The following is a 68,812-nucleotide window of genomic DNA, read 5'->3' on the forward strand; positions in this document are numbered from 1 at the left end:
ATCGCCACACAGAGCCCCTGAGGAGGAGGAGGAAGGGAGATGGGAGGAAGGCGAGGTCGATGCTGGGCACACCCTGGATTTGGGACAGGCAAGCAAGGACTGGCGTGGCTCCATGTGCTGAGGGACAGCTGGGACTCTTCCAGTGTTTTGGGTTTCCTTTTTAATTGGAGGGTGGGCTGCTATATCTTCACATCCCCCCAACACCGGGGGTGCGGGGCACCCAAGGACCATTAATTGGGCACCTTGTCCTGCAAGTGTCAAGGGGGACCAAGTCGTACCAGGGGGTGCCAGGCAGATAAAGGCCCCAAGAAGGGCCCCACACCCTTATCCCTGCTACCCCCCCCCCTCGCCAAGGGCACAGGGACACCAGTGGCGTCACGCGGGGCGATAAGGCCCCGACCCTGCTATGCCCCACCATGGCCTCTCAGCACTGGGTGCGAGGCGCTTGGCAGGGGGAGGTGGCAGAGGTGTGTGGGGGTGTATGTGTTTGGGGGCGTCTGCCCACTGGCCAGCACCCCTTGCCCAGGGCCAGCTGCCTGAGCCGGGCTCCTGGTTGCCTTTAAGGGCGTTTTGGGGGGAGGCGAGGGGAGCGGAGCGGGGCTGGACTTGGAGCACGACGTGCAGCTGGGGAGAGAGGGAAGAGAAGAAAGAGGGAGAAGGAGCGAGAGGAGGGAGGGGAGTGGTGGAAAAAGCTGCCCGGGACCCCCTTCCTCCCTAGGGCCGGGGCCGGCGCTCCCGGGCTCCCAAGCCCCCGGACGCCCCGGGGGTGTGGAGGGGAGCGGGGGGGGCAGCGGGACCCCTCTGCGCCCCTCCATCGCCGGGGTCCCGCTTGCGGGGAGCGAAACCCTTCGGCTCTCCCCCTCCTTCCCTCCCCTCCCACCTCCCTCCCTCCCTCCCTCCTTCCTTCCTTCCTTCTCTAGGCTTGGCCCGGGGAGGGAGGGGGGCTCTGCCTGCAGTCTGTCTTCACGCCTGCCCGCCCGGGCGACGCCGGGCTCCCGCCTGCCCCCCCCGGCCCCTCTGGCCGCCCCCGGCCGCCCCCCGCGCCCCCGGGGCCAGGTGAGGCTGCGCTGCCGTCCCTTTCGGATGTAGGCAGCCGAGACCCCGGATGGATTTCGGGAGCGTCATGAACCAGGTACGGGCAGGCTGCGAGGGCACGGGGGTTCGCAGCCCCCCCGCGCAGGGGGGTGCTGCGAGGGGTGGCATCTCATCGGGGGGCGGGGGCCACGCGTGACATCCGAGCGGTGATGGGGTGCTGCGTGGCTGGGGGAGTGCTGCCCGCCCCGTATTGGGGGGTCCCCAGTTGTCGGTCCCCAGAGGGGGTCTGGCGGTGCGGGGGGGGCTTGGGGGGGACAATGCGGTGCTCGCAGGGAGGAGGATTTGGGGAGGGGGTGAGGGCCGGCTTGCTGCCGGCTGGGAGCGGCGCCGGGGGGCCGTGACCCCCGTGCCCACCTCCCCGCCTCGCCGGGGCGGTGACCCGCGGGGTGCCCCGGGAAGGGGGGGGCAGAACACAGGCGCTGGGGTTTGCGTCCCCTCCGAAGTGCGTAGGGACCTGTCCCTGGGGAGCGGGGGCTGCGCGGGAAAGCGGGGTCCTGCCCCGGCACCCCGCTCCCGCCCCGCGGTCGGGTGGGCGATGCCGGGCGGGTGCCTGTCACCCCGGGGCGGGGGACACGGGAGGGGCAGTCCCTTGGCTGGGAGCTGTGGCAGCACATGGGTTAACCCCCCTCCCCTGTCCCGCCGCGGGACCGGCAATGGTTAAACCCCGGGTTAATGAGTGGCGAGGAGTCCGGCAGCCCCGGCGGGTGCCACCCCCCCCGGCAGGGACCCACGGCCCCTCCGCGCCGCCGGGCCCGCAGAGGGTTAAATCCGGCAGGGCAGGTCCCGGCGCAGATGTTTTTGGGCTGTGCTCCTGGGAGAGGAAACGGCCAAGCGAGGCATCAGCCCTCTTGGTTTTAAGGGGAAAACAAGAAAAAAAAGGGAACTGCTCCGTTCCCGGGGCGCCTGATCCCGCTCGGCGTCGGGGTCAGCCACCGGTGCGGGACCGGTGACCGCGGTGTGGGTGCTGGCGGGCAGCGGGCAGGGACAAGGGGGTGACAGTGGCAGCACCGCCCCGGGTCCTCGGACAGTGCTGGGGGTGGCATCTGCTGCGTGAGGAGTTCGGTGGTGCTTGGGGGGCCCCCAAGCAGGCACCCCTGTCCCTACAGCATGGTGGCACTGGGAGGGCTGCGTGCATCCTGCCTGCAGTCCGTAGCCATCCCTGGGGGTGACACCCCCGAGGAAAGCGGGTCAGGAGAAAATGAGCCCCCAGCCCATGCCTTCTCTAATGAAGCTTCTCTGTTAGCAGTGCCGCTGGCCGCTGTTTCAGGAAGGGCAGGGCTCCTGCTGCCCCGCGGGGCTGCTGCTTCCCCCCAGGCTGGGCACTGCGCCTTGGGGCTGTGCCACTCCCTGTCCCCGCTTTTGGGGTCCCAAGCCAAGAGGTCTGTTTGCACCCTGACCTGTTTTGGGGGGCCTGTGGAGCAGAGCTGTGCCCTGCCCTGGGCCACCCTCCTGCTTGCTTTGCCACTGTCCCGTGCCCAGCCTCGTGCAGCCCATCTCCAGTGCATCCCATCACAGTGCCGGCAGCCCTGGGTCAGCGCGGGAGCCGCCCCGCTGGGTGTTGGGGGGCAGGGAGAGCAGCCCCACAGCTCTATCTCTGCTTCCCCCTTCTGTTCTGTGCTGTTCCCCCTGACAGATGGGGGACACTGGTTTTGGGGTGCTGCTCAGCAGTTCACTTTCACTGCAGCAGATCCAGCTCCGTCCCATGGGGTGGGGACACAGCACTGACCTCAGTCTCCATCTGTTCAGGGCTTTCCCCCATGAGGGGAGCCCCCAGTTTCAGTGCTGGGGGGCACACACCCCCTGGGGCAGCCAGGGCTTGTTCTGGTGCCTTGACCACACAGGAGATGAGTCACAGCCCCATGGGCACTGTGAGTGACCCGATGCCCTGGGGCAGCCCAGAGCCTGCGGCAGAGCCTCTGCTCTCAGGGATGGGGCTCGCCTGGCGCCCCCCAGCATGGCCAAGGGCAGAGGGGGCCTGTGGGGCAGGGTCCCGCACAGGGCTCCCGCAGGGTGCAGCCAGCCTGCCCGCTCGCCGGCCCTGTGCCAGCCAGCCCAGGTCGGAATCCATTTACTGACCAGTCTCCCATAGGAGAATCTGTGCCCTGGCCAATCCTGTGCTGGGATCGCTGCTCTGACCAATCCTGCGTGAGAATCAGTGCTCTGACCAATCCCATGTCAGAATCCATGTATTGACCATGGGAGAATCTATGCACTGATTAATCACATTTAAGAACCCATGTGCTGGCCAGTCCTGTGTGAGAATCCATGCGCTGACCAATCTCAGGTGAGAATCCAGTTGCTGCCCAATCCCATGTAAGAATCCATGCACTGACCAATCACATGTAAGAACCTGGGCATGGACCAATCCCGGTGAAGCCCCCTGCAGCAGACCCTGTCCCAGCCAATCCCAGTGTCACTCTGCTCCCAGCCAATCCCTGAGGCAGAAGATGCTCCCTGGCCAATGGCCTATTTGGGGCAGGGGGACCTCCGTGCCCTCCCTGGGGCAGGCAGGGTACCGTGACCCCGTGTGCTCCCTGGGGGCAGGGTGGTTGTGGGGTCCCTGTGGGACCAGGGTGAGGGTTGTCCCCACTGTGGGGTCGCAGCAGCCATGGGTGGGTGCCGGTGGCAGGGCATGGCCAGGGCTGTGGGGCTAGCGCCAGGCAGGCGCTGACCCGTGGGGCTGGATCCAGACCCGCTGCCTGCAGATGTTGCCTTTTTTAGGCACTGGAGCACAGCACATCCCTGCCTGTGGCCGGCCCCGTGCCGAGCCAGTGCTCACTGGCAGAGCGGGCCAGCCCCTGTACTGGGTGTGTGGTGGCACCTCTGTCCCCTTCCTGAGCCCCGAAACTCCTTTTCCCCCTAAACAGGCCCAGGGATGCTGTCTTCTCCCCCTTCCCCTAGTAGGCACTTGGCAATCTTGGGGCTGATTGCTCAAACTCCCCTGGAGCTGGGACCTGCCCTTATTTGGGTTGAAACCAAGGTTATTTTGGTGCTGCTGCCTCCATTGCAACCCCTTGGAACTTCCCTGCGCATTGCCTTTGCTGTCCTGTGCTGTGTCCCAGTGCCGGGGCTGCTGGCCTGGCCAGCTGTGGGCTGCTGGGGGCCCTCACCCTCCTGGCTATGCCGTGGGTCCTGGGATGCATCAAGGTGCCAGTGGTGGCCCCCAGGGCAGGGTGGGGTGGCTGGTGTCCCCCATGGTATCTCAGCCCTGATCTGCAGGGCTGGGTGCACCAGGTAACCTCTATTCTGTCTCTGCTGCCGCCTTCCTGGCGGGGACGGGCCATGAGGCGGCTCCCTGGGGACATACCAGGGACGGGACACACACACACACGGGGAGACAGAGGGGATGGGGTCTGTCACAGCTTGGGGGACATCCCTGCCGTGGTGGTGGCTCTTTGCTGTGCAGTACCCTCCCCAGGTACCATCAGCATCTCTTGGGCAATGCAGGGATGTGGCAGCCTGGTGGCCTCTGCCTTGGCTTGGGTGCTTCCCAGCATCCTGGCACAGAGGGGATGGCACGGTGACAGTCCCTGGCCCAGCTGCGAGGCGGTCCGGGGATGCTCAGAGGGAAGCCTGGGAGTGGCAAGACCTCTGTGCCCCAGCATCAGCCTAGCCTGACTCACCCTGAGCTGCTGGCCGAGCTGCTGGCCAAGCCGCTCCCCTGCCCTTCGGCACAGCCGCCAGTTACCGCCGCCTGAGAGGAGAACCCCCAAAAGCAGCAGAACCCCTGTGCACTGGTGGGGGCAGAGAGGGGCTGCATGGTGCAGGGGTGCTGCCTGCTCCCCAGGACCCCCGTGCCAGGGGGCTGGGGCTCTATGTGGCTGCCCCGTGCTTTGCATGCTCGGGCTGTGCTGGGCAGGGTGGAGCTGGGGCAAGGGGGGAGAGGGTGTGGATGGAAACATGCTGTCCTCCTGCCGGGGACTTGTTGCATAAACAGATTTACTAGAGCTGTGTGAAATCTGAGGGCAGGAGCAGGCAGCACGTGGTGTTGGTCAGGGGGGACGTGCCCCCTGTGCTGGGCGGGGGGGTGGCTGGAGGGGCCCTCTCTGAGCCTGAACCCTGTAGTCCCTTATAGTTAGCTGTGGGGAAGGATGCTGCAGCTGGTCCCGCCAGGGAGGGGCAAACAGGGGTGCTGGAGAGGGGAAAACCTTCCCTGGTGTCCCCAACTTGCTGGCCCAAACAAGTCCCTTTAAAGTGCTTTCTACTGTGGGGTGCCAGAGCAGGGCTCCTGCTCTGCCCCACATCATGGCTAAGAAGGGGTTTGGCAGGACTTGGTGGCTGCAGCAGGGCTGGAGGGGCTGGCAGGCAGGGGAAGGGCTCTGGGGCCAGCTGGGAGGTTGCTGTGGCCCATGGCTGTCCTTGAGACCCCCTCCCTGCCTGGGGCAGGGTCTCAGGGTGAGCAGAGCCATGGGGTGCGTGGGGAGGTGATGACGCAGCCTTGGCTGGGATGTGGATGACACAAAGTTCAGGTGACCTTGCTAGGGAGGAAGAGGTCCTCCATGGGGTGATGTGGGACCCCATGAGGTTCCCCGTGGGGTGACGTGGGCTGGGCTGGTATCAATGCCACCCCAGAGTCATCCTGCAGGATGCCAATCTGGCCACTGAGTCACCATCCTCTTTCACAGCCACGTTTCCATCCTGCAGGGTGGTTTGGGTAGGGGACCCCCTCCCTGGGGGCTGGAGAGAGGAGGGTGCCTTCCTCCCCTCTTTTGGGGTCCAAATCCCTTCTGGGTAGGGAGGCCAGGAGGGCTGTGCCTGCCTGATGTGGGCTTGCTGCCAGGGGTCCAGGATGCTGGGGGTGTCCCTTTTGGCAGCAAGTCTCTGACTCTGACCACGCCAGCTGGGCTGGCTTGCTGGCCTTTCAGTGCCTGGCTATGGGAAGCAGGCGTGCCTGGGGTCCGTGGGAGCGCCAGGGTGGCTAATGCTGCGTCTGTTCCCGGCATCGTAAGGGTCAGCACTGGCCCGGATATTGGCCGGCTCGGGAATGTTTATCGGAGCTCCTGGGGAAGGGAAAAACAAAAACCACCGCTGAAAGGAAGGGATATGCGTCAGAGATGGGCCCGTGTCGTCCACCGGCAGCCGGGCAGGCCATGCTGTGGGCTGTGGGCCAGCACTCGCCCGGCTCTGGCAGCCTGGCTGGGGGGACCCCTGCGTTCCCCCAGCCCACCCTGTGCCCAGCTCTGTGCCGACCTAGCCCGCTGCTGAACTGAAGGGCCCCTCCATGGAGGTTTGTCTCCCCCCAGCCCTGCTGGCATCCCATGGGCTGGGGCTACAACCCGCGGGGAAGCTCTGCCTGGAGCAGGACCTGATGATGCCCTTGAGCACCTCCGTAGCTGCAGGGTTTGTTTTGCTGAGGGAGGAGGAGGGAGAGGAAGGCTTTAGGAGGAGGGGAGATGCAAGAGAAGAAGGCTCTGGGGTGTCTCATTCCCAGTATGTGGTGGATGTTTGCATTCTTCTGGCCTTGCTCAGTGCTTGTGAACTGGTGCTGAAGTCCCGGAGGGGACCTGGGCTGCAGAGGCTGGTCCCTGAGCTGCAGCTGGTAGGCTTTAGCGGAGGAGGGCTCCCATGCGCTACTCTGCCCTGGGGCAGTGTGGTCAGGGGCTGTCAGGAGTTTGCCAGCCAGCAAGGGTTTGCCAGCCAGGTGTTTACTTCTGGGCTTGGACATCTCGAGGGTATCGAGTTTCTCTAGGTATGGTGACAGCTCGCTATAAGAGAGCAAGCCCATCACTGCTTTCCAGGGGAAGACTGCTGGGAGTGCCCAACCCTTTAGGAGACATCAGAGAGTCCCCACCACTTGTGGCCATGGAACCTTGTTTCCTGGGAAACTGATGTTGCTGCTTGGCAAAACCCGGGTCTCAAGGCAGCGGTTTGCAGGATGTGGCTGCTGGGAAGGATGGGGCTGCAACCTGGGGGGCCGGGTGGGCGGGCAGGGGGCCGTGGGGGGCTGGTAGGGTGGGCGGCAGCCCTGCTGCGCCTCGTTCCTCACATTCCTGGGCAGGGCTGCCGGGCAGCAGGGTCGTGGCAGTGGGAGCTTGGCGGCAGGAATGCAAACACCGGTGTGGGGGGGAGAAGAAAGGCTGCTGTGTCTGCCGTGGTGAAGCAAAGCCTGGACCAGGGGTGTGCAGGTCCCGCTTACTTTCCCACCCCTCCCTGCACTGGGGAACGTGGGGGTCCCTGAGGGCAGAAGTGGCGGCAGCCCTGGGGGTTGCCACAGTCCTGTGTGGGGTGAAGCTCTCACCAGTCCCATGGGGCAGAAGGGATGTTCCTGCACCCATGAGTCAGGGGCTCAGCTTCCCTAGGAAGGAGTCTGTTGCCTGAGACAGGGTTCTTCCCTCTTCTTCTTGAACCCAGTGTGTGTGTGAGCCAAAGTTTAGAGAGGGATGGAAGCTGAAAACAGTGTTATGTGCCTTCAGTCCTTGTAAAACTGCTTTTCTGGGATGAGAGAGTGCCATACAGCCTGGGATGGTGTCTCCTGTGGATGGGAGGAGCAGTACTGGGTGAGCACAAGCCCACGTTAGACATCAGAATCTGCTAGGACAGGGAGATGCAACCACAGGCACCCCGGTTTTCTCCTTTCTCCAGCTGAAGGAGCTTTCATAGCCTGCAAACCTCCAGGTGCTGACTGCAGAGGAGGGCTGGGTATGGACCCTACCTGTCTGTGGGACTGGTGTGTCCCATGGTGGGGGAGCTGCACATCTCCCTCTGTCACTGGCGTCGGGAGTGGGGGTTGAGTGGGGGCTGGGGACCCTCAGTTGAGCATCCCATGGGGAGGAGCGTGGTGGTGTGCAGGGCACGGTGCAGCATAGTACTGCACGGCCCTTGCTGGCCCCGTCCGTAGCGGCTCACTGCCGGAGAACATTCCAGGGAGGCTGGCGCAGGGCCAGCGCCGCGGGGCAGGGAAAGGGGCCTTTTATGGAAGCATTTCTGCATTAGAATAAAATCATAATAATAATGTGCAGGGGAAGGGAGCGGGAGGAGGAACAACAACAATCCCTGAAGAAAACAGGGAGGCAGGATGGGAACTGGCCGGTGGCTCGGGAGGGGGCAGGCACTGGGCATCACCCTGTGAGGACCAGGATGGGGTGGGACCCAGGTGCTCCGAGTGGGGTGCTTGGGACAAATCCTGCTTTTTATAGCCCAGGGCAGGGGAGTCTTGAGCAGCATGGGGAGGTGTCCCTGTGCTGCCATGGTGGAGGACCGAGCCTTGAGTTGTTTTTGGTATGTTGGCTCAATCCTGGGACCAGGCAGGAGATGGCTGGCTGGGGATCACTGCTCCTGGGGACACGGGGGGCATTTGGAGGGGACAGAGTGCCCTGAATCACACCCTCCTGCTACTGCCGGCATCTCTGGGCCAGTGTGGGGTTGGGGTGGCTGTTCCTGCTGCCCCCGGCACCAGCAAACAGGGCGCTGCCTCTCCCACCCTGGCGTGCTGCTGCTTCCTGGGCGGACTGGGGTGCACACAAAACCCAAGGTTAATTGTCAGTAATTGCCGCTGGTAATTAAGGTAACAATAGCTGGGCTGTTCAGCTGGCGGCTGCAGGAGCGCTCACGAGGCCGTGCTGGGGTTTGTTCCAGGAGCTGCTCTTGGCACCAGGCAGCTGCCCCGTGCCGTGCCCGCTGTGCCCACCCAGGGCTGGGGCTGCCCGGGATCCCTGGCTGAGTCTGAATGACACGGCCGCCATGGCCCTGAGCCCGCTCCTGTTACCAGGGAGCCCAGCCTTGACCTTGGGATGCTGCCTGTGTTCCTGCCCAGAGTGGCAGGGCCACGGGTCACGAGTGCCCCTGTCACTCCCTTGGGTGGGCACTGGGTTTGCTCGTGGTAGGGGTGTGGATGCGGCAACCCAGCCCCTTCCCATGCCCCTTGCTGGCCTGGGGGCTGCAGAGACTAAACCTGGCCCTCTTCTGCTTTCTTGCAGGCTGTGACCCCCTGCTCCCCTGCTGTCAACTATGAGCTGGTAAGTGAGCCCTCGCCGTGAGCCATGGGTGTCAGGCAGGGCTCTGAGTGCACTAGGTGGGACCAGACACCCTGTTCTCTACTGGATGTGGGGCTTTCTCTGCCTGGGGGCTTCAGGGTTTTAGTCCTCTTCCCCCAAAACCACAGGGGTCCTGTGCTGGGGACAATGGCACTCTCCATTTTGGTGCTGTGCCCCCCAGAGTGGCTGGCTGCAGGGCATCCCATGTCTGAGCAGCATGAGTTGGGGAAGCTCAGCCATCACAGGATTTCTGGAGCTGGAGCTTTCAAGAAAGAGGGGCTTGCAGGGCTGCTGGGAGGGACAGGCAGGTGGGACGTGACCAGCCTGGGTGCTGGGGTCCCCCGGCGCCAAGGGCTTCCCCTCCCTGGCCAAAGCTGGGGCGGTTTCTTGCACGCCCGGAGATGACTCTACCAGATGTGCCTTTGGCTCAAGGCTGTGCATTTGCAGCCCTTGTTGTTGTCACCCTCTTCTTTTGTCCCACCTGGGGACCTTTAATGAGCAGCTGGGGCCAGGGCGATGCACAGCCCTGCCCACCCTGTCCTCTCTGGATACCGGGAAAACAGCTGGGTGCCCCATCTCTGTTCACGCCATCCTGGGGAGGCTGGGCACAGGGGTGCTGGGTGGGCAGCCCTGCTCTCTTGCTGTGCTGCTCCAGCTGGGCCACAGCAGGGCTCTGGGCATGGCAGGGCACTGGGATGGCACTGGGAAGCAGGACCATGCCTGGGGCAGAGGTTTGGGAACCGTGGCACAGCGGTGGCCACCAGACAGCATCTTGCCAGCAGAGCAGCCCTGCTGCGCCATCCCCAGCCTGGCTGTGCCCATGGCAGTGGGCAGAGTGGGCACGTGGTGGCAGGGAGGCTGGCATTGCCCGGGGCCAGCGCAGCTGCCTTTCCTTCTTGCTCCAGACGTGTGCCAAGGCTTGCTGGGGCAGGCGCTGGGGAGAGGAGGCCCTGGCAGGTTTTCAGCTCTGGGTTTGGCAGCGTGGCAGTGCTGGGGTGGCTGTGCCCTATACAGGAGCCCTGGGCTGGGCACCCCATAGCCGGGCAGGGGGCTCACCTATAAAGTGGGTTTAGGGGATGGCCCCCTGCTAGCTCATGGGGTCAGTGCATGAGCCTGAGCGAGCGAGGGGATGGGGTGAGAGCAGCGTGTGCTGCCCGCCCCAGGGCCCCGCAGTGGTTATCTGACCCAAGTTTAATCTCTGCCTGCACCCCCCACCCCTGCCAGCCTCCTCGGGCACTTATCACCAGCAAAAACGTGTTGATTTAGAGCTGGGACCGTTACTGCGGCTTTAGGAGGAAATTGAAAGGGGTTTGCCCTGTCCTATGGCTGGAAATGGCAGGCCTGGCCTTGCTGCCAGGACCGGAGCAGCCCAGTCTCGGGGGTCCCATCAGTCCCCCTGGTCTCAAGACCCCCAAAGGCCACCCAACTGGGTCCCTTTGCCATGCCACCCCCAGGGATCCCAACCAGCTGTCCCTTGGCAGAGACATCAGTACCCTGCTCCGTATATTTGGGGTCCGGACACTCTTCCTACTCCAGGAAGTTAATTCCTGTCCCCAACCCCATTTCAAAGCTCTCCGTGGACTCCAGTGGCATGTCACCAAATTCGCCCCTTTTTGGAGCATCTTGAATCCCCACTCCGCTCCCACTGGGGTCCTTCACTGGCCCTGTGGCGTCAGGTTTTTCTCTGGGAGCTGGGCTTGCTGGTGGCTGGCGGCCAGGCTGGGTGTGGGGCTGTGCTGGGCTCGCCCTGTTGTTTACCTCCTGGCTGTGAGGTCTGACCATGGAGGATCCATATGGGATCCCAGAGGTGTTGGGGGCACCAGGTGCCTGTCATAGGGTGGGTGCAAGGTTTGGCCAAGCACTCCCCATCTATGGCAGCAGTCCAGTTTGGGGGTTGACTGCTGGGAGGCAGGACTGCAGCATCCTTGGTACCCAAGCATTGCCCCGCCTCTGTGCTTGGGTTTCGAGGGATTCCCGACCTTTAGGAAGAGTGGACATGTTGGCAGGCAGGGAAGGAAACGGGACTGTGGCGCATTTCCTAGGAAGGGCCAGAAATAGTCAGGGGGGAACTTTTGACCCCGGTCCCTGCTATGTGTGTGTGTTTCTCTCTCACTATTTTTCTCCTTCTGTCTCGCTTGCCTTTTTCTCACCTTCCCCTTCCTTCTGATTGCCTGTCTGCAGCCATCACCGGGGGAGAGCATCACGAAGCAGGTAGATGCCTTGGTAAGTGCTACCAGTTGAGGCTGATCTCTGCTTAGAGACTGCGGGGGGGTCACTTGTGCCTGTCCCATTGCTGCAAGCACCGCCCCCCCAGCCAAAATCCCTCAGCCTGGGATGCCCTTGTGGTCCCCCAACATCCCTGGGATCCGCCAGCCCTCCCTCCCTGCCAGTCAAGGTGATGGTGGCCATGTCACAGGCCAGGTGAGGTGCCCAGGATCAGTGGCAGAGGCAGTGGCACAGCCCAGCGGGGAGGGGGCTGGGGCTTTTGCTGCAAAGCCGTCTTTCCTGTCTCAAAGCTGGGGATATGTTATTTAATCTGTGGACATGAAATTGCTAAGACAGTGTAGACAAACGCATTGCCAAAGTCAACGTGGATGGCTTCCCCCTGCCCGCAGCTAGTTTGCTGGCCTCCCTGCGTGCTGGGGCTAGGACCCAAGGGATGGAGGCAGAGTGGTTCCCACAAGGAAGAGGGTGAAAACCTTCCTCACCTGGGAGCTGGCTTTGCCCCATCCTTTTGGTTGTCCAGGCCATGTTTCCAGCCTCTCTTCAAACTGCAGGAAGAGCATACACAGCTAGAAAAATCCAGTGAGACAGTCAGGAGCCCCTTTTGCCAGCTTTGCTCTCTTTTGTGGAAGTTTCCTGGTATTTCTGCAGGCTCTCTTGTGCCTCGCATCACCGTTTCCAAGCAGAAGGGAATTGCAGGTTTTGGATGCTGCCCAGAGCCTGGGGACACTCTTGAGCCAGCCTGGGGCTGGGAGGCAGATGTTCAATGGGGCTGGCAGGGGCGTCTTCAACCCAGCGTGGTGGGGACCACATGCTGGCTGGACTGGGACATACTGGTTTGGCTGAGATCTCTGCTCCAGAGGGGACCTTTGCAGGGTTGCCCAGACTGGTAGCGGGCAGAAGTGTTTAATAATGTGAGCGCTTGCTCCTATCAGCTGATCGTGGGCTGACTCTTCCTTGTGCAGGGGTTGGCAGCAGAGACAGCAGCGTGGCTGCGGTTAGATCGGTGGCGGGCAGCAGGGCAGAGCCGAAGGGCTCCTGTGGGGGCGGGGGACACTGAAGGGCCCTGGCTGCAGGCACCCGCTCCCCGGGGCTGGGAGGCTGCCAGGAATGGAGACACCATGCCGTGGAAATGGATTAACAAGGGTCTTGCTGCCATCAAGGTATGGAGAAGAGGGAGGGAGAGGAGCTGTGGTGTCCCTGCCTTGCTCACCTTCTGTGCCTCAGTTTCTCCGTGTGGGAGAGGGGGGTGAGTCCTGGTTGCCCCGTGTCAGCTCCTCTGTTGGGCAAGGCTGCAGTGGAGGCTGCTGCGACTGGGTGAGGTGACAGGGGCTAATGGGGCTCCCCTGGCAGGCAGGTGTGGGTGGGGGACCCCAGACCTCTTCTGCTACAAAAGTTTGGGGCCGAGCAGAGCCTGCGGTGGGGATCCCATCTCAGTCACTGGTCGGTAAGGCAGGGACAAGCCCATAGTCAGGGTCAAGCTTGCTCCATGCACCCTGGCTTTGCCCAGGAAAGGTCGTACCTCTCTTTTTGCTGTGTTTTAACTCCTTTCCCGCAGCGATGCTGGGGGGTTTCTGGGGTGAGCGAGCAATTTGGGGCCCTGGGAGGGGATTGTTACTGCTGCCTGAGCACCCCTGGGCACTCGGGCAGGGCTGCCACCTCCCAGAGTGGCTTCAGCTGGGAGGGGAGACCGTTGTCCCCCGGCCTCGCAGGCTGCCGAGCCTGGCTCCGCTCTGCCGGGCAGCCTGACCTTGAAAAGGGGACGTGAGGCTGATGGAGGGTGACGCCAGCTGCCTGCGGGAGCAGCCCTGGGACCATGCAGAGTAGGAGATGGCAGGCGAAGGGTGCCGGGGAAGGCTCTACCACCTCATCTTGTCACCTCCAGTGTGTGGGTTGTTTGCTGGATGCTGCAGCCCTGAGAAGGGTGGCAGCAGGTCTCACAGCTCCGGGGACAAAAGGGGCATCCTGGGAGCCAGCTGTGGGCACATCTCTTGTTGCTGGATCCTTCCAGGGGCTTGGGACATGCTGCCTGTGCGAGATGAGTTTTTAAATGACTCCTGCTTATTAGCTGGAGATACTAAAACTAATGAGGTGTGAGTGTGTTTTTCCTTAGCGGTTTTTTTTGGAAACCCTGCTTTGTTTTTCGGCTGAGGTCATGAAGTCACTGAGCAAACCGGCTGCAGATGAAATTCTCGAGGCCGGAGAACATGCATAAATAGAAGTTTCCTGCTCCGAGAGCTCAAACATTTCCTCCTGGCGTTCGGCTCTGCAGAGCTGGGGCCAAAGCAAACCGTCGTGCCTGGCTGGCTCCTCACCGCTGCTCAGGCAGCAAACCTGCCCCTGCTTTGGGCAGGGCCAAAGCCGCTCTGTCCTTCTAGGTGTGTGCCCACAGCCTGGCTGAAACCAAGGGACTTGTGACATGCCTGAGACTGTCCCCCAACCCATGACATCCTCCTCAAAGCTCCTCTGGGACCCTGTGCCGAGGCACTGGCCCTGCAGTTCCCAAGGTGGCAGATCCCAGCTGTGCTGGAGTTATGAGAGCTGGGTTTTACTTGTGGCCATGGTGGGAGGACGATGGCATCATCGAGGTGTTTGGTGCCACCGGAATGCTTAGTGGGTAGGATTTGGAGACAGTGATATTTTGGAGGTGTTACAGTGTGTGGTGCAGTGTGGTGGGAGTGGGATGCTCTAGCAGCACCATCGCACCTGGCTTTAGCAGGACCTCTGTGTTGGCTGTGGGCTGGGTCAGAGCAGTAACTTGCTTTCCCTCTTTGGTTCCCTAGGATGCCACAAAATCCCCGAGGAGTGGGCAGTCACGCCGCAAAACATCCAGGTAAATGCCTCAGTTTCCCCTTCTGGTGACCATAGCTGCCCTCCCTGAAACTCACTCACCCTGCCAATGTAGATGTGCTACATCTGGGAGACATTCCCAGTGGAGAAGACACAGGGGTTATGACCCACTACCCCCGGCTTGGGGTCCCCAATACACCCAAATGGGGCTGGGAACGGGGGAAAGTCTGCAGGCAGCCTTGCCGCTGCATCCCCATGTGTCCCAGCCTGCCTTGCTTAACCTCAGGGGCTGTGCAAGGTGGGGAAGGGTCACAGCATCCCCTCCCCATGCTGTGTCCTGACAGCAGTCTCTTCCTTAACCCAGGAGCATGAGCCTTGCCACAGCCATGGAGAGCAGCTGTGAGCTGGACCTGGTGTACATCACGGAGCGGATCATTGCCGTCTCCTACCCCAGCACGGCCGAGGAGCAGAGCTTCTGCAGCAACCTTCGTGAAGTGGCCCACATGCTGAAGTCCAAGCATGGGGACAATTATGTGGTGAGGGATGTGGCCCAGTACCCACCAGGCTGGGGAAGGGGCTGGGGTGCTCAGGCCCTGGGGCTGGTGCCCTGCAGGGGAGGGGTGCTGCATCCTTGCCTCTGGCTGGGCTTGACTGTGGTGATGGGCGTCTTTGCATCAAAATTGATGGATTTTTTTCCTTCCTTGAAGCTTTCCAGTCCGTTTTGGACCTCCTGGGAGTTTTTGACCATTGCATTGCCCTGTGGCAAGACATTACTTAGGTTAATGTGTCCAGGGAAGCCTGTCATGGGGTGATTTGTGGGGGCTTTATGCTAAGGAAGAGGTGAGAGGTGGCAGCGAGGGAGGAAAATGACCCATTACCCTGTCTTTTCTCTTCCCTGAAGCTTTTCAACCTCTCTGAGCGGAGAAATGATATCAGCAAACTTCACCCAAAGGTGGGCCACAGTTGTGGGTTGCAGAGGGGCTCAGGGCTGTCTGCGGGACCAGCTCCTTGCTGCAAGCTGTTTTGGGGAGGAACAGCCACCCTTTCTATCCCACCCAGATGGTGGAGGAGCAGAGGGGGGAAAGCCCAGAGGAAAGCACCGGGACTTCCCAGTGAATTGTGGGGTCTCAGCTTAAAACACTCCCCCAGTCCCCAGCCCAAACCTAGCTGTTGGGGCCTCTTGGAGACCTCCCTAAGGTGTCATCCCCATCCCTGTGACTGTGGGGGAGCCCTGGGCAGCTGAGCCAAGTGACCTGGAGTGGGCTGAGATCTGGGACCCCAATGCCCTTTCCAGGGCAGGGGTCTGGGCAGTGGGATGCAGGGTTGGGGAGAGGCTGGGAGAGGTATGTCTGGGCAAAATGGTGGTGCCCACACTGGGTATGTGCCCTAGGCTTTGCACACTGGCAGGCTGGGGACTACAGAGGGGGCAGAGCCCAGCATGATGTGACCCCTGGCTGTTCCCCCTGCCCAGGTGCTGGATTTTGGGTGGCCTGACCTGCACACTCCAGCACTGGAGAAGATCTGCAGCATTTGCAAAGCCATGGACACGTGGCTGAACGCGGCAGCACACAACGTGGTGGTGCTGCACAACAAGGTGGGCTGCACCCTGGGGCACACAGTGATGGGGGGCTGGGCAGGGCTGTGGGGCTGCAGGGACAGGGCTTAGAGATGTAGGGAATGTGGTGGTTTGTGGCCTGGGGTGTGGGTAAGTGTCAGCATGTGTGTGCCTGTAAGAACCGGTGTATATGTGTGTGGGGGTTAGGGACTGGCTGTGCCCGGGTGCCTGCAGACACTGCTACCCCTGTGACACCCCTTCTGCTGTGTACCCACAGGGGAACCGTGGCCGGCTGGGGGTGGTGGTGGCTGCCTACATGCACTACAGCAACATCTCAGCCAGGTGAGAGGGACATGTGGTCCTGGGTTGGCCCTGGAGCACACTGCCGACCTCCATCGTGGCAGTGCTGGGGTGCTGGTGCTAATGCTTTCCTTCAATCTCACCTGCCCTTTTGTCCCCACAGTGCTGACCAGGCTCTGGACAGATTTGCCATGAAGCGCTTCTACGAGGACAAGGTGGTGCCGGTGGGACAGCCATCCCAGAAGAGGTGGGTCCTGGCATGTGTTTACAGGTTGGGTTTTGACCCTGTGGCCCCAGTGGTTGGATGCAGGGGGCCAAGGTGGGTGCTTTGCTGTGGGTCCTGCCCCTGAGCTGCCTGTCTGCCCTCCAGGTACATCCATTACTTCAGTGGGCTCCTCTCTGGCAGCATCAAGATGAACAACAAGCCTCTCTTCCTCCATCATGTCATCATGCACGGCATCCCCAACTTTGAGTCGAAAGGCGGTAGGTGCCCCCACACCTCCCCCAGCCTGGTCCCACACTCACACCCCTGCTCCGTGCTGCCTGGCCAGGCTTGCTCTCCGTGGGGGATATTTTCCGCAGTTACCTCAGCAATCTGAATTTCTCTTTCCTTCTCAGGGACTGTGCACTCTTATTAGCAGGGTGCTACTCTTTCCCACAGTGATGCCCTCGGGGAGCTGCCCCCCCACCTCTGGGCCCTAACCTGAGCTGCAGAGTGGCAAGGCTTTTTCCGATGGCTTTTGGGAGGATGGCACCAGATTGGGGTTGGGGTTTGGGATGCGGTACCACACCTGGTGCCGGAACCCAGAAGTGGTTCCTTGCTCAGGGACCATCATCTCACCTCTGTTCCCAGCCTAGCAATTACCCCAGGTCTTACAGGAGCCAAGCTGCACTACAGGGTCTTTCCCTCTTTCCCACCCCATCTAGAGCATCCCTTTTTGCCCATCCCAGATGTTGCCCGTGGCCGGTGTGGGGAGTGGCTGTTTGCCTTGGCTCCTTCCCTGTTTGGATTTCTCCCCCGTGACTAATCCCTGCCCTGGCCCCTCCGCCCTGCCGGCTAACAGCAGTGCGCCTTCTCTCCCTGCCTTGATGTCTTCCAGGTTGTCGGCCCTTCCTGAAAATCTACCAGGCCATGCAGCCCGTCTACACCTCGGGGATCTAGTAACTATCTCCTCACCATGGGGCTTTTGTCTTCCCCAGCACGGGGGGCTTGGCAAGTGGAGAGAGATGGAGAGGGTCAAGGCCAAGACCCCAGCGGTCCCCTGCCCTGTGCTTAGTCTGTTTGGGGTCCAGGGAACTGAAAAAAAAGGGGTTTCCTTTTCCTTGGAGGTGGTAACTGGCTATACTGGGCCGTACTGGGCCCTTCTGCTGGGAGGGCTGTAGTGACTCTGTGTATCAGCAGAGGGAGCCTGGGGCTGCGCAGAGCCTGGGGCTGGGTGTCCCTGGAGGGAGCGAGAACTGGGGTGGGGACACCTCCCTGGGAGATGGAGGCGTTTCTCCTCTCCCTGCCCAAAGAGCTGCTCCTCTTACCAGAGATTAGTCTTAAAAACGCTCTTTCTTTGCCCAGAAAAAGTTTCCCCCCATTTTAACCACCCCACGGTTTACCCAACACCATTTTCAGACACTGTTCCCAGGAGCAGGCAATGGTGAAGGCAAGGCAGGAGCCAATTTCTCCAGCTGCCCAGATGCTCTGCTGGGGCCATATCCCAGTCTGGGACCAATCCTGGCTCCCCTGGAGGGAACAGAGCCCTTTGTTTCAGGGATATTCCCACTTCACCCTCCTGAACCAGAATCTGCCTTCCCTACAGCTGGGCATCCCTGTTAGCTGAGATTTAGTGCCGACTCAGCTTTACCTTTCAGCTTTTAATAGATTGTTTATGGGATGCCAGTAATAAACTCCAGGTTTATGTTGCCTGTGAAATCCCCACTCCTTTCTTCACTCATCCCCTGCTGCCAGTGCCACCACCCAAAGGCAGCCCCTTGGCGCCCTGGGGAGGGGAGGGCTTCCATCAGGGAAATAGAGGCAGGGATGAGAGCCTTCCCTGAGAGCCCTCCCTCCATGTCCTGTGCCCCTCTCGACTCGTGGTAGCCGGGCAGATGGCTGACAGCCCAGCCTCAGCACTCCGACCCTGGTCAAACCCACCCACCCACCCACCCAGCATTTTTAGCACCCTCATTGAGCTGTGCCTCAGTTTCCCCTTCCTGTCCTCCTCTCCCAGGGAATGGGTGCCCCTTGGGTTGTTAGATGGGACCCCCCTCTGTCGCCAAGAGGGCTGACTCTGGGCTTTGCACCTTTCCTGGCTGGGTTTGGGTGGAAGGACTGGTTGAGGTGGTGCTGGGACCTCTGGGGAAGCTCTGCACCACAGCTTACATCCTCCTGCCATCCCTCTCTGCAGCAATGTGCAAGGAGACAGCCAGACAGGCATCTGCATCACCATTGAACCTGGCTTGCTTCTCAAGGGTGATATCTTGGTAAGGAGCCTCGGCTCAGCCCCCTGCACAGGGAGCAGCCAGGGGTTGGGTGGTCCTCGTGCCTCGGGACCCTCTGGTTCCTCTTTGCTCAGCTCTGGGAGCTCGTCCTGATAGCCTGTCCCCACTCCCCTCTGCAGCTGAAGTGTTACCACAAGAAATTTCGCAGCCCAACCCGTGATGTGATTTTCCGCGTGCAGTTCCACACATGCGCTGTGCATGACCTTGATGTCGTCTTTGGCAAGGAGGACCTGGATGAGGCCTTCAGAGGTAGCCGCCCCACCACCTCCTCATTCCAAGCTCCCTCCTCCTCCCACCCCTCTGATGCTGCTCCCATCAGAGGACATCTGGGCACCCACCCCAAATCCGCCCCTGACAAAGCAGGGCACCCCTTCTCCATTGGCAGGGTGTGGTGCTACTCAGGGACCGGTGGCAGCATCATCCCCTTCACTGCCAAAACTGGTATTGATGTGGAAGGGCTGCCTCAGGGTTGGTTTGGGGGCTGAGATGCACTGCTGCATGCTGGGATGTCCTCTACCAGCTCTCAGCCTTGAGTTGGCCTGCAGGCCTGTTTGGGGTTGCTATCTGGGTGCTGTTGGGAGGATGGATGGAGACGGTCCCTTTGCTCTGCTCTCTCCCTGGCAGATGAGCGCTTCCCTGAGTACGGGAAGGTGGAGTTTGTGTTCTCCTATGGCCCTGAGAAGATCCAAGGTATGGCTGATATACTGCTGCGTGATTCGGAGCTGGATGCTCGTTCCTTTCCCACTCCCCAGCTCTATCCCTTGCTGCCTTCCTTGCAACCTTCCCTTGTCCCATTTGCAGTCCCTTTGTCACCAGGGTGGGATGAGGGGTCCAGGCAATGATGCTGACCTAGGGGCACCCATGGGTGCCCTATCGCTTTCGCTCTCTTCCCCAGGAGGCTGCTCTCTGCAATGCTTGCTGGCCTGGGAGAGAGCGAGGGGGTGCTTGGAAACACAGGACCCCCTGCCCAAAAAGCACAGACCTAGTCACACTTGCTGTCTGCCTGTCCCTAGGCAATTCCAAAAGCCCCAGCCAGCTTTGCATGTCTTATTTGTGGGTCTTGGTGTACATCCCATAACGATCCATCTCTCTTGGTGGTCCTGTTCCTACCTGACACTCCTGCCTTGCCCTACAACTGCTGCCCTTTTCCCCTTGCCTGCACCTTCCCTCCATCTTCTCCCCCTGTCCCACCCATGGTGGCTCCATCATCACCCTGACTGACTGTCCTGCCTCTTCCCAGGCATGGAACACCTGGAGAATGGGCCCAGCGTTTCTGTGGACTATAACACATCTGATCCGCTCATCCGGTGGGACTCCTACGAGAACTTCAACATTCAGCGTGAGGACAATGCAGAGGGTACCTGGGCTGAGCCACCCCTGCCCGGCAAGAACCTGGAGAAAGGTTAGGGCTCACGGGCGGTTGTGGCCAGTGTCCCCATGGGAAACCCGTGCCCCCGCCCTGAGGGAAGGGGATGCTGATGTGCAGCAGAGCTGTAGGTGAATGGCTGCTGCTGGGAGGAGCATGCCCACAGGATGGGAGAGGACGATCCTGGTGGACTTCCCCTCCTGCTGTGGTGCCAGGGAGCACAGGCTCTTTTTTTGCTGCTTTTGCTCTCAAAGCCCTTTTTGCACAGAGCAGGTTCCAGCCCTGGTTTATGTCTCAGAGCTTTGGGAAACCCAAACCTCAGGTCTGTTGGGAGCAGGACCTAACGGATCTCCCAGGTCCTTTTTCACAGTGCAAGCATGGCAGGACATAGCTGTGCCTCAGTTTCCCCTGGGGGATGAGGATGCCTCACTGGCCCTGGAGGGTCTGCACCATTGCTTGAAGCTGAGAAAAGCCCCTTGAGCACCCATCCGGATGCAGCAAATCGGCCACTCTCACCCGCTTGGCAGGAACAGGCAGTACTTTTATGTCAAAGGGTGGTGGGCCCCTGTCCCGGCAGTGAAGCCACCTGTGGCTGAGCAGATGCCTGAGCTTTCCTGGCCTGGTCCGGACAGGCATCCCAGTAGTGAGGACAGCTGCGATCCCCGATGTCCCTGAAGGTCACCGGCTGCTCTGAGGGAGAGCTGTGGGCAGCTGGGCTTGCTGGGGAGGGTGGGGTCTCTGGGTCTCTGGGGTGGGTGAGGGGGTCTCTGTTCACAGTGAGGACTTGGGGCTAGACCCCAGGTGGCTGTGTGGCACTGGCACGGGCACCTGCCTTGGCACAGGGCAGTAAACAGGCAGCTGGTGACACATGGGCTCAGCTATGCAGCAGGGAGCTGTGGGTCCAGCCCAAGGGGAGGGGACATGTGTCGCCACCGTGAGCTCAGACCATGACTCTGCCCCTGCCCCGAGCTGGCAGGACAGGCTGGCAGTCCCCTTCTGCATGTAGAGACCTGAGTGCCTGTGTGTTCCCCTCTGGCCCCCAGGGCAGAGCTGCCGCACTCCCAGCCCCTTGCAGGGCTGCAGAGGTACCCCAGGGGTCCTCTTCATTGCCTCCTGGGGGTCTTGGCAGGTGTCAGGGCTCCAGAGGTCCCTCCATGCGCTGCCTGGGCTGTCCTCCTTGGAGGGATGGTGGTGATGGGGAATGAGGGCACCTTGGATTTGCAGACACTGCACCAGTTTGGGGATGAGCTGGGACTGCCAGAGGATGAAGTGGCAGACGGGAGGCTGCCCTCTGAGCCATGCCAGCACAGGCAGCTGCAAGACAGCCCATCTATTGGGGTCTCCCCTGGCTGCCCCATGGGGCACCTTGAGCAGTGGTGGAGAGAGCCAGCACGGGCTCAGGGGGCTTTCATCTTCCTCCCTCTCTGTCGGCACTTTTCCTTTTCTCCAGCCTGTTCCAGGCTGGGATGGGGACCCTGGTGCCTGGCTGTGCGAGGGGGGTCCCTGTTTGTGGTTGTTCTCGCCTTATTTGGTCAGGGAATTGCACGCCACATTTTTGGCACCACCAGGCGCGAGCGAGCGGCAGCCGGGGGCGGAGGGGGGTGAGGCTGGCACCAGCACCCACGCCGGGGTGGGATCAGCCGCTGCTCCTCATCCCTGCCATTGCCTGTCCCGGCTGCTCCGCGAAGGCTCCCTGCAGACTGGCGCCGCAGACCGGGCCGTCGGGATCGGGATCGCCTGCCAAACGGTGGGTCCCCCCTGCGCCGCGTCTCTGCTGGTTGCAGCTGCTCTCAGTGGAGGTGGATGCCCTTTCTCCGGCAGCTTTGTCTCAGTGTGGGGCACACATATGGGCTGGGGGGGTGCCTGATGGAGTGGGATGACCCTGTGGGACCCCAAACCTGGATGAGCAGGTGGATGGCTGGGCATGGTCCTGTCCTCGTGTTCCCCTTGCCTCTGTTGTCCCTATCCATGGGGGCTTGGGAAAGGGGAAACTGAGTTGCAGCAGGTTTGCCACCTGACCGAGCTCACCCAAGCCAGGGGGCATGAGAGGGGGATCTGAACCCCCACATCTTGCTCTCTGGCTGAGGGGACCCAGAAGACGGGGGTTGTTCTGCGAACCACCCCCAAGGCCAAGGCTGGTCCCGTCAGGAAGCTCACCCACCCGCCTTACCCAGGCAGGGTCCCTGCTGTCTGCCAAGCTCAGGCTGCTCCATGGTCCTTAGTAAGAGTGGGGTGTTCTGGGATACCCCCACAGCCCTGTCTCACTGCTCATCATCCATCCCCACGTGGAGTGGGGGAGGCAAGCAGCTCTCCAATGCTCTCCATTGTCCTCCTTGGAGGTTGCTTTGGAGTTGGTGCTGTCTGTGTGGTAGGTTCCTGCTGCAGTCCCCATAGCCATCTGTTGGGTGAGAGGGTGTTTGAGGGCTGAAGGGTGGTGATGAGGCACTTCTTCCTTTGGCTGTTTTTGAGGTTCAGATGTCCTTTATCCAGGGTGTTCAGCTTTGTCAGCACTGTGGTGGCTCTTCTTGGGGGGGTAGGCTACCTCCAGGGAGGCAGGAAGGGAAGAGACCTGTGGCTGGATGCGGCACTGCTGGGTTTTGAGCTGGTTGGAGGGTTGCTGTAGAGAAATTTTTGGGGTACTGCAGAGGCGGGTGGGCAAGTCTGGATGGGGAACATCTATGGCCCGGTTTGGTTTTTCCTAGAAAAACAATACTGGTGGAGATCAGAGTGCTGGGGCCGGCATGGAGCGGGTGGAGGGGTTGTCCCCAGGGACTGGATATGTGACCGTGGCCGGGGGACACCAGCCTCTGCTATCCTGGTGTGGTGTGAGACAAATGGGTGCCCAACACAGGAGCTCCCTGTAATGACCTGCCCTTGGACCCACTGTGGCTGGTCCTGCCACACCCAACATCCATCCCCACTCCTCACCTCCCAGCTCTGTACCATCCCAGTCCCCACCGCAGGCTGGCCCTGCCCGCCATCCCTTCTTACCGGGGCTGGAAGTGGGGTCGCTGGGGCCTGGCCAAATCCAACATCTGCAGGAGACTTGCTAAATCCCCACCTGAGTCATGGTTCTGGCGCAGGGCGTCCCTGCAGCTCAGGCCCGCGCACAGGGCAGGGCTGGCTGGGGTGGGGCGTGGGATGAGCATCCCACCCCTTTGGGGATGGGAGGTCACAGCAGAGCCTGAACCCCATGTGGCAAAAGTTGGGGGGTTCCAGAGCCTCCCAGATCTAGCTGGATGCTGATCCTGCACCTTTCCATGGGGAGGCAAGACCCTAGATGGGGTTGCTGTCACCCTTTGTCCCCCAGGAGGGTGGGCATCTTGTGGGGTACATCCTTCTTAGTGGGGTCAAATCCTGCCCCACTTATCTAGGGCTGATGCTGCCCAGGAGGGTGAGCCAGGCTGTGCAGAGGCGGAGAGCCAAATGGGCCAGGCCAGAGCTGTTAAATCCATTGCTGGAGCTGCCGGCGGGCTGCTGCTCCCCCCGCCGTGGCTGGATCCGTCTCCTGGCTGGGCTCTGCAGGGAGGGGAGCCGCTGGCTCTCCTCTCGCCTTCGCCAGCTGACTAAAGCTGAAAGAATCTGCTTCCCCCTCCCCATCCCGCCCCTCTCCATCGCTCTCCATTCCAGCCGCGGCAAGGTAAAGGCTTGGTGGAGCGCGCATTTTGGGGGGCAGTGGGGACCTGGCTGGGCTACATGGGGATCCATAAGGAGTGTTCTTCCCCTTGCTTCTGGTAATTCCCCATGGGAGAAATGCTGGAGCATCTACGGGTTTGGCTAGACATTTCGGCTGGAGGGTGGCTGCTCCCAGGGCAGAGTCTGTCCTCTGACCTGGTATTTGGGGTTGTGATGTAGCAGGGTGATGGGATTTGGTCCCATTGGGACTGGGAACCAGGCAGGGCTAAGATGCAGGGAGAGAGGGGTGGGCTGGTGGAAGCTCAGTCCCTTCTCTTCCCCCTTTAAACTGTCCTTAAAGTCAAAACCTGCTGGAGTGCGTGTGTGGGACTGGGGCTGTCCCCGGGCAGCCTTGCTGGAGCGGGGAGCTCTTGGCCTGCCCTCATGCAGACTGCCTGCAGCTGTGCAATTGGGGCAAAAAATTAGAAGTCAGAGAAGCAAGCAAACTTCAGAGGTTTTGGGAGGATGCTGACTTGGTGTGCACTGCCATGTGGGAGCAGACGAGGTTGTGAGTCAGTGGGCTGGCTAGAAGTGCTGCTCTCATCCCCTGCCGTCATCTGTGGGGATGTGGGAAACGCACGATTTGGGGGATTAGAGTGGAGGGAGCCTCGCATTTTGCCGATTACACTGAATCAATCGAGGAGTGGAGGCTTGAGCACAGGTTCAAGCAGGGGCCCGAACGTGGGGTGGACTCACTGTTACCTGGACCAGCGAATTGACAGCACCATCCCAGCACAGGTTTTGCCTGGGAATGGAGCAGCATGAGGGCAGGCAGCTCCAGGGCGGGTGGAGTCTGTGCCGTGCCTCCTGCCATGGGACAGGGCGGCATGTGCCATCCTGAAACCAGTGCTGGTGCATCCACGCTGTGCCATGGTGCTGGGTGGGCAGCGAGGGGGGGTTGTGAAAACAGGTTGGGTTTGGCACTGGAAGGGTCGGTGGCTTGGCCACAGCAGATTTCCACTCCTCTTCGGCTGCGTATTTATTTAAGATGGAGAAACTCAAGTCTCCAGCAAGACATTTGGGTTTGCAGACCCAGCTGGGTTACAGCATCATCATGTGTGGCCCGAAAGGACATCCTCACCCCGAATGTGTCACCGCTTTTGGGGGACAGGTGTGATGCGTGCACTCAGGAGCTGAGCAAGGCTGGGGGTCTGGAGCTGGGGGGGTCGTCCAGTGGGGTGATGCTCAGCACGCGGTGCGGGGTGAGTGGGCTGTCCAGCTTGTCGGTCCGTCCGTCTGTCTGTCGTGCCTAGGAAACAGTTAACCCGGCGCAGCCCTGCCTGTGGAGGAAGTAGTTAATATGCATCGCTAGGAGCTGTCTGTCTGGCTGTCCTCCCTCCACGGCTGTCCCGGCACCTCGCTGGGGTTAACCCGGGCGGGGGCTTAGGCTGGGGCGGCCCCCCGCCGCCTTGCTGCTTCTGCCCTTCCCCTCCCACTAGTCCCTGTGTGGTCTGGGGCGGAGGGGAGCACAGCCGTACCTCCAGCCTCCAGCCCATCTCCTGCCTCTGCCGCCTTCCTCTCCTCCATCCTCCCCTCCGGCACCCGGTGCCCCGGGGGTACCCCGCATCCGAGCCCCTCCGGCGCCCCGCAGCCCTCGGGGTGCCCCTCTCGCTGGCCCCGTGGGACATGGCGCTGGCGAGGGAGTAGCTCCCTTTGCCAGAGGGAAAGCAAAGCGAAAGGGACAAACGCCAACCAAAGCCAGCTCCGGGCCGTCGGCTCCTGTCCTGGACGGATACACGGAGCCGGCTGCGGACGCCGTTTGAGCTGCCACCGCAGCGGGTCCCCTGGAAGGCTCTGGGGCTGGAAGGGGCAAAGGAAAGGGATATTGGCTGCCCGCTTGTTCTCTTCACCTGGGATCTTTTCTTCCCGGTCCCCTTTGGTAAGTCCTGACTTTGCTTTTATTTGAGCCAGAGGGGATGAGGGTAAGGGCTGGGGGTGGGTGGGGAATTCATGGCTGTGGTGACTCACAGCTCAGGGGCTGGGGTTACTTCTTGCCATCATATTTGGGCACAGGATAAAACCAGAGCTGGGAAGGGGGCTGAGCTCTTCCCCATGGGACTCAGCCCTCATCCTTCACTCTACAAAGGGTCCTGGGACCCCAGGATCTTCCCTGCCAGCTGATGCTCCAGAGATGCCCTGAGGCCCGGGCTCTGGGTGGTGGGGCATGAAGGCAGCAGGTGGGATGCTGCTGGGGACAGGACAAGGGGAGACCTGGTGGTGCCCCAGCCTTTTCCTCTGCACTGGTGCAGAGCCCCAGCCAGGATTTATGCTGGTGCATGATGCTGTACGGTGCACCCCACTGGGCATGAGGCAGATGGCTGGGATTTTGGGGATGCAAGCTGACCCCCCTTCCCATTGTCACAAGTGCCCTGGACCAGTTTTTCTCCTGGGTGTAGCCGCATGGTGCTGGGGAGGGAGAGGGCAGAGTATTGCCCTGCCAGGGCAGTGAGCCTGGCCGCAGTGGTGGGACCAGACTGGGCACAGTGCTTCCCCCAGCTGCCTCGATACAGCTGGAGCAGATAGAGCTGGAGCAGAGCTGCGTCTGGGGCTGAGCCCTGGGCAAACCCAGCCCACGCTGGGATGGCACAGCCTGGCAGGCTGGAGCTGCTCTGACCTTCAGGGACAAAATCTGACCTTGCTGGGACCTGCAAACACTTTGCAAACTGGGACCTTGGAGCCTGCTGCTTTGGGGATGGCTGCTTCAGTTAAGGCAGCCTGTCCCTCCTTCCCTTTGTCTTTTTTTGGGGGATTTTATTCACCTTCTCAGGTGAAAGTCATGTGAGTGATGGCATAGCCGAGGGGTGGTGGAGGGGGCCTGAGAGTGGTGGGGAACAGCAGAATTTGGCTCTTGGTGTCAGAGCCCAGGGAATGTTTGGGGATAAGGACAGGGTGGACAGTCAGAGCTGGGGCAGAGGAGCCATGGGATGAGGGCTTGGCTGACGGTGGAGGTGTCATGATGCCATCCTTGCTTACTACCCTGGTACTGCTCTTAGAGTGGGGGCCACCAGACCCCCCATGTCCCCGCCTGGCTGGAGCATCTGGGGAAGGTGGGGTGGGATGGGGCACTCGGGGCTTTCTGGCTTTTCTGTGAACTGCGTCGTGCCCCATCCTGACCCTGCTTCAAGACTTTTCTACCAGCCATGGGGCAGTACCCAGGCCACAGTCTAATTAAAGCCTTTCCCATCTATTTTCTCCCTTGGTGCCACGTGCTTTCATTTATATTTATTTAGTCCCTTTCTCTTTCTATTCCCCTGCCCTATTTATCCCAGCCCCCATCCTGGCTCTTGCCCTGTTTCCTGGACAGGCCGGCACCCATCGCTGCCATCAGACAGGAGGGCTGGGCCTTTTCCTCAGCTCCAGGCAATGTCTCAGCCTCTCTGGCATTGATGCTGTCCCTGGACATGCTGCTTTTTCCTTTCTGCCTCCACGGGATGAGATTCCCTCCCTCTTTCCCCTGTTTCCCTGGTACGGGAGGTGTTGTGGAGTCAAACACTCCCGGTTCCTGGCTACACTAGCTGGTTGAAGGAGCCCTGAGACTCTCAGAGAATTTGTGGACCCCATCCTCATCCTTTCCTGCACGGAGTGCCCAGAGAGGACCCTCCTGTACAGTCCTGGGGCATCTCCAATGCAAGGGGAGCTTGGGGCTTGGCTGTGTCCTTAGGATGCTGCCGATGGGGATTTGAGAGTAGAAAATGAGTGGTGAGGAGGGGACCCTGACTTGATAAGACTCATGCTGGGTATTACTGCCCTCCTCTTTTACAGTGAGGGGGATTGGTGGTGCAGGAGCTGCTGGGGCACGGGTGTGGTGGCGTGGGACTGGTTAAGCCGTCCCTGCTCAGGGCTGGCTTTCGGAAGTGTTTTGCTTGCAGATAGGAGCGCTCTGATTTCACACTATCGCGTTAGGGCCGTCTTCCGTTCCTGAGTCAGCCGCCTGGCTCCCTGCCAAGGAAGAGTCATTTTTTCCTCCAAAAGAAAGTGTTTAATGCTGCTCGTGGGCCCTTCCAGGAAACCTCGGCAGGGAGCTGGAAAAACAAAGAGTCTGAAGCCTGGCCGGTGCTGCACACACTCTGGCAGTGGGGGACACGGCCTGAGGGCTGTCCGCATTGCTGTCTTGGTGACTGACATCCCTCTGTGCCCCCAAAATCTGGCTGCCCCATTTGGAAAGGTTTAAAGGGTGCAGCTGGTGGTGGTGTTGGGGATGCTGGGGGTTGTGGGAGGAGAGGGCTTGGAGCTGGGGTGCAGGGTTGCTGGTGGTGATGCTGCTGTGCCCTGACTGCCTCCCAGCCTTTTGGGGCTGTGGGGTGGAGCCAGCTGCTCACACCGACCTTGAATCGTGGTGCCAGGGTGCTCGGCACCTCCTGGGGAGGAGATGCTGCATGTTTGGGGTTGGGCAGAGGTACTGCCTGCGAGGGAGCTTCAGGGCAGTGAGGAATGATTTGAGGCAGATCCACCTGGCCTGAGAGAGGGAAGGGGAAGGACAGAAAGGGTGGGAGTCTGTGTGTAGCCAGGGAAGAAAATGTCAGGGATGGGCAGCTGGCTGGGTCTTTGCATCATCTGGGAGGGAGAGAGGGCAGAGAGAGGGAAGATGGGTCCGTGGTTCATCTGTCCTTCACCCGTGGGCTGAGTACATTCATCCAGCTGGAGATACACAGAGCTACAAGGCCAGATCCTTACTGCCTCAGCCCATCCTCCTACGGGCTGTGGTGCATCTCCCCCACCTCCTTGTTCGCCTCCCTGGTGCTATGTGGCCCTTTGAGGTCGGGTGAGCCCTGTGGAGCAATGATGGCTGACTGTGTGGGCAGCCCCAGCCCTTGCCTGCCGTGGAGGGGAGTTGCCAGGAAGGATGCCTAGAACCAGGGTGGGGATATTTGGTGAATCCCAGTGGAGCAGGCGGTGCTTGCAGGGCAGGGCTGGACAGCATGCAGGGCGGGAGGCCGTAGGTGCATGGGGATGGGGGGGGTCTGGCTCCGGTGTCTCTGCATGGTGGCGCCCGTGGGATTGCGGAGGGTGCTGAGGAGACAGTGATGCTGGTTGTTAAGCATTCCGGCGGCATGGAAGAGATCGAAACCACCGGCTAATGGGACCCATTAGCTCCATGCAGAAAGCCAGCAATTGATCTGGGGTCTCGTGTTCGTTTCTCCCCTTGCAGAGGTTGGGCACACACAAGGGCCCCTGGACGGGAGCCTCTACGCTAAAGTGAAGAAGAAAGACTCCCTCCACGGCAGCACTGGTGCTGTCAACGCCACCCGCCTCCCCCTCTCAGCAGCGCCCAACCACGTTGAGCACACGCTCTCGGTGAGCAGCGACTCAGGCAACTCCACCGCCTCCACCAAGACCGACCGGACCGATGAGCCGGGGGTGCCCAGGGCGCCTGGTGGCCAGGCGGTGCTGAGCCCCGAGGAGAAGCGGGAGCTGGATCGTCTGCTTGTTGGCTTTGGCTTGGAGAGCGCACCACCCATGCACAACCACGTGCCCAGCTCTGTACCGGCGCGCCTGCCCACCATGCTGGGCCGCCACGTGGTGCCAGCTCAGGTGCACGTCAATGGGAATGCCGCGGCGCTGGTGGCTGAACGGGAGACAGATATCTTGGACGACGAGCTGCCCAACCAGGATGAGCACAGTGTGGGCAGCCTGGGCACACTCTCCTCCTTGGATGGCACCACTGCCAGCGAGGCCGGCTACCAGGAGGCACCCCGGGTGGGCAGTCTCTCCTCCCTGCCCAATGGCCCCTCGAGCTGCAATGGGGCTGAGAAGCTGCCGAAGGAGGGGCTGTACGACGGTGAGCCACTCTCCAACGGTGGCTACCCCTACAACAACCAGAACGCCCTGATGGGCCACCACGTCCGTGACCCGCTGCCTCCCTTGCGGCCCTCAGCATCTGCTCAGGAGCACCTGGCTGGTTACCCGCAGCGCCCGCCGGGATCCCACACCTTGGGCTGGCTCCAGCCCCAGCCACTGCCTGGCTCCCAGCCCTACCTGTATGGCTATGACCCCCCTGGCACCTACCGCTCCCGGTCTTTCCCAGCGGTGGACACGGCCAAGTACGATGCGACCCCGGCACTGCCCCAGGCCCCGGCTCGCAGCACCAGCAGCCGGGAGGCTGTGCAAAGGGGCTTGAATTCCTGGCAGCAGCAAGGAGGGAGCCGGCCGCCTTCCCGGCTGCAGGAGGGCAGTGTGGAGAGCCACAGCCCCAGTGTCTCCAGCTGCAGCCCCCAGCCCAGCCCACTGCAGCCGGTGCCCCCACACAGCCACAGCATGCCTGAATTTCCCCGGGCACCCTCCCGCCGGGAGATCGAGCAGTCCATTGAAGCCCTCGATGTCCTCATGCTGGACCTCGCGCCTGCCGTCCACAAGTCACAGAGTGTGCCTGCCACCTCCCGCCAGGACAAGCCGGTGGGACCCCTGCTCTCCTCCCTCTCGGCCCAGCCCATTGCTGGCATCTACAGCCGGCCAGCTCCGCAGGTGGCCCAGCCAAGGTCATTCAGCACCTCTGTGAGCCCCGTGGTCTCTGAGCCCGGGGGCAAAGGCTATTCTCCTGGAGAGCCAGACTACGGGGTGCATGAGTACCAGGAAACGTATTCGCCGTACAGCTACCAGCCAGCACCAGTGCCGGAGCCGAGGAGCTACAGCCATGCCTCACCTGGAACACCGATGGGCATCCTCCCACTCAGCACTTCCTACAGCCCCGTCGGGTCTCAGCAGCTCCTTGTCTCCTCCCCACCTTCCCCCACCGTCCCAGCACAAACCCAGACGCCCTTCAAGGGACCAGAGAGCTATGAAGACCTGTCGAGGTCAGCAGAAGAGCCCTTGAATCTGGAGGGCCTGGTGGCCCACAGGGTGGCAGGTAGGATGCTTTGATTCCTCGGGGGGACGGGGGGGACCACATGTCCCAAGAAGCCGGAGCCTGCGGGGTTGGTATGCATGGTGGAGCCGGGGACGGGAGATGCAGCGACTACTCATCCGTGCTGGATCTGGGTTTGGGACTGAGCCACCCGCCGTGGGGGCACACCGGGCAGGGGGGCAGCCTGTGCCACTCTCCTTTGCTGAGACCGTCTTTGCCATCTGAGACCGTCAGCATCACCCAGAGGTGGGGAGAAGGGGTGGCCGAGGGGGTTGGCCCCCGCCCCCATCCTCACCCCTTTGGGATATGAGGCTGGTCTGTCACCTGCAGCAGGGCCGCTCACTGGATCCTGGAGGAATTTCTGCCCTTTGGGGAGAATATGGCCATGTTTGGGAAGGTGTTTTCATCTCTGGCTGAGGTGTCCTGCCTGGACCCCACTTTAGACAAGATGCTGTCCCTGCCTGGAGTGTGCTCTGGTATAAGGTCCCAGCAGAGCATTTGCCTTGTGTTTAATGTAGCTGGGCTGCTCCCTCATTTCAGGCCCTGCTTACCCCCTGGGAGTGCTGGGTCTGGTGCTCAGACCTCCTCCCCAGGCAGCTGGGGTGCTGCTGGAGTAGGGGACAGGCTGCAGGCTGGCAGCATTTCTGCCCAGCCAGTTTGGCCTGGGGTTGTCTGAAGCTGGCCCTGGCCTCGGGGCAGCGGTCGGGGCTGGGAAGGCATTTCCCAGCCCTGCCAACAGGGTTTGGTGCAGTGCTTGGCTGGGCGCAGCACTGGATGTTGGTGCCATGGCTGGATGAAGGCATTTGTTCTGTGCCACAGAGGGGAAACTGTGTCCTCCAGTTCCCTGCCCTCCTGTAGCTCCGGCTTGGGGGCTTTGGGGATGCAGAGGGACCCAGCCTCCCAGGAGGAAGGTGCCATGGCCTTGTGGCAGCTCAGTGCCCTCCCTCCCTGCTGCTTCAGCTGCAGTTGTTGAGTTGCGGAGTGACATTTGGGAAGGGTTTGGGGTTGCGGCCGGGCTGGGGGCCAGCTTGTGATGCTGGGGCTTGGCAGCTCCGTCCCTTCCAGCTCTGCGCTCAGTCCAGAAACTCGCCTGGCATTAGAGGGAGGGGGAAAAGGCCTGGCTGGAAAAATCCAACAGCACCAACCTCCCAGTCACGGGGGCTGAGTCACTGCGGCACCAAGGGAGGTTGGGGGCAAGAAGGGTGCCAGCAGCAGGGAGAGGGACAGAGGGGGTTGCAGAGGTGTTGGGGGAACTTTGCATCTATCTGAACCTGACCTCGGTGGTGCAGGCCAGATCCACAGAGGGTCCCAGGGCTTGGCACACAGATGCCCAAACCATGCTGTATGTCTGGACTGAATATTATAAGGAGCAGATGCCTCCCCAAAAACATGGAGGGGAAAATATAGGGTGGAAAAGAGCAGAGTCCTCAGGAGAGGAGGAACAGTTTTTGGAGTGGGTAGGAAATGAATGTTTGATGGTCCCTACCGAAAAATCCGTCCCCCCCAACCCTGGGATCAGGTTCTCAAGGCTGGGCTGGGGTCACTCTCATCCCCCTGCAGCCACTGGGCTTCCTGGGGGGGGAGAGGCGTCCTGGGGTCGTCCCAAGCCTGTGGCCACCTGTCCCTGCTGGAGCTGGGCCGTCTATGCTGAGGCAGGGACAGTGCTGGTGGGCAGCCTGACCTCCGGCGGGAACAAGGTGTCCTGAAGCCAGTGCTGGGAGGGGACAGCCGATGGGGATGGTGGGGCACGGATGGGTTTGTTTACATTCCCTGCTGCTATAAATTGCCTGCGTGTCCCAGCAGAGCAACGAGGAGCATCTCACACCTCCTCCATGGCCTGCAGGGGAGTGCTTCTGTTCCCACTTCCCACTGGTGATGGAGGGAAAGAGATGGAACAGGGCAGCACTGGCATCCCTAGCACCTCCCTGCAGAGAGGAGCCGGTCCTGCCATCCTTCAAGTCCCCTTCATCTCCCAGTGAGGTGTCTGGGGTCATCCCTTCTTGTCCCAGCCCTGGGCATCCCCTGATGGAAGGGATCTGCACAGGGCCATTCCCAAGGTGATAGTGATGGGACGTTTGTGGCGTTGCACAAGGCCATGTGTGGCTGGGAGCCACCACTGATTTCCCATATGGGTTTAAGTGGTGCCTGAAGACAGGCAATTTGGGTGATGGGGAAGCAGCTCCAAGCATGGTCTGAGCTCCCTCGGACCCCCCAGGTGACCCCAGGCTCATCTGTTGGAGCCCAACTAATATTTTCTCTTGTTTTCTCTCTCTCTCTCCCTATTGTATCTTGTGACATTTGTCCTGTCTGCCCCTTCCTTTCCCCATGGGGAACCGTGTCTGTCCCGTGTGACTTTCCCCCCTCCTTGCGCTCCCTGTCCTGGTACGCTGGCAGAGTACAACGCCAAGCTCAGGGACCTCAACAAGAGCACCAAAGCCCCCCGTCCTTCTCTGAACCAGCAACGGTCCTTCTCCTCCGGTTTGTTCATTCCACCTCCCTCCTTTCTTGTCCTCCAGCCTTCCCCATCCATCCTTCTTCCCTCTTGTCCATTCCTCCATCACATCCTTTCTTCCTTTTCCCTTCTCTCTCCTCCCTCCTTCCACCCCTCCCTTCTTCCTCCCCTATCCTTGCATGCTGAGTGCTCTGTGTGTTGCATGGATGTGGGATGGAGGGAGGCTTGGGAGAACCTCCCCATGCAGAACTGATCCCCTTTCTCAGCAGAGTAACGCTCAGGGCCCACCTTGACCTCCTCTGGTCATGGAGGAGCCCCTGGCCCTGGGTACAGACTCCCCTGTCCACACTTGGTTTTGCATCTCATCCAAGCCTGGCACTGCTCTCTGGTGGGGTTTCACTGCTGGCCTAGGTGCTTACACCAGCCCCTCTGAGCTTTGTCCTGGATGTGGCTCACTCCTCGGGGAGACAAGGGCTGGGGTGCAGCTCCACAGATCCCAGGTTCAGCCAGTTCCTGGCCCAGCAGGGTCTCACCTGCTTCAGCCAGGGGTTCCCAGTGGGTCTGTTTGCAGCCACAGAATGTGAGTTGCTGAGGCTGGGGTTTAGGCGATGTGACTTGTGCTCCCTGGAGGTGAGTCTGCCCTGGGTGACAGGTGCTGGGGACCTACTTGGTGCTTGGTTTGCACCCACTTGTCCTGGGGTGAGCAGCAGGAAGGGTATGGAGAGGGGCTGGGAACAAAGAGTGGGCTGGGGAGTCACCAGCTTTCTGGATGACCTTTCTCTCTCTGCTGGCACCTCGGGTTTCTCCCCAGGAGGACCGAAGAGGTTTGAACCCTCCCATTCCTCAGCACAGAGTAAGGTATTTTGTCATGCCCGTTTGCAGTGATCAGGCTGGGAGGTGGGGAGCAGTAGATGTGTCTGTGCCTGGTGGGACAGGGTGAGTTGGGCTCTGGTGGAGAGCGGTACATGGCAACATCTGCTGCTGTTCCTTGTGCAATCAGGGAGCAAGTTTGCATCTCTCTTTTCTCTGGGCGTTGTGTATCCCAGTCTGGCTTTAACTGCTGGGTGCCACATCCCGAGGGCCATAGGATGCTGCTTTGCCTTCTCACCTTGGGGGTGTTGCCCAGCTCCTGTCTGGCAGTAGCTCCAACATCTCATGCCCAAAAAGCACTGCCTCCTGATTTGGCCCCAAAACCCAGCTTCCCAGCCGCAAAACCACCTGGGTTTAAATCCCTCCTGTTTCCTCCTTGCCTGGCTGTTGTGCTCCTGCCTTTCCCCAGTCCTAGAGCTGTGCTGAGTCCAAGGGCAGGACCTTGCTGGGGGAGAGTTGCTGTCAGGTTAGGGAGTTAAATGGGCAATAGAAAGGGTAGTAGTGCCAGAGGTGGTGGAGGCTGGGGTGGGGAGCGGGGTGCAGGCTGCTGTTCCCTCCCTGTGGTTGGGACTCCCTCCCTCCTGCAGCTGAGCTGGGCATCCCTTGGGGGGCCGGTGGAAGTACTGTGGCTAAGGGAGGCTGTATGTCTGCCAAGGGGGCACAGCGAGCTGGGGAAAGGAGAGTTTGTTTTTCAAGTGTAGTTTCCAGCCCATAAATCACCCAGGGGGTTGGGGGAGCCGTGCTCAGAGCCTGGGTTTCCTCCAGGCTTTGCTCTGGGCAGCCTGTGAAGTTTCCCACTCTTTGCTCCCTAACAATGAGTCCCTTTTTTCCCTTCTCCTCCCTCCCCTCCCCATGGCCCCGGCTGCTCTCCATGTCTGGGGGGTGGAGCAGCCAAAGCCCAGTGAGCTCCTGGGTGTCCCAATGGGCCAGATCCAGCACCCTGCAGCTGGGTGACATGCAGGGAGTCCCACGCTGCAAATGTGGGATGTGCACTGACAGCAGGGTCCTAGCGAGCTGCTGTTTGTGCTTCCCAAATGGAAAACAAAGCAAGGCAGGCATGCATGACTCAAGGAGCCAGTCCCTGCCTCTTTGCAGTGCTTGGTTGGTGCAGCTCACTTTGGGATGGGCCAAGGGATGCTCCTGGTAATGCTCCTACAGCGTGCAGGACACCCCATGGCACACAAGGTGGAAAGACAAACAGAAAATATAAGATTTTACTTTGTTTTTCCCCCAAAATTTGTTTCTCCCTGGGCTCACAACTCAGGGCTTCATTCCCTTCAAGTGAAGAGCAGGGCAGAAGATACAGGGTGGCTCTATGCGATGCTGCCCATGCCTGCAGGGTAGCTTCCTAGGGACCCTCTCCTCCCTCCCGCTCCTCCACAGGCCTTTTTCATGGCTGTCCCCCGCGCCGGCGAGCACCTGCAGAAGGGATCGGGAGTTGGGTTTCAAAGCTGCTCTTAGTGGAATTTTCCAGGCCGCCTCCGCGGCTGGAGCCGGCCCCGTTGGCTCATGTCCCCTGCCTTGCAGCCTGGCCGCCTCTCCCCCTGAGCTGCGATTTTATTGTTGTTGCCATTCACTGGGCTGATTATTTAGAAATGCACCCCGGCCACCTCCCTCCCTCCCGTGCTCCCAGCCCTCTCCCGGGGCCAGGGCCGGGGAAGCTCTGGTGTGGGTGCCAGGGCGGTGAAGAGGGGAGGTCAGCGGGCGTGAGGCGTGGGTCCCGCGTGGAGCCCCAGGGAGTGAGGGGAAGCAGCTGATGGCTGGTTTTCCTCCGCCAGCCCGTGGGAAAGGAGTTGGTGTTTGAAAAGTGCATTTCCTGGAGCGTGATGCTGGCCTCTTCCCCCCCACCCCCCCACCCCCCTCTTCTACCACCCCCCCCAGCGTGCTGGCCAAGGGGAGCGAGAGTGCTCCCTGCCTCTGTGGGAAAGGTGGAGGGGGTGGTCCTGTCACCTGTGCTAGTAGTGGGTCTGAGAGCAGAGGTCACCCCACTGCCGTGTGGGTCCCTGGGAAGAATGGGATTCCTGCAGGGCTCCGAGCGGCGCCAGTGGTGCTCTGTGCAGTTGCCCTGCACTGAACCTGGCACTATCATCTGTGAGCCCTAATTAACCTCTTCATCAGGCAAGTTGGAGTGGAGAGTGTGTTTGGGTGCTGGGAGAGTTGGGGTCACACCTCTCATCCCAGCGCCTCATGACCACTTGCCCTGTGCTGGCTTTGTCCCTGTTTCTGGGCTTTATCGCAGCCTGTAGGGATCGCAGTGGGATCTACCAGACCCCGACAGCCTGGAGAAACACATTCTCCCACAGTGACTTGCTTGCTCCTTCTCCCCAGGCTGTAGTCACTGGTGGCTCATGGTTCTGGGGTCTGGAAAGGAGGTTTGGGGGGAGATGGAGAGGAGATGCCAGTCACCCGTTTTAGGAAGGCTTTGTGCTGGGAGTAGGAGATCAGCAGTGGTTTGTTGGGGTTCCCTGCACCATCCCTCTGTTGGAGTCCTTCCTTTGGACCTGATGCTCCCTCTGCCTTGGGGATTCAAAAAACCAGGCTTTTTCTGCCACTGTGGTTGAAGCCACATCTGGCTGTGGGAGCAGGGATGCAGCTGCCCTGGTGCTGGGGATTTGGCCTTTTCCCACCGTGATGCTGTTGGGAGGTCCAGATCCTTGGAGCTCTGCAGGGCTGTGCTGGCTGGGCTGCTCAGAGGATGCTCATGCCCCTTGCACCCACTGCTGGGGGTTGTCGTCCCTGAGCCCAAGTCTCGTGATGCTTGGGAGGGCTGGTGCAGCAATCCAGCCAGTAGCCACAACTCTGCATTGCTTTATTGCTTGTCCCCAGGCCACTGCTGTAGGGTGTATCTGCCTCAGCTCAAAACTGTTGATGCTGGTCCAGGGGTTAGATGCAGGTGAGTGCTGAAGCTGCCATCTCGGCTGGGCAGAGCTCCCTCCATGGCACATGGCCCTGGGGACACCTCTCAGATCAGCCCAGAGCATCTCCTGCTGGTCCTCATCTTGGCCAGCAGCTCCTCACCCGCCTCCCACCCTGTGCTTGCCCCACAGGGGTGCAGTCCCGGGAGAAGCCCCCAGAGGAGAGCGCTGTGCCTGCCCGCAAGCGGACCCCCAGCAACAGCCACTATGAGAAGAGCTCGCCGGAGCCTAGTTCACCCCGCAGCCCCACCATCCTCTCGCCTGAGGTGGTCAGCACCATTGCGGCCAACCCTGGAGGGAGGCCCAAAGAGGTGTGCTGGGATCGGGGGGTGCTTGCGTGGGTAGGTGGCTGATAGGGGGTAGACACCTCTGGGGAGGGAGAAGGCTTGGTTGGCATCTGCAGCACCCTGGAGGGCTGGGGGTCAATGATGCTCTCTGTGGTGGTGGTTAGCAGGGAGGAGGTGAAAACCTTCCCTTTGCCCCCTCTGCTCCTTCCTTGGGGTATGCTGGAGGTTTGTGCCCATCATAAGGATGGGACTGACCCTTTCTCCTGTCCTCCCCAGCCTCACCTCCACAGCTACAAAGAAGCCTTTGAAGAGATGGAGGGTGCCTCCCCCACCAGCCCACCCTCCAGCGGCGGTGAGATTTCTCCCCCCACCCCAGCCTTCCCCGTCTCACCACAACCCCCTTACTCCAGTCCCTGTAAGTGCTGCGGCTCCGGGAGGCGGAGGGGCTTGGTAGGCCAGAAATTTGTCAAGGGTCAGACAGCTCTGGTCTCCAGACACCCACTGCCATGTTAATCACTCTTTCTCTCCATCCTCCTTTCCTCCACATCTCGCCGCTTTGCACTGCCACCAGCATCCCATGCTCAGCACCCTCCTGTTGGCTTTTTCTCGCCCTTACTGGGTGTTTCTTGCATGGGATCCCAAGGCAGGATAAATAGAGAAGCAGGGTCCGAAAGACAGCATCCTTTCACTCTGTTCTGGTTCTGCATCTCCCCATCTTTCCTACCAGCATGGCAAGAAGGGCAGCAAGACTGCAGTAGCAAGCGAGTGGAGGGAAGGCAGGAGGGACTGAAGAATAGGAGGGGACTCAGAGCAGACTCTCACACACCATACCACTTCTCACTGTTTCCAGGGCAGGAGGGGGAAATGGCTGGGAGATGCCAGCTGTTTGCATGCAGCTTGTCTCGGCTCCTCCAGTGCAGCATGCCTCCTTTCTGACTAACCCTGACTGCGCAGTCACAGTGGGTTTGTGTGGACTGGTGTGTGGCTGGCTCGAGCGATGAACCTGATGAGCAGCCTCACGTCGGCACAGCATGACTCAGGCTGGACCAGTGCAACGGAGCAGCTGGTCAACTGGGAAACCGATCAAAACGACAGCAGCCCCCTACCTCCTCCAAAACATTTTTGAGGGATCAAGGCTGATGGATGCTTTAGGGCTGGGGATGCTCAGGCTGGGCCCAGCCCCCTCTGATGCCACGTCCTGCCCCCCATAGCTCAGCCGATGGGGCTCGAGACTGTTTTCTCCTGCACCGTTGCTGTTTCTCCCCTGCAACCCACTGATGTTTGAGCCCCATCTCGTGGGATGCAGTGACTGGAGTGTGGGAGCATCCCCAGGGCACTTGGCAGCTTGGGAATGGCCCTGTTGTTCTGGGGCACTGGAGAGCTTGTTCCAGAGGCAGCAGCTCCCTGGCTGTGGGACAGTGGCTCGTTTTGCGGGATGAGTCACTCGAAGAGGTGACGGGAACAGCCTGACTGGGGACGTGGCCCGGAGGCAATGCTTTTTGTCACACGCCAGCCCGGGAGGCCTGGGAAGTTTGAAGCTGCAGCTTGCAGGCTTCGCCAAAGTGACCCCCGGGATACGGGAGCAGTTCCTCTCCACGGGGAGAGGTTGGTCCCGGGGGAATTCCCAGGCCAGGGAGGGACCCTACCCTGCTGCTTGTCAGCCAGCGGAGGTGCGAGCTGACATTGCGGCTTGTGGCTGACAAGATTTGGGGAAATTGGACACCCGCTGGGGAAGGCGCTGCCGTCTTGGTTTCCCAGGGACTCGCTGCTTGGCTGCTGCAGCCCCAGGCTGCCGGGGGACCCGGCATCAGGGCAAAGGTCTGGCTTTCCTCTGGAGCTCCCACCACCCGCCGCCTCCCGGCCTCGCTGTGGGCCCGTGCCTGCACTGACCGTCAGGGACATTCAGATGCTGCTGGAGGAATGTGCCCTCCGGGCCCTCCTGCTGGAGATGAGGCCAGGAGGTCCCCCCTGGTGTGGGAAAATGCAGCACTGGGGAAATGGGCCAAACCCAGGGGGCAGGAGGGAAGAGGAGGCACATTCAGCTCAGGGAGGTCTGCCCTGCCCCGTAAAACCCTGCCACCCCACACTGCTGGTGCATCCATACCATAGCCATATGTACATATGCAGCTTCTCCTGGTATGTACGTATGGGCACAGGGGTACAGACCTCATGTGTGCATTTCCACCCCTGGGGGAACATGCTCTGTGTGAACATCCTCACCCACCCATCAAGCTGGTCTAGAGGGTGGGAGGGTTTTGGCAGTCCTGCTGTCCTTTTCATGGGGATGATGACTGCTCAGGGACAGCCTGGTCCCAGCTCAGCCAGACGTGGGCATCAGCAGAGGGGGGCTGAGGTTTGGGAGAGCTGTGTTGGGGGGATGGCAGCTCGCACAGGGGCAATGAAAGAGGCTTCATGCCTGTATGGTGGGACCATTTGCTTACAGAGACAGCGCTTGGAGATGGGGTCTGGGACTGCCCTGGTGGGAGTTGCCCCCTTTTTCCGTCCTGCCAGCCCCGCGATGGGGCAGGCTGCTTGTTTTCAGGTGCCTCCTGCCCTGTGCCCTCTCCCAAAATGGAGAGGAGGATTGGGGCCCTTCCCTGAGGTGCTGCTTCATCCGTGGCATCTCCTCTTCCCAGCAGCCTGCCATTGCAGCGGGTGGGTGGGGTGGGTCAGGGGGCTCTGAACCCCTGGGCAGTTACAGCCTTTCTGAAGTTTTACCTCCAACCCCTCCACTAATGCTTGTGTGCCCTGTTCTGACAGTGCGTTCTCCCCCCGGCCTGGCCAAGACCCCACTCTCAGCACTGGGGCTGAAACCCCACAACCCGGCTGAGATCCTGCTGCATCCGGTGGGAGGTGAGTGTGGGCACTGGGGCTGCGGGCGGTTTGTGTGTGGAGGCATCTGTGGGGATACCCTTGGAAGGGCCCCCTGGCTGGGAAAGGTACTTCTGCATCCCTTTTGGGCCCAGGTGGCCTTGGGGTCCTTGTCACCTCTTGTGGGGACTCTGGGACTGTGTGAGGATGGGGGGATGTGGTACGGCTCTGGGGGGGCCTCAGCCCAGCAGGGTCTTCAGTGGTGGAGGCTGGAAAACCCCACGGTCCTGCCTCCTGGCCAGCGCTGTGTTTTTCCCTCCCTCCGTCCCTTCTCCCCAGCACAGCTGGAAAGGGTTTGCTCTCTGGGAGTCGAGCCTGTCAGCCAGAACAGTATCCAGAGCCCTCTCTATCCTGGAGAGTGGTCCTTGGGTGCAAAGGCCCTGCTGTCCTGGGGATGCACCCCAGAGCAGTCTGCCAAGCCAGACCTCACTGCTCCCCAGCACCCAGGGCCCCTTCCTGGGCCATCTCAGGGCTGAGTGCAACCTCCCCAAAACCTGGCTGAGCCTGGGGGGCATGGCCTGGCTGAGCCCACCCAGCGAGACCCTTCTCGTTCTGACCCCAAGGGAGAACTGATGCTTTTTTTGCCCTTGCTGGGCTTTTCGGAGCAATACTTTGTGGTGGCTCCCTGCTGGGCTGTTCCCTCTTCCCCACCTGCAACCAGCCTCCTGGGTTTTAGACATCATCTCTGGAATACCCTGGTGGACCCTGGGGGTGTCTGAGGCTGGGTGTCCCGTTTGGGGCACAGTGTCGGGGAGGTGTGGCGTTCTGCTTTGTGCTCTGTGTGTCCCTCCCTGAGCAAGGCAAAGCTGCTTAACTCTGATTTCTTTTTCTTTCTGTCTCGCACCTCCCTTCTTCCTCCTCTTCCTGCTCCCATTGCTCCCCTGCTCCTTCATCTCTCAGAGCTAGAAGGGGAGGCGGGTGGTGACTCTGAAGAAGGTAAGAAAGGCTTTTCTTTCTCTGTCTCCTCCCTGCTCATCCCCGCTGTCGGAACTGTTGCTCAGAGCAGGCTCCAACTGTCTGTGCCAGCAGCCTTCCCTCGCACTGTCCCTCAGGGATGTAGGAGCCTGAGTCTTGCCCATCCTGCTCCCTTTCGAGGAAGGGAGCATTGTGCCTTGTGTTGTGTTGGATTCCCTGATGTCCAAATTGGACCTGGAGGTCTGTCAACGTTGGGTATCAGTCATCCATAGGGGCTGAGAGCTCTTTGTCAGTGTGTGCTGACCCATGCCAGTGTGTCACCCATGCCAGAGGGTGCTGGGGATGCTGGCATGCTGTGGCAAGCCTTGTATGAGCCTTGTGGGGGGAGCTGGGAGAAGCAGTCCCGGTTTGGGGCTCCTGCCTTCCTGATCTGGCTTTGCCACTGCTGTTTGGAGCAAAAATAAACCAAAGTGCAGCACAAAAGGTCAGCAGGCGCAGAGGCCACCAGTGGGCTGCTGGCTCAGCTGGCTGGGCAGCAGCACAGCGCCGGCAGCCGGTGTGCATCTTCTGCTGGCTGGGAGTCTGCTCAGATTCCGCCCCCGTCTTCTGTCCCTGTGCTGCACCTCTTTGGGGATGCCAAGGATGGGGCTGAGCTGGGATGTCAGCTCAGGAGTGGCTGTGCTGATGGAGGAGGCACTGCAGGCTCTGGGGTGGCATGTCTCCTGGGGGGACAGAGGCTTCAGGAGTGGCTGTGGTTCCCTGGAGTGCCACCTGCTATCTAACAGTGGTTGGGTGGTTTTGTTTTCTTTAATGAAACTTTGGGCCCTCGGGGCCAGGATGGGGAATTGTGTTCAGGATGGGTTTTGGAGAAAGGGTATCTCTTCTTGGCAAGTTTGTGATTCTTCCCGTGGTGCTGAGAGCTGTCAGAATTTCCCTCTGTGAGTTCCTCAAAATGTACATAACCCAAACCTGAACATTGTGTGATCTTGGAGAAAGTGCTTGAAGAAAACGTTCTGCTTCCAGAGCTGATTTTTCAGCGATGGCTTCTTGGTTACATTAAAGGAAGAAAAGCTGGGATAAAACCAGTTTTTTCCCTCTTAAGTCCCTGTTCCCCCCACCCCCCAGCTTTACCATTTCTGTCCAGCTTTAACTCTACAAAGATGTGAACGTCACCTCTCCTCTCTTTCCCACCAAACCCTCAGGAGCTCAAGCTGCGCTGCTTGTCTGTTCCTGTGGTGTTCAGGCCACTTGTGTTATGGCTGACTCGGAGCAAGGATGTCCAGTGACCCCACGCTGGCAAGGCAGATTGGCCACCGCCAGCCTCTTGCCCTTCTTCTTCCTCCTCTCTGATAACCTGAAGGTTTCTGGGGGTTTGAACCTGTAGTCCTAAGAAGGGACTGGTGTTTTGGCTAAACAAAACTTTGGCTTAGCACCCTCTGCACTCAGCTGCACACCCCACAAGGATCCCTGCCCTCCAGGCTCTGCTCAGCAGATCCCCGCCTGTGTGGCCGGACTGTGCCTGGGGCTAAGGGATGCTCTAGCAGCCCAGGAGCTCAGGTCCTGCCTGCCACCTCCGAGGAGGCTTTAAAACAGGCACAGTTGCAGTGCTGGGGATTTCTGGCTGGAGTGCAGTCCTGCTTGGATTTGGGATTCTCAAATGACTTTCCACCTCCCTGGTGACTCACAGCCTCTCTATTCTCCCACCATCTTCCCATCTCTGGAGCCTCTTCCAAGAAAAAAACAGGAGGCAAGATCAGATTTTTCAACCTAAAAAAATCCCGTCTGAAACTCCCACCTTTTTTTTCTTCTTTTTTTCCCCCATATTGAACCAAACGACTTGAACTCATGCCCATGGTGACACACCTCACTGTGGCACATGTGTGCTGTCCCCCCTCCCCAAGCCTGCCTCCATTCAGCCCCCACCTTTGCAGGAGGGGCTGGCATTTTTGCAGCCCTTTGGTCTTAACCTCTTGCAGGCTGACTCATATGTACAGTCTGGCTAATTTTAGTCTGGAGTGGGGAGCTGGGGGGAAACTGAGTAGCTGTGAAATTAATTTAATTACCTAAGTGGCGATGAGTTTCTCACAGCTGCCCTGGGTGTCCTTCTGGGCAGTGCCTCGACCCTGTCATGTGTCCTGCCTTGGATGCTGGTACCCAGCCCGTGTTAAGGTCCTTGGTCTGGTTTTGGCTCATATCTTCCCTAGGATGGTTGGGCAGGGCTGGGCAGGGAGATCAGCCCAAGGGATGAACTCCTCCTTCCCTGTGTGCAGGCGGATGGGGCACAGAGATGCTGTGGGGGAAGGAGTGGGACCTGTGACAGTCTTTTTCCTTGCAACTCCCTGGTCCGACACTGAACATGGAGCTGTGCATCGGCATTGCTGGCTGTGAGCAGGCTGGGTTGCTGGCAGCCTTAGCTGGAGCCTGGCTGTTATGACTAATAATAATAATAATAATGATAATGTTTGCCATGCTAATTACTGCTGCGGAGCTGCCTCAGGCATGGCCAGCATGGAGCCAGGGACCTGCAAGGGTGCCCAGCCCATAGTGTTTGATGCTGGTGGGTGTCACTTAGGGCGCTGTGCCCCAGCATGGAGTCAGTTGGTGGCACATGCCAGCTGAGGTGTAATGGCTGCAGGGGCACAGAGGGGTGGGACTGAAGCTGCAGCCCCTCCCTCCAGCACAGCTTTTGGTGGGGGGCCTGGGGGCTGTGGGGGCTATTGTAGGGATGGGGACCAGTCTGGATGGAGCAGGAGGCAGGGTGGAAAGGGAGGAGGAAGGGCTGGGTCTGGCAGCTGCCGTGGCTGGTAACGGCCAGCCCAGCCCGCTGCTTCTGGCACAGGACTGCTTGGTGGCTCCAAAGGAAAATTGCTTTTCTTGGTCGTGCTCACGGGCTCTGGTTTCAAGGCGGGCTGGGAGTGAGAGTGTTGGATGCTGCAGTGGAAATAGTTGGAGCTGCTCTCTGGTCTGCTGCTGGAGATGGCTGGCATAGGTGGGCCACACAGGGCAGGGACCACAGGGCATCGTCATCAGTCCCGTGTGAGTCAGCACAGGCTGGACAGTCACTGGCTCTATTTTTAGGGGCTGAGGATGAGCAGGGAGCACGACATGTGCTATTTGGCATCCTGGGTGGGGAGGGACGCTGACTCAGAGCAGGGCGGAGGGGCTATGGTGTGCAAAGGGACTGTGGTCCCATGTGCTGTGGCCCCCTCAGGGAAAGGGGTGAGCATGGCCCCCTGCCTGTGCACTGGCTGGGGTCTGCAGCATCTCTTGGAGTAATCTAAAGGCCCAGATGAGCCAGAGATGCTTTTGCACAAGCCCTGGGGAAAGAGGGACAGGGTAGGAATGTGCCACTGGAGAAGCTGAGCTCAAACATCTTCACTGGCTGAAACAGGGATACCTCCTTCCCATGCAAGCGGCAGGCTCATCCGTTTTCCCCTTTTTTTTTGCCACAGAGCCCAGGAGCTACGTCGAGTCGGTGGCACGCACGGCCACAACAGGCAGGGGAGGGAGCCTGCCCACCACCCAGCCTGCGGGCCTGGAGGTGCCTGCCAGGAATGGCACCTTCACCAACTCCTTCACTACCCCCAGCCCTGTCTCCACCAGCAGCCCCATTCACAGTGTGGACGGGTAAGGCAGTGGTGCAGGTCCCAGGGGCTGGTGCGGCTGGGGTCAGCGCCAGGTGCACAGGCTTGCTCCCACATTGAAGTTGCCTTTGCAAGGACCCCCATCTCCCCACACAGGGTTTGGGGGTCCTGGCCAACCATGTCACTCACTACCTTGAGAACACAAAGCTGAGTCACTGGTGGTCACTTTGTGGTCACTGCACCTAAGTAGCATCTTGCCAGAGGGAGAGGGAACCTCACAGGGAACCCCCTGGGGTGGGAGGAAGCATGGGGTCAATGCTAACCCCTAGCCCTGGGTTAGGCTGAGCATTGGTCCCCTGTGGTGCAATGGAGCCATTGTCCCTGTGTCATGTCCCACGCCAGCCTGTGAGGTGTCCTGCACCATCCCAGCCTGGCAAGGCTGGCAGAGAGGAGCGCATCAGGTGGTTTGCTGCAAGAGGAGCTGGTAAAAGGCTCTGTCTCCCAGAAAATCGTACCTTGAGAGGGAATTAGGATGCATGGTAGAACTAAAGCTGCCTCTGGTTGCTTTCATGCAGCTGGCAGGACCCATCCCACCATTGCCTCTGAAAGCTGAGCAGCTTGCTGCTGCTGTGCTTCAGTTTCCCTGTGCGCCACTCACAGAAGGGTGCTAGCCAGCAGCAGGAATGAGCAGTGGAGCTGAATCCTCCTTCTCATCTCTCCTCAGGGCCTCCCTCCGCAGCTACCCATCAGAGGGCAGCCCCCACAGCACAGTTACACCTTCCCATGCCTTGGCTGAGCCTGTTTGCCGGTCACCTGTCAGCTCGCAGACACCCTCTGCTAACAGCAGCTACCAGAACTCGTCTCCATCTTCCTTTGCAATGGTCCAAGGTGGGGTCCCGGGCTCAGCATATACCAGCCCCGACTATCCCGATGGCCGAGCCAGCCTCCAGCCAGACCCCCAAGCTCGGCCGCAGGCACAGGTCAATGTGGTGGGGGTCCATGTCCTGCCAGGGAGCCCCCGCACCCTGCACCGGACAGTGGCTACCAACACGCCATCCAGCCCCAGCTTCGGGCGAAGAGCCGTCAACCCCAGCGTAAGCGGCACTCCCGGCAGCCCTGGACTGGGCAGACACACTGTAGTGGCCCATGGCAACCTGGTGGCCCCACCAGGGAGCCCCAGCCTGGCCAGGCATCAAGCTGCGGCAGCCGTCCCCCCTGGCAGCCCCCTGTATGGCTACTCCAGCCCAGAGGAGAGGCGCCCAACACTGTCTCGGCAGAGCAGCTCCTCTGGTTACCAGCCTCCTTCCACGCCATCCTTCCCTGTCTCGCCGGCGTACTACCCTGGCACGAGCACGCCGCACTCCTCTTCCCCGGACTCGGCCGCCTACCGCCAGGGCAGCCCCACGCCACAGCCTGCACTGCCTGAGAAGCGGCGGATGTCGGCCGGGGACCGCTCCAACAGCCTCCCCAACTACGCCACCGTCAATGGCAAGGCATCCTCCCCCCTCTCCAGTGGCATGTCCAGCCCCAGCAGTGGGAGTGCTGTCACCTTCTCCCACACGCTGCCAGACTTCTCCAAGTTCTCCATGCCAGGTAAGGGATGCCCTTGGAGGTCTCTGCATCCCCCTGCCGTGCCCAGGACTCTCCCTTCCTCCTCCTTGCTGGCCGGCGGGGAAGGGGTTGCAGCCGTGTCCTGATTTACCCCTCCTGCACCATCTGCAAACTGACGGCACCGCTGGGGCTTGGGCCATTTCCTCCACTTTCTGGCAAATCCAAACAGGAAAAGCACCGAGCTGGCGTCACTGACGTAAACAGCACCCAGAGTTGTGTACAGGGAGATCAAAGCACCCGGAGGTGGCTTTTCTTTGCTGTGGGGATGTGCTGACCTCCCGGCCCCATTCCTGGCAGGCTTTACCCCGCTGGGACCCTGCTGGGGCACTGCCTCCTCACTTCAAATGGTGTGCCGTGCCCTGGGTGCCACTGTGCCTGGAATGCCTTCACTGGCTCCAGTTACTGGACACCTCGGTGACGCCAAGATTGGATTGATAGGACCAGGGGAATAAAGCCGTGGGGCCGCAGTGGCTCCTGGCTCTGGCTGCTGGGCTGGTTTTGCTGCCGAGCAGGCAGCCCTTTGTGGGCATGCTGGTGCCCGCCCTGGCCCTGTGACTCGCTGTGGCTGGGGACCCTTCCCAGCAGGGAAGCATGAGCAAATAAAACACATAACAATTAGTGAGACCCCTGCCTCTCCAGAGGTGACCAGATTGCAAAGGATTGTTAATATGTCTCCAGCAGAGATGCTGTCCAGCCCTCTGGCTTGTTTGATCAGTTGTTTTTGGAAGGCAGGTGGTTGGAAATGTTACCCAAGTGAAGTGACAAGTTTCATGGCCAGAGGACCGGGTCCCATCAGGGCTATGTTACTGATAGGCACTGAGCGAGGCAGGGTCGGGCTGGGGCTGCGTACGTAGCTTTTCCCAGGGTAGGTCAACCTGCCCAGTTCCTTTGCACAGGGCACAGGTAAGGGAAGGAATTTATTTTTACAGTGGACAAGCCAAATCTTAAATACTGGAGAGCAGTGAAGGTCTTCTGAAGTCAGAGGATTTCTCTACCACCCTCTGGACATCTCTCTTTCCTCCAACAGCTTTCATTTCACCCAGCCAGCTCCCTTTTAAATGATGAGTTCCCATTTTGTTTCTGGCTCTGTGGCCAAGAGGCTCATTCGATGCACAGCCCTTTGAGGGCTCTTGTGCTTGGATTTAGCTTCAGGTGCCCAGCAGCCCCTTAAGCTCCAGGTGATGATCAGCCTGCCTGGGTATGGAGGATTGGGTTGAGGTTAAAGCAATGTGCTGGGGCTGAAAGGAGGTGGAGGTGTTAATGCTTTAGCCAGATTTGCTAAAAACTCATATGGAATTTTAGATACAGCATCTTTTAACTTTTTCCTTGTCTTCTTTTCCTTTCCTTGCAGATGTCAGCCCCGAGACTCGTGCCAATGTCAAGTTTGTGCAGGACACTTCCAAGTACTGGTATAAACCGGAGATCTCCAGGGAGCAGGGTGGGTAGATGGCACAGTGCGAAGGATGCAGTTGAGTGAGCCGTGGTTGGGAGTTGGTGTGTATTTTGGATCACAGGGATTAGCAAGAATTTCCCTGAGAGGCTGAGTTAGGAGTGAAGGTGAATTGTGCATGCTCAGACCATTGCAGAAGGGGGGTTGAAGCCCAGCTCAGCTGCAGGCTTGCATGACATGGGCTCCCCAAACCTTCCCCTTCATGGAGGAGCACTGGTCCCTGCAGTGTGCAGTGGATCTATGCAGTTTGGGGTGCAAAGCACCCAGATCTTGAGTTCAGAGTCTTCAGAGGGGTATTGGAGACATAGCTAAAATAAGTGGGGAGAACAAGGAGAGGGCAAGGTGCCTTCAGGGGCAATGTCCCAGCATTTGGTCCCTGCCTGCTCTCCAGTGCTTAGTTGCTCAGAGGTGGGCTGGGTGGGAATGGATGCTCTGAGATGCCCACACAGGGCAGTGGAGGCCAGGGGGAGATGAGCCCCTGCCTGGCTGAAGACCCACTTGAGACCGCCATGCAGATGTGCAGGGGGGATGGTAATATTGCAGTGCCCAGCTGCGAGGCTGTGGAACGGGGGTGCCCAGTCCTGACCCAAACCTTGTGGCTTTAGAAGGCGCATTGGCTCTTGCTATGCTGGCTCTGAGGTCTGCCATTCTGTCCTGCAGCCATTGCACTGCTGAAGGACAGGGAGCCAGGGGCTTTCATCATCCGAGACAGCCACTCCTTCCGGGGAGCCTACGGCCTTGCCATGAAAGTAGCTTCTCCGCCTCCCACAGTCATGCAGCAGAACAAGAAAGGTATTGTATGCCCTTCTCCATCCCACGCCAAGATGCCTTCCATCATTCAGCCGGGGTGAGCGGGCAGCTGGGTCTGCTGAGCCAGTCATGCCCTTGGGTATGTGCTGATGTGGCAGGATCCCTCCCTCCCAGGGCACAGGGAAGCACCAGACAACCTCTGCCCTGAGCTCATCTGCATCTTGGGCTTTGGCATGGTAAAATGGGCACAGCCTCCCCAGCCCATCGACACCACTGGGGAGCCTGGCTTGGGGTTGACCCTGTACAAAGGGCTGGATTTGAGGAGGGTATGCAGGGTGGTAGGGACCCCTTCCTTGAGCTGGAGCACTGGTTTCCCCATGGGACTGCAGAGAAGCAGGAGGAGGAGGGTGGCTCTGGTGTGAGAACATACTGTTTCTTTCCAGGAGACATCACCAACGAACTGGTAAGGCACTTCCTCATCGAGACTAGCCCACGGGGTGTGAAACTAAAAGGATGCCCCAATGAGCCCAATTTTGGTGAGTGGCCCCAGTGTGCTCTCCACATGCGGGGCTGGGTGGGGAGAGCCTTGCCTTTGCTGGACTATCAAAGCAGAGCTGTCAGGTGTCTGGGAGAGCTCTGCCTCTGTTACTGCCTCTTGTCCTTGTGTAGCTGAGTCCTGTGCGCATTTGGAGCCTCTGGAGTCATGCACACTCATGAGTGCACACAAATGTGCTTGTGTGCACAGGTACATACCTTTCTGCACATAGATGCCGGACAAATGATGCTACTGGGCAGGGTGGAGGGCAGGGGCTCTCCTTGTTTTATTTATCCCATGGCTAATGTGCTCTGAGGTGCTGCACAAGGAGCTCTGTCCCATTTGTTGTTCCTAAGGAGGCCCTGGCATCTCTTCCCCCTCCCTGAGCCGTCCGTGGGCAGGCATGGTAGTTTCAGCAAGACAAATCGCCACATGTGGCATTAGGACCACAGCGAAGAAACCTACTGAAAGCCTGCTTCCATCCACCCGGAGCAACAACAACCTAACGCTGGGGAAGCCTGTCCCCCCAGCCCTGCACTGACCATCTCCTCTCTGTCCCCAGGCTGTCTCTCGGCTCTGGTGTACCAGCACTCCATTATGCCCTTGGCCCTGCCCTGCAAGCTGGTCATTCCTGACCGAGGTAAGAGCCAGGACCAAAAGGGATTGCATCCACCCTCACAGCCTGCAGGAACAGAGTAGGTTTCCAAGCAGGGAGCAACAGTAACCATCACATGTCTTCCAGATCCCATGGAGGAAAAGAAAGACACTGCGTCTGCCACCAACTCAGCCACAGACCTCCTCAAACAGGGTGCGGGTGAGTAGAGAGGGGCTGTTCCAGCGTAAATGTGGCTCAGAGCAGTGGTTGATCCCATGGCTGCTGTCTCCCTTTCTAGCCTGCAATGTCCTCTTCATCAATTCTGTGGAGATGGAGTCACTGACAGGCCCCCAGGCCATCGCAAAGGCTGTTGGCGAGACGCTGGTGGCTGATCCCACACCCACTGCTACCATCGTCCACTTCAAAGTCTCTGCACAAGGCATCACCTTAACGGACAACCAGAGGAAGTAAGAGCCCCCATGGCCACGTCCCTGGGTCCCCAAAGCCAGTGAGGCTGTGATCCAGGGAGTGTGTTGATGAAGGATGTCCCTGGGGTGGCATGAAGCTGGTCATGGGCAGGGCTGTGCTTTGTCCTTGACTCCTGGAGCATCCTAGGGGAGACCCACGGGAGTGTCCCCTGTGCTGGTGGGGCTGGGCTGTGGTGGGGCAGAGGTGGTGCTTCCCTGGCCCTGACGCTCCCTGCCTTGTGTTTCAGATTGTTCTTCCGGCGACACTACCCCCTCAACACTGTCACCTTCTGTGACTTGGACCCCCAGGAACGAAAGTGAGTGCCCTAACCTGGGGGGAGCACATGTCCCCTGCCCCTTTTCCTTCCCCTGGGCTGCTTGGAGCAGGGTCTTTGCTAGCTCTGTCCCCCTTCCTCCTTCAGAGGGCAGGGATGGAAGGTTCCCTTAGATTTTGTGGGGCAACACCAGCTTCTCCTGGTGACTTGGTGTCTCCAAGCCTCTTCATGCTGGGGGAGAGGTGCATCATTTTTTTCCTCATAGAGCCAAGCCTGTGCAAAGCCAGGCTGACCCTCCAGTGTTGGTGCAGTGGCCCCCATCATGGCCCTGTCTCTTTTGTGGGGTGCAGGAATCCCTCACACTTCCTCTTCTCCTTGCAGGTGGACTAAAACTGATGACAGTGGCCCAGCCAAGTAAGTGCTTTCTGTGCTTCCCAGCCAGTTCCTCCCAGCCACTGTTGGGGTGGCTCCCACTTGTGCTTGAGCACTGGCTAAGAGATGCCCCATGCAGGGCAGCCTCTTAGCCACGTGTGAAATGGGCTGAGCTGTTTGCTGCAGGAACGTTTCACCCAAGCATGAGACCACGGTTCTGGGGACTCAGGAGGCATCTTTCAACCCCAAATTCCTGGTCAGAGCAGGCATGGCCCTTGCAGAACTGGCTTTACGGGAAACTCTCCCAGCAGAATCAGCAGGAGCCAGCTTATGGATCAGAGCTGGGGGTTATGCTGATGGCGTGCGAGCCACCGGCTGACTCTCTCTGTTCCTCCTGTACTCCATGTCCTGGCCCATGGGAGTGCAGAGCTGCTGGCTGAGCCCATTTCCAGGGACCAGTTCCCACTAATTTTAGCCATTGTGTTAGCGAATGGGTTTTTATTAGGTTGTCCAGCTGCTGGGATATTTCCCTTCCCTAACTAGAAATGCCATGGCCTGAGCCTGTCTCACATTCTGTTCCCCCATATTTATAACTTCAGTTTGCACATTCTAATTAAAAAAAAAAAAAAAAAAAAAAGGGGGGGAAAAAAAAAGGGGAGGGAGATTTTATTCATCAGGGGAGAGACAGAAATAACTGTATGGTCTCACCCAGCTCCTTGTGTCCCCACATGGCCTTCCTCTCATACAGGGTCTACCCCAGCCCATCCATCACACCTCTGTGTCTTTGAGTCATCACCCAAACCAAGGCAATGCTATGATCGTCTGGAAGGTCCCGTCTCAGGGACGGTCTAGGGGAGAGTGACAGGGATGGTCAGAGCAAGGAGGGCTGGGCCAAGAGATGATGGAGACACAGTGCTGGCCTTCAAAGAAACTGCAGTAAAGGGAAGAGTAGATGGGTCATGCAGGCTGGTTTGGGATGTCCCCCTCTGTTGTGTGAGGTACATGTTGAAGAGGGGAAGGTGGACAAGACTGTGATGGAAGAGGGTGGTGGTGTTCCTTGGGTGAGCAATGCTGGCAAACCTTACTGAGCCTCTTGCCTTCTCCCCACCCAGGCTCTTCGGCTTTGTGGCCAGGAAGCAAGGGAGCACCACAGACAACATCTGTCACCTCTTTGCTGAGCTGGACCCAGACCAGCCAGCTGCAGCCATTGTCAACTTTGTCTCCAGGGTCATGCTTGGCTCTGGACAGAAAAGATGAGCTGGCGCTTGCGGGTGATTCTTGAATTTTGGAGAAGGACTTGGAGCTGATCCGAGAAGGAGTGTGAGGAAGTGCATTGTGGGAGAGGGAAGTGAATTGGGGGGGAAGGGTTGGAATTTTGGAGGAAAACAGCAAACAACAAAAAAACCCCAACGAAACCCCTAAAAACTCAACACAAGCCAAACACACACACAGAGGAACCAAAAGCACCTACGTAAGAGAGCCACAAAGTCATGCCAGACAGGATGCATGTCCCATCGCAGGGAAGGTGACCAAAGTGAAGGCAGCAGTGAGATGGATGTTCCCAGCTTTTACCATCATGATTCTGAGTGCTGACATCCACTTGGGACTGAATACGGGAACATGAATGGTGTTTTCCGTCTGGAAAAAAAGAGACAACTAGCAAAACCCATGGAAGAAACTCCATCCCAGCAGCTCCATCAGTGAATGTCTGCTGTGTGTTTGAAACAACCTGTAAGAGATAACGACATGGGCTGGGTCCGTGGGATACTGGAAGAGATACCCCCCAGAAACCTTCCCTTGCCCGGCTGGAGCCAAGGGTCCTCACTGGCCCCCACGCTTCTCCTGAAACCTGCCAGCCACCTGGCAAATTGCTGGGGATGTGGTGGGGGTTGGTTCTGAACCCTCCTGTCCCTGGGGAGCTTGACCATGGGCTAACCTCTGTGCTGACCCAGAGCCCAGCGCCGGTCACAGGTGAGCTGCTGTGGGTCCACACGGAGAGGTGGGTCATGGCATTTCCCACCTCCCCAGGGTGCTTGTGCCCTCCAGCCTGCGAGGAGGTGGGGGGGGGGGGGCTGCTGCTACCCTGCACCTGGGGTAGGCAGAAGCTCCCCAGGAACCTCCTTGGAGGATGCAGAAAGTTGCCTCCTCTCCCGTCTTCCCCTTTTCCCTCCCATCACTGGTCCTCTTTGGCAGGGTTCTCCTGTGGCCTGTCACGTGTTCTCTTAACACACAAAAAAAAACAAAACAAAGGAAAGAAAAACATTGCAATAATAATAGTAATTATAATAATAGTGGATGCTGGCACAGATGGGTTCTCTGTGCGAAGCAGCGGACCCGTGGCTACCCCTATCTCACTCTTCGGAGACACGCAAGCGGTTTTTAAATTGCATGGACGTTCAAGTTGCACGAAAGGCGAATGACTACAGGTAACTCAGGCGCTTTTTTCTCCTTTTATTTTGGAGGCCACGTTAAAATAAAGAAAAAGAAGGAAGAAAATTTAAAAAGAAAAGAAAAAGGGAAAGGATCTGCAGTCGCTGGGCAGCTTTGGCTCAGTGGGGAGGTAACAGGTCCTCTGAGAGCCACCCTGCTTGGCACACATGTACACCCAAAACCGGCTGGCTGGAGGCTTGTGCGCCCCAAATGCACCATAGTTTGGCAAGTGGCTTTGGTGCTGTTGGCTTTTCCCTTCACTTTGGGAGATGAGGAGGGCCAGTAGGAGGGCAAGAGGGGCAAAAGGCCCCTGTGCTGCTGGTGGGGGGCCATCATGGTTGCGGGGCAGCAGGCAGAGGTCACAGCCCTGCGGTGCTGGGGAGGGGGCAGAGGATGCTTTGGTCAGACGTGCAGGTTTGGGGCAGGGGGAACGGTCTGGTTGGAGCTGTGGGCTTGTTGCTGAGCCGTCTGCTGAAAATCTACATCCCCGCTCCCCCCCACCCCTGAGAGATTTTTGTGAGAAGTTTTTAGTGCAAAGTGGCCTAGATGCTAGTCTACTGGGGGCAAAAATCAGAAACATAGCACTGCAGCCCCCCTCCTCCGGAGAGCTTGTCTCCCTCAGACCGCCCTTGCCTTGATAGCGATAATATATATATATATCTGAGCTATACTGATGGAATACTGTAAGCTAATGAAATTTTAAGGAGGAAAAAAAGGTTAAATTTACACTCCGAAAATATTTATTTTTGCCATATTGCTTTCTGCGCATCCTATCTCCCCCATTATATCTGCCCCGCCTTCCCCTGCCCCGGGGAAACACCTGCATGTTAAAAGAAAATCCAGAGCAAGGAAAAATATGGATGGTGGAAGATGCGCGGGGGGCCCCCCCATGTTGGGGTGGCGTGCGTGTGACCGGTGTGCATGTGCGTGTGCGTGTGTGAGCGAGCCGAGTGGGTGCCCAGAGAGGGCTGGCATGGCCGGAGGCTATACTGATGTACTGAAGCGAGAGTGAAAGAATGCATAGCGAGGAGCTGGTTGTGAGACGGTGGCAGGATGGGGGGCTCTGGGGAGGGCTTTCCCCCTCCCCGGCTCCCTGGCTGCACGGATGCAGAGACCTTTTCATTTCCAATGTTTCCAAAAAGCGATTCTCTCCTTCTGCGAAATTCAAGTGAGATGAGAAACGATCTCACCCGTAATCTCCTCACCCCGCCGTTCACTGATTAGAGAAAACACTGTGTTTATAGATATATAAAGATATATTTTTGAAAGCCTCTATTTTTCAGACTTTGTTTTCTCACTGCTCAGAAAAGAGATTATAATAATGTAATTTTATTTTAATCTGCTGCCTCGGAAACTGGTGCTTGAAACTCTCATTCCTTTTTTTTCTCCCCATACAAATGAAGCAGATCTAAGCACCACAGAGATGTTGCATAGAAGCTGAACCCAGTAGATACCTGCCGATAGCATCATGCCTATGGGTCCTGATACCTTTGGGTCCTGAGCCGCTCACGGCTTCCTCATTAACCCACTAGCTGAAGATTTAGACCGTATCCAAATCTTGAACACTAACAAAATCGTCTGATGATTATATTATTTTTTTAACACACAGCTAATCACCTTCCAATGATGTAGCCAGGTGTTTTGTCAACTCCCTTTAAAGGCACTTTTTTCCCCTTTTATCTCCTTTTTTTAAGTTACATTTTTAGGTGTAACTACCCTTTCTGTCCCTTGGAGAGACTGTCAGCCAGTGCTGAGGATTGCCCAGGTCCTGGGAGTGGTGGGGACCTAGTGTTGATATATCTTTCCTTATGAAAGGGACAGAAAAGACTCTTTGCTTTTTTTCTTTTTTCTTTTTTTTTTTTTTTAATGCAGTCATGGTATTTGAGATTCAAGCTTGTGCGAGTTAAGCCCAGCATATGTTTTGTTGTAATCACACTGCCGTTGTCAGCAGCCGGATGGTATCTCTCTCTCTCTTGCTCACACACACACACACACACACACACACACACAAATGCATCCCTCCTTCCTGCACAAAGAACTGCATATATTCTTGCCAAAGATATCCTTAAAAACGCACTTTGCCCCACACATTATATATATATATATTTTTTTTTTCGTGTGTAAATTTATTGTACATGTCCTTTTTGTGTTGGTTTGTTCTTTGGAGAAGCCCCTTCCCACCCATCCTCCCTTTGCTGTCGATGTTGCTGTCTCTTGGGAAATGCTCCCCAGGGGTTTGTTTGCTGCCTGTCCCAAATGGTAGCACCTGCAATGTGCAAAATGTGGGGTTCCTGTTCAGCTGGGCTGCCTCCGGCTCTGCACCCCACCAGGAGCTATTTTGGGGGATGATCTGCAGATGGAATGCACCCATCTTACGGTCTTTGCCAGCCCCTCATCACCAGTGGAGATGGGGGAGCTCATGGGTTTAAGCAGAGGAATTGAGCAAGGTTTGGGGTTGCTCTGGATGCAACATTTGCTGGCTGCCCCTGGTCAAACCACATATAGAAAACAAACCAGGTAGGGAGAAAAACCCAACCCAGCCTCCGGGCATCTATTTTCTAGCGAGTTCAACCACCTGAACCTAAGCGCAAAGTAAATCCCCACCCAGCAGGTCGGGCAGGTAAAGAAACCAGTTGCCCCAAAAACCCCAGACATCGGCATCAACAAAAGGCAACCCTTCCCGTTGGAGCAGGCAGGAGGATCAGACAGCAAAGGAGCCCGCAGGGGCTTGTTTCATTTCGTTCGTTTGTTTTGCAAATTGTGAGGTTGGTTTGGGGTTACTCTTTTTCTTTTTTTTTTTTTTTTTCTCCTTAAAAAGGAAAGAAAAAAAAAAAAAGGAAAAAAAAAGGAAGCAACCCGACGTTTCTGTTGGTGGATCCTGTGCCGCCGTGTTATGCGTGGGGTTTTTTTTTTTTTGGTTGTTGTTGTCTTTGTTACTTTGGGAACGTTACAGATTTATTTGCTAATCAGTGTTAATGAACAGTTTCAAACTTTTAGACTCGCCCATTTCTGTGTATTTATATAGTTGGAAAAAAATGCATTATATTTTGTATCTTTGTGCCCATAATGTCGCGTGTGTAAGAACGACTTTGGTCACACCATGTCCATGTGTGAATGTGACTCCGCTGTTGTCTTCCCGTTGTACAGATATCAGATTCTTTGCAGTTCATTGTATGGCTTTATAAAGTGGTAAAAACAACAAAAAAAATCAGTTATATAAAATATACTGTTGCTTGGAATGCCAGCTTGGTGTCTGGATCGCTGGAAATGTATCTTGAAATTTAAGGGAGCGCAGGAATAAATGCTCTGTTCTTTTTGCACAGGGAAAAAAAAAAAAAAGAAAAAAAAAACCCTAAACCTCAGCGGGTGCTGTGTTTTCTCTGGGCTGTCGTTCGCCCCGTTCCTCGATGGCACGCTGGGGCCCCCGGACAGGCGCCGGTGGGCGTGGGAAGGAGCCGGGGCTGCGCTGCGCCTCGCCAGCCTCCCGTCGCGGCGGGTGCGCGCCAGATGCGCGCTAACCAGGCAGCCCCCGGGCTTCCTACGTGGCTCCAGCTCCAGCTCCAGCCTGGGCTTTTGTTTACCAGGAGGGATCTCTCCGCTTGCCCTGCAGGCACTGGGTGCTCTTCAAATTCGGTTGCTTTTTCCCAGGTTGACTTTAGGTGCTGTCTGCGCAGCCTTGGACGTCCCCTTTTGAGTCCATCTCCTGCAGAGGAGCAGGATGGGACGATGCCGATATGGGGTCTTTTGCCTTTGTCGAGGTGATAGTTTGGGTTCTGCTCACGTTAAATCCCACTCCCTGCCCCTCTTGGAGCCATCCTGCTCCCCCATGCCTGGCAAAACTTCCCCCAAAGTCTCAGGCCTGGCTGTTCCAGCATTTGCAGAGCAATTCCCAGCATCTGTCAGACCCTTCAGCCCCCAGCTCTCTGGCTCTGCTCCTTCCCCTCCTTGCTGAGCTGGTGGCCAAGGCCTGGCCCCCGGCATGGATTGAGTTTAATTATACAAGAAATATCAGCCAGAGCAGCGGCAGTTTCTCTGGCGCCAGCACTGCTGCGGCTCAGAGGCTCAGAGTTTCTCCTGGGAGCCAGCAGCACTAAAAATACCTCCTGCCTTTCCCTAAAATAGCTGCAGGGTGAGGGGCGGATTGAGGGGGCTGCTTCATGGGGACCCCATGCTGCGGGGCTTGTGCTGGGAGGCAAAGACGAGAGGGGTAAAAAAAGAACGAAGAGGAGATGGGATGGTTTCTGGCCCAGAAATAGCTGTGGGGCTGTGGGTGGGCACCCAAGTGATGTGCCCTCTGAGCCAGGCAGCCTGCACCATGGGACCTCGGGAGGTACCTGGCGTCTGCCAGCCTTGGCCTCAGCCTCAGTCATCCCTGATCTACCCGCCAGCAAGACAGGACCTGCAGCCTCCTCTCCCTATCTGACACGATGGGGATGGTGTTTTCTTGCCAGCTTCTCTTGGTTTTGTTTTTTTCCCTGATTCCTGCTGGAATTGGCCCCTCCACAGCTGGCACCAGCCACCTGCTGGTTCCCAGTGCTCCTGCCCAGCTGAGGCAGCTGCTGGTGGGTGATCCCTCCGAAGGAAGGAGAGGCAGCGAGTGCCTGGCAAGGTGGCATGGACAGACTGTTGTGAGCCATAAACTGCTGTGCATTACCCTAACCCCGCCACCACCGTGCTCCTTTTCTGCAGTTAATTCCCCATTTCCTTTCCAAAATTCCTCGGGAGCTTCTGGTTTGTGTTTTTCCTCAACATGTTCTTATCTGTCACCCACTTCCCCTTGCTGCCTCTGACAGCACAGGCTTTTCAGGGTCTCCCTCTTTTGCAACTTGCTGCTGTCTCCAGGCCAGGCTGGAGGCTCTGGTGTGACCATCAGGAAAGGTAGGTCCCACCAGCTCCGTGCCAGGAGACCTTGCCCCCATTGCATCTCCCTGTGCCTATTGAGTTCCTACCTTCAGGTTCCCAAATCAGCATTTTTTTTCTAATTTCAGCCTCTGCTCTGGACACTCTGGGCCACCCATAGAGTATTTCTTTTGGGGCCGTGAAAGGTAGCAAAGTTTCTCACTCCTCTCTGCCTCCTGCTCCAGGAGAAAAGGGTGTCCATGCTGTCACACAGTCAGGAAACCCTGGGTTGAGGCCAGGGCACCAAGCCTACATGAGGGGCAAGTATTCCTAGCCAACTGCCTGGCAAATGTGGTCAGACCCCAAGGAACCTTTAACAGATTTTAAAGCCCAGGCCCTGGGACCTGGGTTATTGGGTTGTGGGGTGCTGTTGGCAGATAAAATCTAGCTGGAAAGCCATGCCCTAAGTCCAGGGGGGAACCTAACAAGTAAGAGTGTTCCTGGGGAGAAACCCTGGAGGTGTGTGTGTCCCCTCCCTACCATCATTTTCCATTGACTAAGCTAGAAACAACCTTCAGGTCTGAAATCAAACAGGTCACAGTGATGGGTATAGGCCAGTTTCATCTTCCTTCACTTTTACTCTTTCCCAGGCTTCTCAGTGGTGCTGGGGACCCCTCAAAAATGTCACCAAGGGACAGAAAGCATAACACAACCTGGCTTTTCCTGAGCGTTGTGCCTGGACAAAGATCAGAAGCCAGCCAGTCTCCCAGGGTGGGAAGGGTAGAGCAGACCTGATGTGGGCAAAAGCCACCCCAGGGCTGGGGTGAGCTGTGCTCATGTCTGCACCCTCTTCAGCAAACAGTGTCCCTGTCCCTTGCCCTGCTCAACCATTGATGTCAAACCACCCCAGCCATGTTCTCCCTGCTGGTCTGAACCTGCCTTTGCCCTGTTGCCGCACAAGGGAGGGATTTGTCCACGTGGAGCCAGGCCTGACAGATGCCGCAATGCTGCCTGCCAAGCACTCGAGTCCCATATCCCAGACCAGTTCAGGCTCTGTAGTGTTGTAGGCAGCACAGACTAGGACCTGAAGTGAAACAGTCTCTGGGTATTGAAGTCACTCAAGCATGCTAGAAGCTTTGGTTGATGCTCCTCTCTGGGGATGCGGGTGTGCTGGGCAGAGTGCTGCCTGCCACGCATGCATGTACCCTTGTGCAACACACACACACCAGCTCGCTCAGGGGTCTGCACACATGGGAATGACAGTGGCTCTTTGCAGGTTGCAAACCCCACTGTGGTGTCTGGCTGCTGCTGCTGAGCTACTGCATCCCTGAGCTGCTCGGCCACTGTGTGCGATGGGGACATCCTGTGTCACCCTTGTGGGTGCTCCTATTGATGACTGGGGCTAAGCAGCACCAGACCAGGAGCTTTAGAGGTAAAAAAGAGGGGTCAGTCAGTTTCCCTTGCCTCAGCAACCCACTCGGAGCTCTCTTTGTTCTCTGGGTCAGACCCTCAGCTCTTTCCTGGGAGGGGACCAAGGCAGTTGTAGGGTACACAATGTGTTGAGTGACACCATCTAGCCCAGCAGGGCCTGGGGAAGTCCATCAAAGGGGCTGCTCATGAGAAAAGCCATCCCAGAAATGTCTCTAGGGACTTCATTATCACCCCAGGGGGATATTACTGCTTGAAGAGGGGCATCAACATGCAACCTGCAGTGTAGGAGTTACCCACTCTCCATGGCCATGGTGGACAGGAAAAGGCAACAGAAAGGGATTTGGGTTAAATATTGAATAAAAAGGGACAACGTGACACTCTGGAATGGTTTGTCTGGAGAGGAGTGGAGTCAAAACTCTGGGGGTGTTTGAGGGCTAGATCCTCTTCGGAACAGAGTGATCTGTAGGAGGTCCGGTCTGCCCCTCGGAGAAGGGTGATGGGTTGGACATGGCTGTCCTTTTGCCTTGTGAGGTTCTGGCTCCATCTACAGGGATGTGTCTCCAAGTGATGGAGGCCTTGTACTGATGTACGCCCAAAGCAGGCTGGGCAGGAGGAGGTGATGTCACCTTGCCTGCTGCCAGCTTCTCCTGCGGCTCCTCTCCCACAGTGGACCTCTGAGCTGTGCTCCTGCTGCTCTGCGATGGACAGACAAGCTCAGATGCAGTTCGGTTCATCCATTCCTGATATAAAGGGGCCGGGAGCCTGCTGGGTGACTGCAGGACCAGGGTGCAGCAGGGGCACCCTGAGCTGGGTGCGGAACGCTCCCTGCACTGGTGGTCCCAGACTCGCATGTGCTGCACAGCCTCTGCCAGACCCTGCCTGTCTTTCACATGAGCACATCCCAGAGGTGCCCTGGTGCAGACCTGCAGTGCCAGCGACTCTTTCCACCCCCACGGCAATACTGTGCAACTTTGGCTCCCATGGGACCATGTAGTCCAAGCAAATCAGGCAGGCAGCCTAATTCAAAAGCCCAGGTGAGTAAAAAGCAGCATTATCCAGGTCTCTTCTCCCCAGTTAGTTGGTGCTCACCATGTCACTGTCCTTCCTTGGATGCCTCTTATGCTAGCAGTTTTAGACAGGCATGAAGACAAGAGGACAGGAGTCCAGACTGTCCCAGCATGCTACAGACAGGCTAAAGCAAGCAATGTGGGTTAGAAAAGGGATGTGTAGCACCTTGTTCACAACCTGTCCGCCCCAGCCCAGAACAAGGGGGTTCTTCTAAAATGCTCACTGGTTCTTCATTTCCCACCTCATTCACACCTTGCCTTGTGTCTGCTTCAAGCTACAGCGCTGATGGCCTTCACCTGGCTGTCCTTATGGTGCTATAACCAAAGTGGCACTGTCCTCTGCCTCCTCATGCCTTGATAGTCCCAGGGTGACTCACACCCTCCTGCCTCTTGGCTGCCACCCCATATTTGCACTGTCCCATTGCTTGCACCCCTCATCCCTACATGGATCTCAGGCAGTGCCTGGCAGCAACAGGCATGCAGTTCCTCTCCAGTTAAAACCAAGCCTTCCTCAAAAGTCACCTGGGTCTCAAGGCATCAGTATGTCCTGATGGCAAATCGTCCCAGCAAAAGATTCACAGTCAATGGCAGGGAAGAGAGTGTTTGGCTCCAAAATAGGGGTCATCCTTTTGGACTCCAGGCTCCCTCCTTTCCATGTCTCTGACACACTTTCTTTCTCTCTCTCACAACAGGACAGGACAGGAATACCTTTCTGATCTCTTTTCTCCCATCCCTTCTAACCCCAAGCTCCGGTGCTATCCACTATGTAACCTCCCCCACGCCCCCCCAAGAAACCACCACCACAACCCAAACCCAACCACATACCAGAAAAAGAAAGAAAGAAAAAGCGCAGGGAAGGAATGAAATATTTGCAAGCTCATTGTTTTAAGCCTCCAACAACTGGATAAAACAAGCCACCAGTGAACAGCTTTTCGTGACTGTGCACAGTGCCCTTGCCAGAAGAGCCAGGCTGTAATGAAAACAGCATGTGGGAGGGAAGGTTGCATTAAATCAGAGTGGAGTGCACCAGTGACCTCGGCCCTGGTGTAGCGGGGCTCTGCTGGGATGCACTGCAGTCACTCAAGAGGGCTGGGGAGGAGAGGAGTGGTTTATTGCTGCAGCACCTCATTGTCCTGGCTGTCTATGGGGTAGCTTGTGTGAGAGCAATCCGTCTTCACAGATGTTCAGCAAATGCCTTTGGCTTTACTGAGGTCTCAGTTTTTCCAGTGCTGCTGGGTATCTCGGCTGAGCCACCCCTGCCTGTTCCTCCAGCTAGGAGAGCAGGGAGAAAATACCCACCAGCCTCGGGGTAATCTCAAAAGGCCTCTACTTATGTGGGCTCCCTCTCTGGGCTGGGACTTTGCAAGGGCGCTGTACCGAGAAGGGCAAAAACAAGGAGGAAAGCCTGGGTGGAGTGGGAGAAAATGATTATGGTAACTCAGTTCTCCCTTTGAGACAGCTTGGATTGAGCCAATATCCCAGGACAGTATAAGGGGACTCTGTCTTGTCCCTCTAGGGTTTTACTGTGGTGTTTGGGTGACCCCTGGGAGATAGCTCCATGGTTTATGTGTCTGGAACAGTTTCTAAAATACCACAGCTTTGCCAGCCTGTGGCTCCTCATGAGCATTCAGGGTCCTTGGACATCTATGCCCCTGATTACAGCTGAAATTTCTTCTGCTTGTACTAGAAAGTCAGGTTCACTCCCACCAGATTTGCCTTGTGCAAATTTGGTTCCCCATGGATTCTTTGCACTTGCTCAGGGTGGGAGGGAAAAAGGGGGTCCCTCCACACTGTCTTCAGAGACCTCTTCATGCATTTCCCCAGGTCTTGTTTCTGGTGTTTCAGGAAAGATGCTCCTCAGCTGGGGACATGGTGCTCAGGGGTCACTGGGACCCTCCACAGCTGAGAATAGAGGCTGTTTGTGGAGGCAGCGATCTCCCTGGGAGCACCGGAAAGGTTTGTAGGACATGCGTGGGATGCCTGGGACATGTGGAGCAGCCAAGCTGACATTTTGGCAGGGTGCCGCTTGGTAAGACGTGAGGAGAAGCAGGAACCTGTGCCAAGGTCCTATTTTAAAGCAGCCCTCCCTTGAACGCTTTGATATGGATAGCACTGGAGATAGGGTTTCACATGTCTTTACAGCTCACACTTCCACGTGAGAGAAACCTCAGCCTTGCTCAGGCAGGCTGCTGTCAGCCTCGGCTTGCTGCGTTGCAAGCGATGGCTGTCCTTCACTCCCAAGGGGCCCCAGCTCCAGCCTCAGCCCCACTCAGGTGGAGATAATACCTTCTAGCAAGGGGAAAGTGCTTGGCTGTGAGCTTCTTGAGCTCTGCTACTCATTCCTGCCTTACCTTCTCTTCACGCTGCTGGGGAACAGGGAGACACCCTCTCTTTAGATACTTCAGAAACTGCTGCATGAGGGAAAGAAAAATGTGCAGATATTGGGGCATGAACCCAGGGACCCTAACCATATTCCACCTGGCCTCACAAGCCCCCTTCGAGGTCAGCACCCTGCTGTCCCATCTCTGCTCTCTCTCTCTACTTCGTTTTGACCAAATGTATTCTCAGAGCCCCCAGCCCCGGGGGAACATCTCTGGTGGAGATGCTGAAGGGTTGGATAATGCAAATCCCAGGGATATCTGATAATCTGAGCTCTGGTGGCTGCTTCCCTCTGGCTCCCTAGATGCTCTCCCACCCTTTTCCTCCCTTATTGGTTTCTCCAGTCATGTGGGATCTTTTTATTATGCAGGGGAGAAACCCATGCGCAGGTCAGATGCTCTGCCCCGGGCGCAGCCTGCTGCCCCGCCCGCGGGAGCCGCGTTGGTAGCACTGCGGGTTCGCACCGCTAGAGGCCGCCCGCGCCCCACCGATGGGAGCGCGGCCGGCAGGCGCGGGGGGCAGCCAGCCAGGGATGACTTCAATCAGCTTGGCTGATGGAACCTCGTGTGTTTGTGTGTGTGCATGCGACAGACACTTCCTGTCGTATTGACATTTCTCCCGGCCCCGGGCCAGCTTTCCAGGCTTGGTACTGCTCCTCGTATAGATCGGTGTGTTTGACATGCCAGAAAAAAAATCAGGTCTTTAAGGGCAGGGGAGTGCTGGAATAGCTGGAGTGTGAGCTTTTCCTGGAAAAAAAAATTTTTTCAAGCAGGCAGCCGGTGCACACAGACCTCTGGCAGCCTCAGGGGCAGCTCCAGCCACCAGAAAAGTGAAGACAGTCAACCTCATGGAGAGCTGTCTCAGCTCTGGTTGCACTCCTCTATTGCTCAGTGAGCTGCAGGAGCTCAGGACCTGGTCAGGCCCTCTGATTGAGCATCAGACCCTTATAATAACCATGTCTGGGTCCCACCCTCGTCAGCGCAATTAGGATTAGGACATAGCAGGGTAACAGCCAGGGGCTTTAGTGAAGATCCAGTTCCTCCTTTGCTCAGTTCTGTCGCCTATAGAGCAAGGGAAGAGGCTGGCCTAGTGTACCTGGAGAAGGTAGGTTGCAATTACACTGCAGGTATTATTTGGAGTACTTCACTTCAGGAAATCTGTGGACAGCAGGTGACAGGTTTGTTGTGAATGTTGCATGAACTGGATAATGAAGGACAGGAGCTTTGGTATATCAGGTACTCCCCCTGAAACCACCTTTTGTGTGGTCCTCCTGCCTGGCTGGTTTGTGTGACCCCGGCTCTTCTTGTTGGTGCTTTATCCAAATAACACATGAGACAGGCCCAACACAGCTGCATTGCTCTTGTGTGAGCCAGAGATTAAAGTACACTGAGGCAGAAAACTCCAGCAACAGCACGAGTGGCTTCTTGGGCCAGGACCCCGCTGCCTTCCAAGCTGTTTGGAGACAAGGTACTGCCATAGGCAGCCCAGACCCACACTACTTTGCTTATGTGGACATCACAATAATCTTTCTCAACAGTTTTTAAAATTCAAGGACTCTTTCCACTTTCAAGAACATTTCACTCCAAATGTCTGCACAGGGGCTTTCCTGTGCTGTCTGCCCACAGCTAGACTCAGCTTAGAGAAGTCTGGTTTTACTTTTATTTCTTCACAGGTTGCTTGTTTGCTTGCATGTCTGAGGTTGTATCTATTGTGGTCATCGGTTTCTCAGTTGTCTTGCAGGATGCTACACACCCACAGTGTCGATGAACCACGTTCCATGAAGAGCCCATGGGATGATTTTTCACCAGATTTTCAGGTGTCAGGGAATTGCTGAAAGGGGGATGTAGTTCCCTCATTTACCTGTCTAAGTTTTAGGTCACTGCAGGAGTGAACCACTCAGAGGATGTGCCTCAGTCCCCTGGGTAGCAGCCAGAACTGATTCCATCCAGATGCTCTCTAAATGGCTTTCAGATGTCTCTCTTTTAGGAGAATGGCTTGGTACCTAACACCCAGTTGATGCATGGCTCAGACAGGCTGCTCCCTGTCCAGTGCTTCCAAGAACTCAGTGATCCAGTGGGTTCCTCAAGTCGCCAGGCGTCCAGTCCTGCCAAACCTTCTCTAAGGATATGGTGATGACAGAGTTCACTTTACAGAAGGGGAGAAGCAAGCCTACCTCCAAGTGTTGTCCCAGCCAGCTATGGAGAAGTAGGTGAAAGAAATTGCAAAACGCTGGAAAATCAGACCTCTGTACTGGTCATGACCGTTCCGGCAGGAGGGAACCTCGCTGGATGGAAGTCAGCCTTCTGCTGTTGGACTCGGCTCTTAACTTCAAAAGGGGCTGAGCCCTAGCTGGTTTGAACTTAGTATCTCAGTTCTTCCATTTGTTACCTAAAGCAGGCCAATTTTTGTAATTTTTGGAAACTCATTTCATGTAATCATAACTTTACAGTACAAGAAAAAAATACTTTAAATAAATACCAGTGTGTTTTGTGACACAAAAACCAGATACAGTGTATGGAAAATATAACCTCCTTCCATCTGGAAATGGCTTGGGATTATCTACTTTTTCTTGTAACTCGTTTTCTACATGTCTCTGCTCGAGGGTGATTTACTGCAAACATCTCTGTGTTCCCTTTGCTGTATTGATTCATAAGAAATCCTTTCACAATGAAATCATATTTTCCATGCACCAAAAAATAGTCAGATAGAAAATGAAGAATATTATTGTAACAGGAAAATGGTTAGGACAAAGAAAGCTTATAATTTTGTAAACAGAGGTTGGGAGGAGGCTTTTGGGATTGAGTTTCTGGGCAGCGAGTCAGAGGGTTTTTCTTTTCTTATTTTGAAGACTCTGCTGGCAATGTCTACAACCCAGAAAGAAATAAATATAAACAATTCTCCCTTCCAACATGACTTTGATAGCAGAATTGAGAATTTGATGAAGGATGTGTCGGAGGAACCTTGCCTGTCTTGGAGAAGTGTTACAAACTTAGAGGTCTCGTCCCACCACTCCCAGTTTGCCAGAGAAGACCTAGCTAGCTGTTATCTTCTACTGCTGAATGTTTAAGTGTCCAAAGCCAAAGGATTTTGTGCCACAGATACAATGCTGTCCCCCATCCTGAGGGGGTGTGTGTGCAAAGAGGAGGTGAGGAGTGCAGTTTCCAACTAAAATTAAAGTTTTTGAGTTAAAATCCATTAGGAAAAAAGGCAACAATCCTTTCCCCTCCCATTAGTCACAGTGAGTAACTGGGAGAAGGGGGTGATGGTTGTGGAAAGGAATGACATTTGGCTAAGAAAAACAGTTTATGGTATTTGCAAACACTTAGCAAAGCAAGGTGATTACTGTTGTTTTGCTTGCTTAAACCATTCTTCTTTTTTGGATAACTCAACATTTTTTTGTAGAACAATCAGAAAAAATGTGCAGGAAATTGTGAAATTTTTTTCTGCTATTTTTGTCCATTTCTACAGTTGCCAGAGATGACTGATTTGGTTTCTAAACATTGCCACTCTGCTGGGATAGCTTATTGGGAAGGCATGTGTGGAATGACTCCTCCTGAGGGGAACTGTTCTGCATTGCCTGTGAATCCTCAGCTTCAACATGTTTTGGCAATAAGGAATGGGGAGAGAGAAATTAGCAAGCAACTTCTGGGCAGCTCCACTCAGCTCACCTGGAATTGATTTTCAAGGGACCCATCTTAATATGATGGAAATCAGCACAGCTTCATGGCCTTTGCTTGGCTGGGTATTTTCCAAAAGTCTTGCATTTGGGCAGGCAAAAAGTTTGCAAGTCCTAGATGGCCTTTCTGTCCCAATGTCCTGCCTGTACCCCCGGAGTCTGTGCCCTCCAGGAGGGTTGGAGATGCTTATGAGTTCTAAGCATCTATTTCAGGTTTCTACACCAATGGGGGAGACAGGTACTTGGCTGGGACATTTCATTTGTGTGCAGAAAAATTCTGCTTGGGCAGAACTAGGGAAATTCCTTTCTGGGGCACATGGCCCTTCCAGGTTCATTACCAGTGACACATTTGGAGCTGCTGATCTGGAAATCTGGGGCCTTGTAAGCTCTGGGTCTGATTTCACAGCTTTTGTGAGCTGCCTTGGAAAAGCCTCCAACCTTCTCGTCCAGGTTCACCAATCTCCTTTCCCAGCTGTAAAAATAACCCAGGATGGGATGGAGAGCTACACCCTCTCCCCTTCCTGTGGACCTTAGCAGATATCGTGATGGATGGTGAAAGCCAATTCTGTGGAGGTGTCAATGGAATTTGGCTGCAGAAGGAACTTGGTTTGTTCTGTCATTCATCAGGGCTGTGATTGCTGCCTGACAACTGGCAAAATCAGCTTATTTTGTTCAACCAGCAGTGAAATTCTAGATCTTTCCTTGAGCTCTGCTTGGAGGTCGTTCCAACTGTCTGCATGCCCCCATTCTCTGCCTGGCTCCAGCCACCCAGGGGTGGCCAGCAAGTGAGATTTCAAACTGTTGATGAGGTTTAGCTCTGACCTAGGCAGATACAGGAGCAATTAGCCTTAGAGCAGTTTGGCAAAGTTGACAAATCAAATTATTCCTTCTCTTCTGCCTCCTTCCCTGCAGATGATATTTGTTGCTGTCAACTGTGATCCAGAAGGATGTGGGTGTTTCAGGGCTGATTGGAGAAATATTTGGACCAGTAGCAGTAAAATTTTCACATCCATGCTCTCTTGGACCATGTGTGTTTCTGCTGTTACCTGCAGAGGAGCAATGGGGAAGAAAGCATTCACGTCAGGCATCGAGACGGCAGTGACCTCTTGAAATCACTGGTCATCTGGAAACAGGACAGATTTTCCTACGCATTTCAGTTGAAACAACTGAGGAATCTGTAGAAACTGTACTTTCTCTGAAACTTTCTCTAGTTTCTCTGTTTTTTTTCTGACCTTCCCAGATGTATAGGCAGGAATATGGAAGAAGAACATCTTGAGAGAGCAATACAGGGGACTGATTCCATGTCACGTCTTAATTTTATCTTTAAAAGACTCTCTGGGTTAGTCTGGGATCTCTCTCATTTCCAGTGCAGGATCCATGCTCAGGAAGAGGACTGGGAGCAACAAGTCTCTTCTAGCATGGATCTCATAGTTAGCTGCAGGACAAAACAGTACTTCCCATGGTGACTTGCCAAGACAATTTGAGACAGCTGTTAAATTCCTCTGTCCTTCGCATCTACCTCAAATCACAGCTGATACACCTGATTTTGTCTTGATGAGACAGCTGCAGTTGCAGTGGGAAGTCCAACAGAGAGCTTGGGAGAGCTGCCTCAGTCCTGTACATTGACAGTCTCCACGGCTCTCACCCTCCAGCTGCTTTTCCAGTTGTAGCCCCTGTCCCTGACATGGCCAAGTTTCTACAACCCACATTAGTCCAAGACAGACGACTGAGGCAAAATGCAATGTTGTAAGGGCTCTTAATTCCTCAGCTCATCCCAGCACTTTATTGCGTCTTTCATTTTGAACATTCTTGGAAATGGTGATATTTTGCTCTGTGAGGCCTAGCCTGCTTCCTAAAACTTGTAGTCTCAAGCTCCAAGTTGAGGGTTACCCTTGCCCACTCTCCTGTCATCACTTGTGATCAACACCCAGGGCTTCAGAGAGAGATATAAAAATACCATAATGCATATAATTGAGCAGCACCATAATATAGGTATAGGGAAATCCCATGATGCTGCATGTTGAGCCCAGGCTAGTGGTTTGGAAAAGGTTTGTCAGCTTTGGATGGCTTTCAGGGTCTCTTTTGCATTCATGTCAGAAGATGTGTCTTTTGGTGGAAGTGACAGGCAGTGTGGTCTTGTGGTCAGAGCACTTCCTCATAATTGACTTGACTCTACTCATGACCCCATGCAGGCCAGAGCTGCTCACTGAATTCCATATTTCCTGAAGCATCTCCTCAACCCAGCTGCCTCCAGCTCTGAGAAATGGGGCTGCTCGTGCGATGTGGTTTCTTCACTGCATGGCAAGGGCTGACATGACCTGGCATTCAGCAATGCAGGAGGGGTTTCAGTTGTCCTGTCCATTATGGACATGATGGCTGGGGCAGAGGAAGAAGAGTGCTCCTGTGCTAGCTGGATACTTCTGCCAGACCTGATTGGACACCCTGGTTGTGAAGATTTGCTGAACTTTGCTTGCTCATCTGAAACAATTCCCTTCAGTTCTTTCCCAGTCCTCCCAGGCCTGCTCTCCCCCTGCTTCCCATTCCACCACGTGCCTGCTGGTCTCACTGTCTGCACAGATGTTTTTGGGCATCTGAGCGAGCAACACATTCCTGCCTGCAAAATTCAGCCCCACAGCTGTATTGCAAACAGCTGGCTGGAAAGTGGTGCCTGACTGGGGGATTTCTCTCTGTGTTAAACCACATTTCAAACAAAGACCCCTCTCCTGACCTGGG

The 68,812-nt window shown here is 57.5% G+C and overlaps 1 protein-coding gene across 7 annotated transcripts; it reads left to right on the forward strand.

Annotated features, from left to right (window-relative positions):
• Positions 1-925: 925 nt before the first annotated feature.
• Positions 926-56,007, forward strand: TNS1 (tensin 1). Of its 7 annotated transcripts, none has more exons than XM_056349269.1 (31): positions 926-1,132; positions 9,012-9,050; positions 11,250-11,291; positions 14,075-14,124; positions 14,446-14,617; positions 14,983-15,033; positions 15,553-15,675; positions 15,914-15,978; positions 16,100-16,183; positions 16,307-16,419; positions 17,037-17,097; positions 18,333-18,408; positions 18,546-18,675; positions 19,051-19,116; positions 19,667-19,828; positions 28,617-30,311; positions 36,678-36,856; positions 37,109-37,247; positions 39,593-39,685; positions 40,604-40,639; positions 44,071-44,245; positions 44,927-45,795; positions 47,165-47,251; positions 47,924-48,055; positions 48,457-48,549; positions 49,111-49,188; positions 49,291-49,362; positions 49,442-49,610; positions 49,859-49,927; positions 50,267-50,299; positions 51,370-56,007. In XM_056349269.1, exons 1-31 carry the CDS (start codon positions 1,106-1,108, stop codon positions 51,512-51,514), a joined length of 5,325 nt encoding a protein of 1,774 aa, XP_056205244.1. In that variant the 5' UTR covers positions 926-1,105; the 3' UTR covers positions 51,515-56,007. The 7 variants fall into 7 exon arrangements, with proteins under 7 accessions (XP_056205244.1, XP_056205248.1, XP_056205246.1 ...); XM_056349273.1 differs by having other exon boundaries at positions 37,109-37,184; XM_056349271.1 differs by lacking the exon at positions 40,604-40,639.
• Positions 56,008-68,812: the final 12,805 nt, after the last annotated feature.

Source organism: Falco biarmicus, chromosome 8, assembly GCF_023638135.1.
Source record: "Falco biarmicus isolate bFalBia1 chromosome 8, bFalBia1.pri, whole genome shotgun sequence".
Classification (NCBI taxonomy): Eukaryota; Metazoa; Chordata; class Aves; order Falconiformes; family Falconidae; genus Falco; species Falco biarmicus.

Bases quoted from the DNA above. Each gene is read 5' to 3' on its own strand.
- TNS1 (XM_056349269.1), top strand. From the start codon at position 1,106: ATGGATTTCGGGAGCGTCATGAACCAG. The intron at 18,676-19,050 runs GTAGCCGCCCCA...TCTCCCTGGCAG, and splicing joins CCTGGATGAGGCCTTCAGAG to ATGAGCGCTTCCCTGAGTAC. The intron at 44,246-44,926 runs GTAAGGCAGTGG...ATCTCTCCTCAG, and splicing joins CCCATTCACAGTGTGGACGG to GGCCTCCCTCCGCAGCTACC.